Source organism: Heptranchias perlo, chromosome 16, assembly GCF_035084215.1.
Source record: "Heptranchias perlo isolate sHepPer1 chromosome 16, sHepPer1.hap1, whole genome shotgun sequence".
NCBI classification, from domain to species: Eukaryota; Metazoa; Chordata; class Chondrichthyes; order Hexanchiformes; family Hexanchidae; genus Heptranchias; species Heptranchias perlo.
In genome coordinates this window covers 61,894,493-61,965,325 of record NC_090340.1, presented here as the reverse complement: position 1 = coordinate 61,965,325, position 70,833 = coordinate 61,894,493, and the positions used below count along the sequence as shown (strand labels likewise).

Genomic DNA, 70,833 nt, shown 5'->3' with positions numbered 1-70,833 from the left:
ATAATTGGCAAAAGAACCAGAGGGGAGATGAGAATTTTTTTTTTACGCAGTGAGTTGTTCTGATCTGGAATGCGCTGCCTGAAAGGGCGGTGGAAGCAGATTCAATAATAACTTTCAAAAGGGAATTGGATAAATACTTGAAGGGGAGAAAATTTGCAGGACTGTGGGGAAAGAGGAGGGAGAGTGGGTCTAATTGGACAGCTCTTTCAAAGAGCCGGCACAGGCACGATGGGCTGAATGGCCTCCTCCTGTGCTGTAAGATTCTATGATTCTAACCCCATGCTGCCGGATCGAAATTCCCTCGTTGACCGTGCAGTTCCTCGCAATTTATCCTCACCGAGCCCACTTTCTCGTCCTTCTGTTCTCTCCTCTCCTTCCCTAAAGAGGTTGACTGGGGTAGAATTCCAAGGTTGCCTGCTGCCTCAGGTACCTCAACCAGTGGCCACTCTTGCCTTGAGAACCTGGACAGAGAGTGTCAGCAAGCTGGTCGAAAGGGCGGCTACACCTGACGTGTGCTGTTCCTGGTCACTTAACAACCTGTCGCTGTCCCGGAACATGCGATGTTGGATTGCAAGGCGACTGTGAGCTACCTGAAGGGGGCTGGTTAACTGCCCTTCAACCCAATAAACAGCGTGGGTCGGTGACGAGAATTAGACCCAGCACTAGAATTGGTTAACAGTAACCCAGCCACAAGTAATCTGGCCGTTTCTAATGTCAACAGAGCAACTCAGACTGTGGTCATATAGAACTTGCAAAAACAGTACCTCAAAAAACACAAGATTAGGTCACAAGACAGATATAAAGAGAATGAGGCCCAGATCGCATGACACCAAAGAATGACTCATCAGCTTCTGTATGGCTCGAGCAGAGATCTGCACCAGAACAAGGAGGTCCCAGCTTTAATCACGTGGCCAGTGTGGAAGTTATCACCACCCCTTGGCGAGGGAGGAGGGAAATCGGCTGGGGTCTCCGTTCCTCTGCAGAAACCCCAACTGAAAAGAGTGTATGTCGATATTGGGTGAAGAAAGCTCCCTCTACACTGTCCCATCAAACACTCCCGGGGCAGGTACAGCACGGGTTAGATACAGAGTAAAGCTCCCTCTACACTGTCCCATCAAACACTCCCAGGGCAGGTACAGCACGGGTTAGATACAGAGTAAAGCTCCCTCTACACTGTCCCATCAAACACTCCCAGGGCAGGTACAGCACGGGTTAGATACAGAGTAAAGCTCCCTCTACACTGTCCCATCAAACACTCCCAGGGCAGGTACAGCACGGGTTAGATACAGAGTAAAGCTCCCTCTAAACTGTCCCATCAAACACTCCCAGGGCAGGTACAGCACGGGTTAGATACAGAGTAAAGCTCCCTCTACACTGTCCCATCAAACACTCCCAGGGCAGGTACAGCACGGGTTAGATACAGAGTAAAGCTCCCTCTACACTGTCCCATCAAACACTCCCAGGGCAGGTACAGCACGGGTTAGATACAGAGTAAAGCTCCCTCTACACTGTCCCATCAAACACTCCCAGGGCAGGTACAGCACGGGTTAGATACAGAGTAAAGCTCCCTCTGCACTGTCCCGTCAAACACTCTAACCTATCATGGACTCTACCCACCCATTTAATCTCTTTCTGCAACCCATGTACATTCTCCCTGATCCTAGACTCTACCCTCTAATTTTAAGGTTATACCCCCTTGTTCTGGACTCCCCCACCAGAGGAAATAGTTTCTCTCTATCTACCCTGTCGAATCCCTTTATCATTTTAAACACCTCGATCAGATCACCCCTCAACCTTCTGTGCTGAAGGGAATACAAGCCAAGTTTATGCAACCCGTCCTCATCATTTAACCCTTTGGTACAAATTTACCCTCAGCCTGAGAATGAAGGCAGGTTACAGAGGACCAAAGATTCATTGTGTAGTTTTATTCATCAATAAACGGAGATGGAATATGAAGAATAAAGGACAATGTCTCACACCAGGGTTTGAAACATCTGACACATAATGGAGGTTGGGCTGTAGAGACGTCCCATTTTAGTTGAACTGTTCCAGAATACAAGCAAGGGAGGCTCTCACAATCCACCTGAATAGAAGTGGTGAAAAATGCAAAGTTACTGGAAAAGGCAAGTTCTCTGGACACTTAACGAGACAGAGGAAGTGAGCAATACTCTGACACGCCAGGGCAGGAAGGGCAAGTTTAAGACAGATGTCAGGAAATATTTCTCTATATAAAGGTTGATCAACAGCTGGAATGCGTTGCCGGGAATAGTGGGTGAGTTTATTTAACGAACAGCTGGATGTTATAATGGTTACATCGAAACTACAGCACAGAAACAGGCCATTCGGCCCAACTGGTCTGTGTCGGTGGTAAAGGTCCACACGGGCCTCCTCCCTCCCCTACTTCATCTCACCCTATCAGCATATCCTTCTATTCCTTTCTCCCTCATGTGTTTACCTAAATGCATCTACACTATTCGCCTCAACTACTCCTTGTGGGAGTGAGTTCCACATTCTGACCACTCTCTGGGTAAAAAAGTTTCTCTTGAACTCCCAATTGGATTTATTAGCGACTATTTTATATTTATGACCTTTAGTTTTGGACTCCCCCACAAAGGGTAAACGTAGATAAAACGTTTCCACATCAAACCCTATCATTATCCCTTATCAGCTCACCCCTCGTCCTTCTGTTTTCTAGAGAAAAGAGTCCCCAGCCTGTTCAGCCTTTCCTGATAATGGTTAAATAATAGGGTTGATATATCCGGGAGGGTGATTCACTCGGATGCTGCCCGGTATATGAGAACACAAATATGAACAAAGACTTGGAAAATAGTTTTTTTTTTGGGGGGGGGGGGGGGGGAGGCGGAGGGAGGATGGGGGGGTTGGGAGGGAGGATGGGGGGGTTGGGAGGGAGGATGGGGCCTGGGAGGGATAGCTGGTGACCAGGAAAAGAAACTGGAGAAGTGGTGAAGTGGTTGTTCTGGAGGATTGTACAGCCCAGTGCTGGAGGGGCAACTCTGATCTCTTCTGTTGTTCCTTGAGGTGAGGCAAGGAGCTGATTCTTTGCTCACTGTTGTTGGGCCAAGTGTAAGGACCTGTTCCAGTACACTCACATTAAAGCTGAACCACAAAAATGTCAGCAATTCCATTTGGAAGGTTTAATATCCGTGTGGTTTGTGTTTTATATGGAAGCACATTGCAGATAAGTTGTGCTGCGCACTTTGAACTCCCTGCATCTGCCGACCATGTGGTTCCAGGGCTCTCTATCTTACTTTAGATTTTAGGAACGCTTTCCTGCTGCATCAGGATCGGATGATGGAGGCCCTTCAGCCCGTTGGATCTTGTCCTTAAAGAAGGCCAATCTCCGCCGTCTCCCCGTTGCAGCATCAAACAATCCCATAATCCTGGCACGGGACCACACTCCACTGGAAAGAGTGACTCTCCATTGGCTTCAGCCCCAGGCACATCTCATACGTGCAAAGACCAAACAATATCTACACTGCCGTCTCGTCTTGGAGGCTGATGTCCTGTCTGCCCTCCCCGCCCCCCCCCCCCCCACCCCCCAGGGACCCTGAGTCTTAATCGCTCATAGTGTTTGAACCTGCAGTCTCATCCTTCAGATTAACGAGCGTTGCACTTGTCAGTCGGAGGCGCCGTCTTTCGGATGAGACATTAAACCGAGGCCCTGTCTGCCCTCTCGGGTGGATGTAAAGGATTCCATGGGCTCTATTTCGAAGAAGAGCAGGGGAGTTCTCCCCGGTGTCCAGGCCAATATTTATCCCTAAATCCAACATCACAAAACAACAGATTATCTGGTCGTTATCTTGTTGCTGTTTGTGGGATCTTGCTGTGCGCAAATTGGCTGCCGCGTTTCCTACATTGCAACAGTGACTACACTTCAAAAAGTAATTCATTTGCTGTAAAGGGCTTTGGGATGTCCTGAGGCCGCGAAAGGCAACTTTCGAACGTCACATTCGAAAGACGGCACCCCCGACAGTGCAGCACTCCCTCAGTACTGCACTGGGCGTGTCTGCTAGATTTTGTGCTCAAATCTCTGTAGTGAGACTCGAACCCACGACCTTCTGACTGAGGCAAGACTGCTACCCACTGACCCACGGCTGATGCTCTTGATAAAAAGTTAGTGAGTAACACAGTAGTGTGGGATGGGGAAATTTACACCCTCTGTAAACTTGAGCTCACCCAAAACTCTGCTGCCCCGTATCCTAACTCGCACCGAGTCCCGTTCACCCATCACCCCTGCGGTCGCTGGCCTACATTGGCTCCCGGTCCGGGAACACCTCGATTTTAAAATTCTCATCCTTGTTTTCAAATTCCTCCATGGCCTCGCCCCTCCCTATCTCTGTAACCTCCTCCAGCCCTACAACCCTCCGAGATCTCTGCGTTCCTCCAATTCTGGCCTCTTGCGCATCCCCGATTTTCTTCACTCCACCATTGGCGGCCGTGCCTTCAGCTGCCTGGGCCCTAAGCTCTGGAATTTGCTCCCTAAACCTCTCCGCCTCTTTGACCAAGCTTTTGGTCACCTGTCCTAATATCTCCTTATGTGGCTCGGTGTCAAATTATGTCTGATAATCGCTCCTGTGAGGCGCCTTGGGACGTTTTAGTACGTTAAAGATGCTATATAAAGCAAGTTGTTGTTGAAATTGGGTTTCTGTATATAATTTTTTAGTCCTTTAGACAATATTTTGTCTGCTTGTTTCTCAGGATTTGGTGAACACGGTGATCAGTGCTATTGTCTTTTTCATCGCCTCCATCGTCCTGGCGGCCATGAACCACAAGAGGAAAGGGGAGGTCGCTGCTGTGGTAAGTTACCCTGGGTAATCCCCAACCCGTGGAGACTGCAGGGTCCCTGGTTCCATCCCTTGCCTGTAAGGCCCCGTAACATCGCCCGTCTCCGCCCCCGCCTCAGCTCATGTGCTGCTGAAACCCTCATCCATGCCTTTGTTACCTCTAGACTAGACTATTCCAACGCTCTCCTGGCCAGTCTCCCATCTCCCACCCTCCGTAAACTTGAGCTCGTCCAAAACTCTGCTGCCCGTATCCTAACTCGCACCACGTCCTGTTCACCCATCACCCCTGTGCTCGCTGACCTACATTGGTCTGGAAAAGGCTCGATTTTAAAATTCTAATCCTTGTTTTCAAATCCCTCTGTGGCCTTGCCCCCCTCCCTATCTCTGTAACCTCCTCCAGCCCAACAACCCTCCGAGATCTCTGCGCTCCTGCAATTCTGGCCTCTTGCGCATCCCCGATTTTCATCGCTCCACCATTGGCGGCCGTGCCTTCAGCTACCTCGGCCCTAAGCTCTGGAATTCCCTCCCTAAACCTCTCCATCTCTTCACCTCTCCCTCTGTCTCTCTCTCTCTCTCTCTCCCCCTTTAAGACACTCTTTAAATCCTACCCCTTTGACCAAGCTTTGGGTCACCTGTCCTAATATCTCCTTATGTGGCTCGGTGTCAAATTTAATTTGATAATCGCTCCTGTGAAGCGCCTTGTGGTGTTTTACTACATTAAAGGCGCTATATAAATGCAAGTTATTGTCTCATCCCTGGCCTGTGCCGACCACAAGAGTTTTTGGACGAATGCCCTTAGAATCATAGAACCTTACAGCACAGAAGGTGGTCCTTCGGCCCATCGTGCCTGTGCCGGCTCTTTGAAAGAGCTTCCTAATTAGTCCCACTCCCCACCCCCCCTGCTCTTTCCCCATAGCCCTGGAAATTTTTCCTTTTCAAGTTTTTAATCCAATTCTCTTCTGAAAGTTACTATTGAATCTGCTTCCGCCACCCTTTCAGGCAGTGAATTCCAGATCAGAACAACTCGCTGCGTAAAAGAGAATTCACCTCATCTCCCCTCTGGTTCTTTTGTCAGTTATCTTAAATCTGTGACCCAGCTGCCAGTGAGAACAGTTTCTCCTTATTGACTCTGTTAAAAACACCTCAATTTTAAACACGCCTATTAAATCTCCCCTTAATTTTCTTTCCTCTAAGGAGATCAATCCCAGCTTCTCTTTCTCTACGCAACTGAAGTCCCTCATGCCCTGTACTAAAGTTTCTTCTAATTGGCCAGTCTTTTGTTTAGAGAGGCAATTCATTGAGATGAATTTCGCTTGGGTTTCTGAGCTGCGTTGAGAGAGGAAGGAAGCCTTTGGACATTGGTGCTGTGAGTGTCGGCCGTCGCTCAGCGGGCAGCACCCTCGCCTCTGGTCAGAAGGTCGTGGGTCCAGAGACTTGCGCCCATAATCCAGGCTGACACTCCCAATGCCAGTACTGAGGGAGTGCTGCACTGTCGGAGGTGCCGCCTTTCGGATGAGATGTTAAACCGAGGCCCCGTCAGCCGCCTCAGGTGGACGTAACACATCCCACGGCCGCTATTCAAAGAAGAGCAGGGGAGTTCTTCCACTGCCCTGGCCCAATATTTATTCCTCAAGCAGCAACTAAAAATAGATTGTCTGATCATTGTCACATTGTTGTTTGTGGGATCTTGCTGTGCGCAAATTGGCTGCCGCGTTTCCTACAACAGTGACTACACTTCAGAAAAGTACTTTCGTATGTTCGTACTTCATTGGCTGTAAAGCGCTTTGGGACGTCCTGAGGACGTGGAAGGTGCTATATAAATGCAAGTCCTTCTTTTTCTTGTTGATTCGCTTTAAGAGGTCGTTGGTTATTATTTCTCTCGTTTCCCCGCAGGTCTTTGGCTTTCTGGCCGCTGGAGCCTACTCGGTCAACTCGTACTTGGCCATTAAGATATGGAGGCTGGCCAGCCGGCGCCAGGCCGGTGGGCAGAGCAGCGAGTACACGCGGGCGCGCTCAGAGTCCCGAGGGGAAGTGGACAGCAGGCCCGAGATACAGCGCCTGGAAGGGTGAAAACGGGGAACTCCCCCCACCTCTGTTCAGCAGAGCGAGAGAGACTGAAGTCTGCAATATACCGCCCGTTTCATTCACGCAGCTGAAGAATCAAACAGTCGAGATTTAAAGAACAGACACTTCCGATTTTATATTGTGCGTAATGCTTTAGGAGAGACGGAATATCCAAGGTTGGATTCGTCTTGTGTTAACTACTGGGGGTGTAATTCGAAGCGATTTTCGAAGGTGGGGGGATAGAGAAGGGGAGACGTCATTGAAGTTGTGGGTGCTCCCCGGACTGAGGTCTAGTGTGAGTTGCTTGGTATCTAATCCCGGCCTTGCTCTGCCTTGTGCCTGTTTTTTGGATGTCCCAACCTTCAGGAGCTGGTGGCGAACGTTCAATTAACTGATCAAAATGAATTATTTATTGGCAATGAAGTAGGAAGGCGAGTGTGAAGCGTGCTTTTTTTGCAATCAGTACTTGAACAGGAACGAAGATTCCAAGGGCAGGCGATGGTGGGAGGGGAGAAGGTGAAGAGGGTGGGGGGAGACATGAGAGTAATGCACTTTGTACCAACAGCGTACGGTGCAAGAAGGACCTTCCGATGGGCCGTGAATGATGTGGTGTTGAGTGGGATTCTTGCCGTTTACTGAGTTGGTTGTCACGTGTGTGTAGATGGCTCACTCTGTACGAAACACTAAAATGAAGTCTTTGCACTGGGTTGCAGTTTAAACATACTGCATCATATGCAAACATGTTTTCTTTCATGCTTTCTGCAGAAGGCAAAATGTTCATCTATCTCCCATCTCTTCAAAGACTCCTTTTTTTTTCTCTAAAAACAGGATCCAAAGATTGATTATTTTTTTTTGTGTGATTGTTTCGTTGCTTTTCTAAAACAAACATCCGGCTCGTGACCAAAATCTGAAAAATCGAACGCGGCCAATTTTTTTTTTGGTGTCTTGACAAAACAGGTTTGTAGATTCGTAGAAATGTCAGCACAAAAAGGGAGGCCTTTCAACCCCAGAGACTAGCTGCAGATTCCTGGGCATAACTTTCCGATCGTGACGGTTTAGTTTGTTGTGAATACGCTCTGACAGTTTGAGAATTCGTGTGGCTCAAACGAGGGCTCCTGATCCTGAACCTGCTTGTGTATATCTTGACTTCACTTTCTTTTTTTGAAGCATTTATGAATTCTATATGTACACCTTAATAACTGGGTATTTATTGTTAGACTTGCTTGAAGCAGTTACTGAATCAGAACTTTAAAAAAAAAGTTTGTTTTTTTAGCTGAAATTTGCTTATTTTTCCTGGTGATTGTGAGACTGTTCTTTAATATAGGAGAGGGTTTTTTTCCCCAAATTGAACACCTTGCAATATTCACTGGTTAGAATGGTACCAGCACAATTACAGTCTACTCTCAATATCACTCACCTGCACAGCAGGGTGTCCGAGCTTGCTGGGGTCCTATTGGTTCGTACTGTTGAGTCTCGAGGGGCCGTATATAAGGTTTGAATCCCAGTTCCCATCGATCGGCAGGTGTCAGCCGTGGCTCAGTGGGTAGCACTCTCGTCTCTGAGTCAGAAGGTCGTGGGTTCAAGCCCCTCTCCAGAGAATTGAGCACATAATCCAGACTGACACTCCCAGCGCAGTACCGAGGGAGTGCTGCACTGTCGGGGGTGCCGTCTTTCGGATGATACATTAAACCGAGGTCCCCTCGGATGGACGTAAAAGATCCCATGGCACTATTTTGAAGCAGAGCAGGGGAGTTCTCCCCGGGGTCCTGGGCCGATATTTACCCCTCAACCAACATCACTGAAAAAACAGATTATCACATTGCTGTTTGTGGGATCTTGCTGTGCGCAAATTTGCTGCCACGTTTCCCATATTACAACAGTCACTACATTTCAAAAGTACTTCATTCACTGTAAAACGCTTTGGGACGTCCTGAGGTCATGAAAGGCGCTATATAAATGCAAGTCCTACCCATATAAGTCAAATTATTGATCCTAACAGATCCCGGTGTTCTGATTCAGGATCTATCCACCAATGTATTAACAGAGCCCTGACCAAACCTCCCGGACAATCCTAAGAGCAGGAAATACAAAGCGTCAGTAGGACTGAAGGTGCCTGGGGTTTGAGAGCTGATTGTCAGGGCAGTAGAGAGGTTGTGGGCGGGGGGGAAGGTGAGGGGAGGTAAGGAAGGTTCACAGACGGGCTGGTCACTGTGGTGTGTGCGTTGATGTTGCCTCAAGGTAAGAACGGGGAGAGGGAGGGGGAGGTGCAGAACCCACTTTATATTCTTGAAACCCACCCGGGTTGGAGGGAAAGTGCGGAGGTCTGGTGGACCCTGTGGACTGGCTGAATTTTCCCAGTGACTTTTTTTTTTAAAAACCAAAAAAGATAACTTTTTTAAAAAAAATTTTAAAAAAGTATTTTTAGCTTATCATCAAAGCAACAACCTGACACTCTTGATTAGTAATGAAATTTGTACCCAGAAGGGGAGGGAAATGTCACCTCCCTGTCACTAGATGTCAGTGGCGCACTGTCCCCTGCCTGGAGTGAATGCGCCACTGGCAGCCAGAGATGGTAAGTGGCTGCCCAGGAGTGCCCGGGCCAAACCTCACCCAACCACCCTCCCTTTTTGGCTGGAAGTTTTACTTGGCGTCGTCCGTTAAACCAAATCGTTTTTCTTTTAGTTGTTGAAGGAGGCAGCTCTGGCCGAACGTTCTAACGCAGCCTGTTAATGTTTATATTTTTGTACGATGTCGCTGCGCGGTGTTGTAACTTGCTTGAAGTCTCACCTAAAGTGCCTTTTATACAGGAGCTTAAACACAAATATTGACCTGGGACCATCACAATCTTTAATTTTCTATTATTCATGCCTGCGAAGGATGGGCTTGAGTTTATTGATCAAGTCGATCCCTTTTGCATCACTGGTTTTCCGGGTCTGGGAGTGATGCTGATTTCTGAGGTACCAGAAACAAGCCCTCTATATATTGGGCTGGAGGGGGCGGGCAGGCAGGCAAAGAACTGCAGAATCCAAAAAGTTTGGGGTTTCCATTTGCGACGGTTACCGAGCTGCCCTTTTACTCTTTTTCCCCCCCCCCTCCCCCCCGTTTAGGGGGTGATAGAACTGCAGGAATCTGAGTAGCGGGGGCACTGCGATTGGCTTCAGTTCTCCTGGGCTAGAGAGGGGGTGGGTTGGGGGGGGGTCAGTGGGTGTGGGATCAGCTGGGGTGGCCACTCCTGATCGTGTGGATCAGTGACCCTGCGCGCACACGCGGTGTGACCGGGTGTGAGGACGAAGATGAGTTTTGGCTGCGATGCCCTCCACAGTCGAATAGCCCACCACCCCTTATTTTCTACTGTCACAAATGAAGAACGGCTGTTTGGACGAGGCACTGCAAGCTGGCCGGCGGATTGATATCATCTCCTGAGGACTTTCAGTCAGTGCAATAAATGGTTTTTTGTTACCCTGTTTGTTTAAAATTTTAAAAAACACACTTCATTTTCCCTGGGGAAATTCCTAAGTTGATTCTCTCTGATTCCTCGTCCATGATACTGGCAGTGAAACGGAGAACAAGATTGCGTTCCCCTTGTTTATGGGGGTGAAAAGGGGCAGGACTTGGGAGGGGGGGGGGGAAGTCGGGTGTAGTTTATATTGAAGGAAATCATGAATGTAAAGACCATTTTTTAAAAAGAATAATGCCAAGGACCACCTCACAGTTCTTAAAGGTTGGTTTTAATTGTAGTTACGTTTTTCTGTGTCCTTTCCCGAGTTGTGACAATTGGAACTTGTAACATATTCTCTCCTTTTGGTCCTTTAAATCTGTCTCCTCAGAGCTGTATTTTTGTACGTGCTTAGATTCACCTAGTTTTTGTGGATGCCACTTGTCAGTACAAATTCTTGCACCTCGCTGTGTATTCTCGTTAACAAATAAAACTGATTTTAACTGTTGAGCTTGTTGGGAAATGATTGACGATGTGTGACGGGCGAGTTCTGTGCGTTGTACAGAGGGTAATTCAGAGAGAAACTTTCCCATATTTTCTTCCCTTTCTCTCTTTGGTGGTACGGTTCCAAGCAGCCTGTGTGAGAGCCCGGACAGGGCATGTTGGCAGGCCATTCGACTGGGGAAGCCATCACAGCTGAGCCCGATCCTGTCCCCACCCGAGGGCCACACAAGCGGACTTTCCAGCACTGGTCGCTGGAGAGTGGGGACCCCTGGTTGAAAGTTCCCTTCCTTCTCCCACCCTATTTGAGGTTAACAGTAGCACCCCAACTGGGATCAGCTATCTTAGAAGAGACTGTACATTCTTCCCTGATAAAGTGGGAGAAGGATCCATCTTAAAAGGGCAGTCAGCCCTGGCTCAGTGGGTAGCACTCTCGCCTCTGAGTCAGAATGTTGTAGGTTCAGGTCCCACTCCAGATATTTGAGCACATAATCCAGGCTGACACTCTCAGTGCAATACCGAGGGAGTGCTGCACTGTCGGAGGTGCCGTCTTTTGGATGAGCTGTTAAACCGAGGCCCCGTCTGCCCTCTTGGGTGGATGTAAAAGATCCCACAGCCATTACTGGAAGAAGAATTAGGGGAGTTCTCCCTGGTGTCCTGGGGCCAATATTTATCCCTCAACCAACATCACTAAAAACAGATTATCTGGTTATTATCTCATTGCTGTTTGTGGGATCTTGCTGTGCGCAAATTGGCTGCTGCGTTTCCTGCATTATAACTGTGACTGCACTTCAAAAGTACTTCACTGACTATAAAGAGCTTTGGGACATTCTGAGGTTGTGAAAGGTGCTATATAAATGCAAGTTCTTTATGTCCCCATGTTCTAGACTCACCCACAAGTGGAAACAGTCTCTCCACATTCAACCTGTCGAACCCCTTCATAATTTTCGAGGCCTCGATCAGGTTTCCTTAGTCTTTTTTTCCCCAGAGAAAAGCGCTCTAAACTGCTCAATCTTTCCCGATAGTTGCATCCTCTCAATTCTGGTAACGTCCTTTGTAAATCTTTTCTGCACTTTCTCCAGTGCTTCAGTGTCCTTTTGACTTGCTTGCAAGTTGTTGTTTGCTGTGTGGTTTCCTCTTGAACTTACTAAGAATTTAACATCTTCTGCAAACTTAGAAATTCGACCATTTCCCAAACCGAATTCTGCTGCAGGAACACTTAACTCCCACTAGATGGCACTGTGGGCAGGCACACCTACCAGCTCAACAGCACCACCACCAGGCTCACTGCGTCACTGCAGAGATGGGCTTTTTTTGCCCCCAATTTCCTTCCCTCTTTTCTCTCTTCCCCATTCCCCCCCTCATTAACTCATGTGGAGGTATCGTTCCCTGGGCACTCGTCAGTACCTCACACGACTGACCTGTCTTCATGTGTGACACTTAAGAGCAGGGGAGTTCTCCCCAGTGTCCTGGGGCCAATATAGATTATCTGGTCATTATCACATTGCTGTTTGTGGGATCTTGCTGTGCGCAAATTGGCTGCCAGGTTTCCCTACATTACAACAGTGACCACTTAAAAAGTACTTCATTGGCTGTGAAGCACTTTGGGATATCCCGAGGACATGAAAGGTGCTATGTAAATGCAAATCTTTCTATTCAATTCTAGGCCAGAGCCAAGTTAGCTGATCTCAATTGGGCCTCGGCACCCCTGAGGTGGGGGGGAATTGACCTGCGTTTCCCGTTCCTGATCACTATCCAGTGACGGTTGCTGGCAAGTTGTGTGTGCGAGGCTCGTGTGGAGTATAGACACCAGCATAGACCAGTGGGGCCGAATGGCCTGTTTCTGTGCTGTAGGTTCAATGTATGTAATTCTGTGTAACTCTTTGCAAGTCAGAATTATCATAGTGCAGGGCACAAACCGTTGACTTGCTAGAGCCCGCGGCATGTGCTAAAGCCCGTGGAGCAGGGCCAAAGTAACTAATCTTAGTTCAGCAGTGAACATTCTGTGCCGTTTTCACGTAGCAAGGCAGCCCCAAGGCACTTTCTACAGAGGGCGTGGTGCATAACCAGCAGCGAGAGGGAGAGCTGCTAAAGGGGCGAACGAACTGTGTGGTCCAAGAGATTGGGTTTGAGGAGGTAAGGTGGTGCAGTGGTTCCGTTACTGGACTAATAATCCAGAGAACAAGAGTTCAAATCCCACCAAGGGCAGATTGGGAATTGGAATTCAGTTTTTTTTTAAAAACTGGTTATCAGTAAAAGTGTCCGTGAAGCTGTCGGATTGTCGTAAAAACCCAACCGGTTCATTAATGTCCTTTAGGGAAGGAAACCTGCCGTCCTTACCCGGTCTGGACCGATATGTGACTCCAGTCCCCACACCAATGTGGTTGACTCTTAACTGGCCTCTTGAAGTTCACCCAGCAAACCACTCTGTTGTATCAAACCAGCTTCTCAGGACAACTAGGGATGGACATTAAATGCCAGCCTTGCCAACGACGCCCACATCCCGAGAATGAATAAAGGTGACAGAAGGTGGGATGAGACGTAGCAGGGCAGAGTGACTTAGGGAGAAAGTTCCGGAGGAGCGTGCTGAATGGTGGGGGTGGTGGAGAGGAAAGACCTCCCCACCCCCAATTTTTTTCCACGTTGCTCATGAAAGTGGCGACTCCTTGTTCGGTGCAATTCACAGGTGTCGGTGATATCTCACCCAAGGATTGCGAGGGGGAGCATATAACGCTGGAGGAGATTACTGGAGTAGGACAGAGGGATTTGAAGATGAGCACAAGGATTTTGAAGTTGATACGTTGGGTGAAAAGGCTGATGTCTGTCCCTGCCTCAGATCGGCGTTCCTTCAAAGACATTAATCAGAGATGCCAAAGCAAGTTTCCTGGCGATCACTGGCTGCACAGCAGGTGCCCTGGTCTCAGCTGTGACTCAGTGGGTAGCGCACTCGCCTCAGAGAATTCAGCACATGATCCAGGCTGACACTCCAGTGCGGTACTTGAGGGAGTGCTGCACTGGCGGAGGTGCCGTCTTTCAGATGAGACGTTAAAACTGAGGTCCCCGTCTGCCCTCTCAGGTGGACGTGTAAGATCCCATGACACTATTGTGAAGAGGAGCCAGGGAATTCTCCCCGGTGACCTGGGCCAATATTTATCCTTCAACCGACATCACTAAAACAGATTATCTGGTCATTTATCTCATTGCTGTTTGTGGGATCTTGCTGTGTGCAAATTGGCTGCTGCATTTCCTACATTACAACACTGACTACAATTCAAAAGTACTTCATTGGCTGTAAAGCACTTTGGGACTTCCTGTATAAATGCAAATCTTTCTTTTCTGTATTGGGTAACTGGGCTGCCATTTTAAATAATATTGTGATTTTAATTGCGTTTTAAAATAAAGTTGAAACTATTTCAGTTTCTAGTTTCTAATTCCCAGTACATTCGTGATTCAATCCTTATTTAAAAACTGAAAGAGAAAGCAGTAGCTTCCTCTTCCCCTCTGGGGCCCTGCTGCCTGTTTAAAGCACTTCCCACCACTGACCAGCAGGAAGGACAATTTGAGGAACCTGTGGGTTTTTTTTTGCTAACTCTGTTGATGTCTGCTCTTTGTTCTGAGGTCCTTCGAATCAGACAAACCGAACTGCTCAGCAAAAAAAAAATAGACCGTTCTGCCAACAACAGGATGACGGACGAGTTATGTATCGTGACCGACACTTTGATCCAGGCTGACCCTTCAGTGCTGCACTGTCGGGGGGTCAGCGCTGGGGGAGCGCCGCACTGTCGGGGGGTCAGCGCTGGGGGAGCGCCGCACTGTCGGGGGGTCAGCGCTGGGGGAGCGCCGTACTGTCGGGGGGGTCAGCGCTGGGGGAGCGCCGCACTGTCGGGGGGGTCAGCGCTGGGGGAGCGCCGCACTGTCGGGGGGGTCAGCGCTGGGGGAGCGCCGCACTGTCGGGGGGTCAGCGCTGGGGGAGCGCCGCACTGTCGGGGGGGTCAGCGCTGGGGGAGCGCCGCACTGTCGGGGGGTCAGCGCTGGGGGAGCGCCGCACTGTCGGGGGGTCAGCGCTGGGGGAGCGCCGCACTGTCGGGGGGTCAGCGCTGGGGGAGCGCCGCACTGTCGGGGGGTCAGCGCTGGGGGAGCGCCGCACTGTCGGGGGGTCAGCGCTGGGGGAGCGCCGTACTGTCGGGGGGTCAGCGCTGGGGGAGCGCAGTACTGAAGGAGCGCTGCACTGTTGGAGGTGTTAAACTGAGGCCCTCCGAGGTGGATGTAAAAGATTCCATGATAACTGTCAGCCGTAGCAGAGTGGGTAGCACTCTCTCGCCTCTGAGTACAGAAGGTCGTGGGTTTAAGTCCCACTCCAGAGATTTGAGCACATAATCCAGGCTGACACTCCCGGTGCAGTAATGAGGGAGTGCTGCACTGTCGGAGGTAAAAGATCCCATCGCACTATTTTGAAGAAGAGCAGGGGAGTTCTCTCCGGTATCCTGGGCTTAAAAACAGATTATCTGATCATTATCACATTGCTGTTTGTGGGATCTTGCTGTGCACAAATCAGCTGCCGCGTTTCCTACATTACAACAGTGACTACGTCTCGAAAGTACTTCATTGGCTGTGAAGCGCTTTGGGACGTCCTGAGGTTATGAAAGGCGCTATATAAATGCAAGTTCCTTCTTTCTTCCTGTATCAGCATCGAGAGCGGGAATCAACAATCGAGGGCAGGGGAAAAAAATCAATTGGAGATACTGAGTGAGGCTTACCCTGCCGAACGCAACAGATTAAAATGGGCGGCAAAGGACGCCTCGCTCCAGAGGAGGGAGACCGAAGAGCTCGGACCAAGATGGACCCGTTCCGGACCGAGTGGACACTCGCTCAGGGCGTCGCCCGGCCCTGGTCCCTGGAATCGGACTGGTTTTATTTCAGATCCTCCGAAGGGCGGGCGGAGAGGGGTGAACACAATGAAGATTAATCCTTCACCTTTGGGCTTAGACCAGGCTGCCCATCCCGATGACACCTGCCTTCAGCTACCTGGGCCCCAAGCTCCGGAATTCCCTCCCTGAACCTCTCCACCTCTCTCTCCACCTCTCTCTCTCCTCCTTTAAGACGCTCCTTCGAACCCTCCTCTTTGACCGAGCCTGCGACATTAAAGGTGCTGTTTAAATGCAAGTTGCTGATTCACAACTAATAATTTGCTCTTTTTAAAAATGTTTTTTTCTGCAATCTCTCCACAGTTTCATAGACTCAAAGAAACAACAGGTCAGGAGACAGTCACGTGACCCTACGCCGGAGCGAAACGGGTCGTAGTTCGATCCGAATTTTAGCGAAAGGTTTCTTCTATTGATTAATTTAAAAAAAAAATCTCTTCCTCGGTAACGAGCAGGACTTGGTGCCCGCTCGGAAAGATCTACCCAGCAGAAACGAAAGGCGGTGAGCGAAGGGTTAAAATACAGGACGCTGTGAGCTCGGATTATCAAACGCTGTGAGCTGGAGGTTGGTACTTCCCACGGAGAGTGACTTGGTGTCTGCGACGCTCACGGTTAAATCTCTGGCCCCCCCCCCCCGAGTACGGTGTTGGTGTGATCTCTTGCTCTTCCCTCTCTCGTTTTACAGAGGTGTTTAGATTGGATCTCGAGCACCAATGCAGCTCAGCGCACAAGAGTTTTTTAATTGTTTAAAAAGAAATGAAACTCGGGGTGGTGGGGTGAGGTACAGAATTCACACGGAATCTTTCGCCTTCTCGTTCACAGCATTTCAATCGGAATCCGAGTCTGACACGTCCTCTTCTCCTGGAGAGAGGGAGAAAAACACCGGATGCAAAATAAAGGAAAACAGAGCAACGACCTGACCCCAGTGCCAGCTGTGGCTCGGTGGGCAGCACTCTCGCCTCCGAGTCAGAAGGTCGTGGGTTCGAGTCCCACTCCCGAGACTTGAGCACATAATCTAGGCTGACACTCCCAGTCAAGTACTGAGGGAGTGCTGCACTGTCGGAGGTGCCGTCTTTCGGATGAGACGTTAAACCAAGGCCCTCCCCGTCACCTGTCTCCTTCTGAGTGGGATCTTTTACATCCACTTGAGAGGGCAGAAAGGGCCGTGGTTTAACATCTCCTCTGAGAGACAGCACCTCTCCCTCGCTGTTGCCTCAAAGTGTCAGCCTGGATTATGTGCTCAAGTCTCTGGAGTGGGACTTCGAACCCCCTGAATCTTCTGGTTAAAGGCAATCGTGTTACCCAGTGAGCCAAGGCTGACATACAGTACCAGTGATAAAATAGAGGGAGACAAGAGAGAGTTCTAATGGAGAATAAATTTGAGGCCTTGAAGTGAGAATCTGACTCGCCCTCTACCTGGTTTGGATGGAGGGAGCCTTTGACTCAGTGGTAGCATTCCTGCCTCTGAGCCAGACAGTGCAGGGTTCGGTCCCTGCTCTGGACAGTCCTGGCGTGCGGAGACCAGAGCTCCAGCTCTGAATTTCAGGGTGACATCCAGCAGAGATACTCGTGTCCAGTAGGTGTGTGGGTGGCCCATCCCCCTCATATGGGTTGTGGGAGCCCATGAAACCCTCCTGCCAGAGAGGACCAACCCACCCCCATTGGCTGGTATAAAGATGGTCACAGCCATGGGAGGAGCATTCACAGCCTGTCAGCCTGCAAATCCTTTTTTTTATGTGGCTCGGTGTCAAATTCTGTCTGGTAATCGCGCCTGTGAAGCGCCTTGGGACGTTTTACTACGTTAAAGGCGCTGTTTAAATGACAGTTGTTGTATTGTGGGTGGAAACGGTGAAGAGTTGTGTTCGTTATCATAGAATCATAGAACACGGTACAGAAGGAGGCCATTTGGCCCATCGTGCCTGTGCTGGCTCTTTGAAAGAGCTATCCAATTAATCCCACTCCCCTGCCCTTTCCTCGTAGCCCTGCAAATTTTTCCCCTTCAAGTATTTATCCAATTCCCCTTTTGAAAGTCACTATTGAATCTGCTTCCACCGCCCTTTCAGGCAGCGCGTCCCAGATCAGAACAACTCGCTGCGTAAAAACATTTTCTTCGCTCTTCTCCCTTCTCTCGCCGATCACCTTAAATCTGTGTCCTTCTGGGACTGGAAACACTTTCTCCCTGTTTACTCTATCAAAACCCTTCGCGATTTCTCTTACCTGTTGATTTTTTGATAGTTGCGGTGTGGGTCGGAAGGTTCTGGGGATTTAAGAAGCCGGTCAGCTTGTTGAAGATGTAGTAAAAATCAAAGGCGAACACGACAGTCGCGACGAAACCGAAGACCTTTTCAAAAAAGGGGAGGGGGGGGGGGGGGTGGGGGGAGGAGAGGAGACCCAACAAAAAATTGTTGATTTGAAAACGACAGCAGATGAAAACGGAATCTGATCCACGCGGGGGTTTAAAAGGTTGTGAGGTTACTCACCCCAGCTGTTTTCGAAGCGGCTTCGCTTTTCGTGACGGCGTAGATCGATATCGCGAAGAAGATGACGGCAGCAGTGACGCAGCGCAGGAAGTCCTGGAATATTTTTTTCCGACAAAATAATTGAAATGCGTTTAATAAAAAAAAATTGCTCGTTAAAACATAGTTAGCAAAACTTGTCCAATTAACCCGCTGCGGTATTTAGTACGAGCCCAGCGAGTCACACTTCAAGGTGATACATTGGATGCAAAGTGTTTTGCGAGAAATAAGGGGCGATTATAATGAAAGAATGAACTTGCATTTATATAGCGCCTTTCACAACCTCAGGATGTCCCAAAGCGCTTTACAGCCAATGAAGTACTTTTCTGAAGTGTAGTCACTGTTGTAATGTAGGAATCGCAGCAGCCGATTTGCGCACAGCAAGATCCCACAAACAACAATGTGATAATAACCAGATCATCTGTTTTTTTTTAGTGATGTTGGTTGAGGGATAAATATTGGCCCCAGGACACCGGAGGGAACTCCCCTGCTCTTCTTCGAATTAGTGCTGTGGGATCTTTTACATCCACCCGAGAGGGCAGACGGGGCCTCGGTTTAACGTCTCACCTGAAAGACGGCACCTCCGACAGTGCAGCACTCCCTCAGCACTGCACTGGGAGTGTCAGCCTAGATTATGTGCTCAAGTCTCTGGAGTGGGACTTAAACCCACAACCAGGTCAGGTGAGGGGGGAAGCTGCTGCACATGCCAGGGCGTACCATGACCAGCGATGCCAGTGGAAGGGAGAGAAAAAAGAGCTTCAGATATATTTTAAAATTCTAGAGGTTTAAGGGGTGACCTAATTGAGGTGTTTAAGATGATGAAAGGATTTGATAGGGTAGAGAGAGAGAAACTATTTCCTCTGGTGGGAGAGTTCAGAACAAGGGGGGCAGAACCTTAAAATTAGAGCCAGGCCGTTCAGGGGTGATGTCAGGAAGCACTTCTTCACACAAAGGGGGGTGGAAATCTGGAACTCTCTCCCCCAAAAAGCTGTTGAGGTTGGGGGTCAATTGAAAATTTCAAAACTGAGATCTCAGGTTTTTGTTGGGTAAGGGTATTAAGGGTTATGGAACCAAGGAGGGTAGATGGAGTTAAGATACAGATCAGCCGTGATCTAACTGAATGGCGGACCAGGCTCGAGGGGCTGAATGGCCTCCTCGTGTCCCCTATTCTGTGCTTAAGGCTCTGGATTTGGACCTGAACCCACAGGCGTACGACTCAGAGACGAGAGTGCTACCCACTGAGCCAAGCTGGCAGGTGTAATTTTCCCCCTGAGTACGAGCTTCAGATGCCACCTGTGACAGGACTTAACGTGACTCCCTTTCGCCAGCTCCAACGCCACCTGTCCGCCGACAAACTCTGTACCTGTGCGTCCGGGAAGAGAGAGAGAGAAAGGTGATACTCACAATCAACGGGCAATGGAAGCTCGAGAAGCGGTCGATGTACTTTGTCACGTACACGTAATAGGCACAAAGGGCCAGTAGGAATTCAATGAGCGGAGCGGCCATGAAGGAAGCCGAGGACGATGCCAGGTAACAAATGAAAATGATGAAGGAGAGCACCTGAAACGAGAGGGAGGAGTAAGATGGAACGAGCCGAGTCTACACCAGTAACAGGTTACTGACCCTGACACTACAACCAATCAATGACCCCGTCCCTCGATCAATCAAAATCACTACCCCCCCCTCCAACCCGCCCCCCCCCCTCCACACCCCAGCCTGGGCCTGATTCTTTATAGAATCATACAGTGCAGAAGGAGGCCATTCGGCCCATTGGGCCTGTGCCGGCTCTTTGAAAGAGCTATCCAATTGGTCCCATTCTCCCTGCTCTTTCCCCATAGCCCTGCAATTTTTTTTCCTTTTCAAGTATTTATCCAATCCCCTTTTGAAAGTTATTATTGAATCTGCTTCCACCGCCCTTTCAGGCAGCACATTCCAGATCATCATAACTCACCGTGTAAAAAAAATTCTCCTCATCTCCCCCTCTGGTTCTTTTGCCAATTATCTTCAATCTGTGTCCTCTGGTTACCGACCCTTCTGCCGGTGGAAACAGTTTCTCCTTATTTATTCTATCAAAACTGCTCATGATTTTGAACACCTCTATCAAATCTCCCCTTAACCTTCTCTGCTCCAAGGAGAACAACCCCAGCTTCTCCAGTCTCTCCACGTAACTGAAGTCCCTCATCCCTGGTACCATTCTAGTAAATCTCCTCTGCACCCTCTCCAAGGCCTTGACATCCTTCCTAATTGGACACAATACTCCAGCTGAGGCCTAACCAGTGTTTTATAAAGATTTAGCATAACTTCCTTGCTTTTGTACCCTATGCCTTTATTAATGAAGCCCAGGATCTCATATGCTTTTTAACAGCCTTCTCAACTTGTTCTGCCTCCTTCAAAGATTTGTGTACGTACACCCCCAGGTCCCTCTGTTCATGCACCCCCTTTAAAATTGTACTGTTAATCTATGCCAAGATAGCCCAGGGGTATCTATGCAGACATGTCCAACCAAAAGATTCAAAGACATGAGTACATTTGATCGTTGTCAGATGGACTGTTCAACCATCCAGGACACTGATTGACCCACGAGCCATAAAACAATCAATATATTAAGCTCCCTATCGTTCATTGAGAAATTAGCTGTAGAATCAGTCGTGTAAATATCGATGGCCCACGAAAGCTGCACAGACAACGTGTTTGATTCTAGAGGTAATGTGGTTGATTTTTAATTGCCCTCTGAAATGGCCTAGCAAGCCACTCAGTTGTAAAATCTCGCTACGAAAAGTCATAATAAGAATAAAACCGGACGGACCACTGGGCACCGGACACGACAAAGGCAAAACACCAAGCCCAGTCGACCCTGAAAAGTCCTCCTCACTAACATCTGGGGACTTGTGCCAAAATTGGGAGAGCTGTCCCACAGACAGCCTGACATAGCCATACTCACAGAATCATACCTTTCAGCCAACGTCCCAGACTCTTCCATTACCATCCCTGGGTATGTCCTGTCCCACCGGCAGGACAGACCCACCAGAGGTGGCGGTACAGTGATATACAGTCAGGAGGGAGTGGCCCTGGGAGTCCTCAACATTGACTCTGGATCCCATGAAATCTCATGGCATCTGGTCAAACATGGGCAAGGAAACCTCCTGCTGATTACCACCTACCGTCCTCCCTCAGCTGATGAATCAGTCCTCCTCCATGTTGAACACCACTTGGAGGAAGCACTGAGGGTAGCAAGGGCACAGAATGTACTCTGGGTGGGGGACTTCAATGTCCATCACCAAGAGTGGCTCGGTAGCACCACTACTGACCGAGCTGGCCGAGTCTTGAAGCTGCTAGACTGGGCCTGCGGCAGGTGGTGAGTGAACCAACACGAGGGAAAAACTTACTTGACCTCGTCCTCACCAATCTACCTGTCGCAGATGCATCTGTCCATGACAGTATTGGTAGGAGTGACCACCGCACAGTCCTCGTGGAGACGAAGTCCCATCTTCGCACTGAGGATACCATCCAACGTGTTGTGTGGCACTACCACCGTGCTAAATGGGATAGATTCAGAACAGATCTAGCAGCTCAAAACTGGGCATCCATGAGGCACTGTGGGCCATCAGCAGCAACAGAATTGTATTCCAGCACAATCTGTAACCTCATGGCCCGGCATATTCCTCACTCTACCATTACCAACATGCCAGGGGATCAACCCTGGTTCAATGAGGAGTGTAGAAGAGCATGCCAGGAGCAGCACCAGGCGTACCTAAAAATGAGGTGCCAACCTGGTGAAGTTACAACTCAGGACGACATGCATGCTAAACAGCGGAAGCAACATGCTATAGACAGAGCTACGTGATTCCACAACCAACGGATCAAATCAAAGCTCTGCAGTCCTGCCACATCCAGTTGTGAATGGTGGACAATTAAACAACTAACGGGAGGAGGAGGCTCTGTAAACATCCCCATCCTCAATGATGGCAGAGTCCAGCACGTGAGTGCAAAAGACAAGGCTGAAGCGTTTGCAACCATCTTCAGCCAGAAGTGCCGAGTGGATGATCCATCTCAGCCTCCTCCCGATATCCCCACCATCACAGAAGCCAGTCTTCAGCCAATTCGATTCACTCCACGTGATATCAAGAAACGGCTGAGTGCACTGGATACAGCAAAGACTATGGGCCCCGACAACATCCCGGCTGTAGTGCTGAAGAGTTATGCTCCAGAACTAGCCGCGCCTCAAGCCAAACTGTTCCAGTACAGCTACAACACTGGCATCTACCCGACAATGTGGAAAATTGCCCAGGTATGTCTTGACCACAAAAAGCAGGACAAATCCAATCCGGCCAATTACCACCCCATCAGTCTACTCTCAATCATCAGCAAAGTGATGGAAGGTGTCGTCGACAGTGCTATCAAGCAGCACTTACTCACCAATAACCTGCTCACCGATGCTCAGTTTCGGTTCCGCCAGGACCACTCGGCTCCAGACCTCATTACAGCCTTGGTCCAAACATGGACAAAAGAGCTGAATTCCAGAGGTGAGGTGAGAGTGACTGCCCTTGACATCATGGCAGCATTTGACCGAGTGTCAATGGGAATCAGGGGGAAAACTCTCCAGTGGCTGGAGTCATGCCTAGCACAAAGGAAGATGGTAGTGGTTGTTGGAGGCCAATCATCTCAGCCCCAGGACATTGCTGCAGGAGTTCCTCAGGGCAGTGTCCTCGGCCCAACCATCTTCAGCTGCTTCATCAATGACCTTCCCTCCATCATAAGGTCAGAAATGTGGATGTTCACTGATGACTGCACAGTGTTCAGTTCCATTCGCAACCCCTCAGATAATGAAGCAGTCCGAACCCACATGCAGCAAGACCTGGACAACATCCAGGCTTGGGCTCATAAGTGGCAAGTAACATTCGTGCCAGACAAGTGCCAGGCAATGACCATCTCCAACAAGAGAGAGTCCAAACACCTCCCCTTGACATTCAACAGCATTACCATCGCCAAATCCCCCACCATCAACATCCTGGGGGTCACCATTGACCAGAAACTTAACTGGACCAGCCATATAAATACTGTGGCTACAAGAGCAGGTCAGAGGCTGGGTATTCTGCGGCGAGTGACTCACCTCCTGACTCCCCAAAGCCTTTCCACCATCTACAAGGCACAAGTCAGGAGTGTGATGGAATACTCTCCACTTGCCTGGATGAGTGCAGCTCCAACAACACTCAAGAAGCTCGACACCATCCAGGGCAAAGCAGCCCGCTTGATTGGCACCCCATCCACCACCCTAAACATTCACTCCCTTCACCACCGGTGCACAGTGGCTGCAGTGTGTACCATCCACAGGAAGCACTGCAGCAACTCGCCAAGGCTTCTTCGACAGCACCTCCCAAACCCGCGACCTCTACCACCTAGAAGGACAAGGGCAGCAGGTGCATGGGAACAACACCACCTGCACGTTCCCCTCCAAGTCACACACCATCCCGACTTGGAAATATATCGCCGTTCCTTCATCGTCGCTGGGTCAAAATCCTGGAACTCCCTTCCTAACAGCACTGTGGGAGAACCTTCACCACACGGACTGCAGCGGTTCAAGAAGACGGCTCACCACCACCTTCTCAAGGGCAATTAGCGATGGGCAATAAATGCCGGCCTCGCCAGCGACGCCCACATCCCATGAACGAATAAAAAAAAAATTGAAATAACAACAACAACTTGCATTTATATAGCGCCTTTAATACAGTGAAAACGTCCCAAAGCGCTTCACAGGAGCATAATCAAAATTAGACACCGAGAAACATAAAAGATATTAGGACAGGTGACCAAAAGCTTGGTCAAAGAGGTAGGTTTTAAGGAGCGTCTTAAAGGAGGAGAGAGAGTTGGAGAGGTTTAGGGAGGGAATTCCAGAGCTTAGGACCTAAGCAGCTTAAAGGCACGGCCACCAATGGTGGGGTGAAGGAAATCAGAGAAATAACTAAGTATTCTCAGAGTGTCCTTTAAACACCCCTCTGGACTTTTATTAGTAAACGTTAATTCAAATTAATTATTTAAGGCAGAGAAAAAGATACATTTTTGTCACCGTGACATTATCTGCAGTCGTGAATCAGTTTTCTACTGCTGATACCTAATCTCACCTCCCTGCTCTTGACGGTCACTGTACTGTCCCGCTGCCTCCCCCATTCTGTCTGCCCCTTACTTCCCGTTCCCGACCTCACTCAGCCTCTGCTCCCTCTTACTCTCTCGGAGAAAGCACGGGTGGAGAAGATCGGAGGCGTTTTGCTCGAGGCCCTGCCAGACATTCCTTGCTGTAGCCGCTGACCCCATCCCCAACTTCCTGGATTCTGCAAGCGGTCAACCCCGGTGGTGTCACACTCGACCCTGGGCTGGACCACAGACCCCACATTCAGTCCATCGCCAAAACTGCATCGTAATCTTCTTCACCCCTCCCCCTGTGGCTGCGGTCGGCAGAGAAAGAAAGAACTTGTATTTATACAGCGGCTTTCATAATTTCAGGACGTCTCAAAATTACAGCCAATTAAGTACGTTTTGAACTGTAGCCACTGTTGTAATGTTGGAAACGTGGCAGCCAATGTGCGCACAGCAAGATCCCACAAACAGCAATGAGATCGTGATCAGATAATCTGTTTTTAAGTGATGTTGATTGAGGGATAAATATTGGCCCAGAACTCCCCTGCTCTTCTTTGAAATAGTCGCCATGGGATCTTTTACGTGCACCCGAGAGGGCAGACGGGGCCTCAGTTTAAAATCTCATCCAAAAGACGGCACCTCCGACAGTGCGGCACTCTCTCGGTACTGCACGGGGAGTGTCGGCCCTAAATTATGTGCTCAAGTCTCTGGAGTGGGACTCTGAACCCGTGACCTTCTGACCCAGGGGCGGGAGTGTTACCCACAGCGCAACGGCCGACACATAAGGACAAGTGCAGAGAAGTAATGCCAACGAGCTGACACCAATGACCTTGAGGGTAGGGGGTCTCCTACACTCAAGTTGGCAAAAGCACCACGCGGTCTAATACCGGTCCACGCAGACCTAGCAGCTCCCTGACTCGATCACTGGTCTTACGTAGAATTACATCAAGTCTACAACAGAGAAACAGGCCATTCAGCCCAACTGCTCTATGCTGGCGTAGATGCTCCACACGAGCCTCCTCCCACCCCTCTTCATCTCACCCTTCTATTCCTTTCTCCCTCGTGTGTTTATCGAGCTTCCCCTTAAATGTATCTACACTATTCGCCTCAACTACTCCTTGTGGGAGCGAGTTCCACATTCTCACCACTCTCTGGGTAAAGAAGTTTCTCCTGAATTCCCTATTGGATTTATTCGTGACTATCTTATATTTATGACCTCTAGTTTTGGTCTCCCCACAAGTGGAAACATTTTCTCTACGTCTACCCTATCAAACCCTTTCATAATTTTAAAGACCTCTATCAGGTCACCCCTCAGTCTTCTCCTTTCTAGAGAAAAGAGCCCCAGCCTGTTCAATTTTTCCTGGTAAGTATATCCTTTCAGTTCTGGTATCATCCTTGTGAATATTTTTTGCACCGTCTCCCAGTGCCTCTATATCCTTTTTATAATACGGAGTCCAGAACGGTTCACAGCGCTCAGAGTGTGGTCTAACTAAGGTCCCATACCACTTTAATATAACTTCTCTGCTTTAAATGGTCTGTGCTGAGTTAGTTGCTCTGAACTGGGGCATGGTTAAGGAGGGGGCGGGTGCCACAATTGTCCCTAGTTCCCCGGCTGAGGGAAGGGGAACAATCAGTGAGAGTTTCTGCCCAGTGAAGCCCTTGCTGGGGCACCGAGTGCTTGCGATGCCCTCCATGGTCCAACAGCCCGACAAGAAGGTCACGGTCTACACCTGTACCTGCGACACCACCACCATGAGATGCCAACAAGATTTCCTCTTCTCAATATGATTTCCCCGATTGCCATCAACTCAAATTCAGCACTCTCTCTGGCCAAAATAAACAGGAAGTCCACTCCCAGAGAAACAGTGCCTGCCTATTATTTTACACACACAGTAAGTGAGAATTCAGTGTTCAGGCAGGAGCTGGTCCAGGGATAATGGGGCGGTGAGGGTGAAAGAAGAATGCAGATTTTAGTGACTGCAGACACACACTCACCACTTCGGCCGCCAGCAGCAATCCTTTCCGAGAAGTTAAGAAACTTTTGTCCGGGATCAGGGCACTGAGTCCCGGCGAAGAGGAGGGAGCAGGGTCCGGCGATTCGCTGTCTCCCATCACGGCGGAGGCTCTGGATAGACCAGGGGGAGGGGGAGGGAGGAGGGGGAGCAAAGAAAAATTAAAATTTGGGGATTTCTCTTTTGGGGAAATTGAAGCTTTTTTTTTAAAAGGGTTTTTTTTTTAGCGGGAAGCGGAAATCCTGGGTTTACGGAAACTCGGGCTCCTCCAATCTGAAGACTTTGAGAAAATGGGACGATCAGAGAAAGAGGGAAAGAGTCAGTCTCACAGACAGGAAATTTAAAAAAAACTAACGGTGTGAGATCAATTTCATCACAACTTTGTCAAAGTTCAAAGAATTGCCTTGAAACTTTGCAAAAAAAAACTAAAAAAGAACTTTGCAAAAAAACTGAAAACTTGAAAACTGCAAAAAACTTTATAAATAAACTGCAACAAAGCTTTATTAAAAACTTTGCAAAAAAAAAAACTTTGTAAATGACTGCAAAATTTGTAAATGACTTTGCAAAGTTTAAATTAAACTGCAAAGAAACGAATGCAAAATGATATTTTCAAAACTGCATTGTGTTTCATGCAGTTTTTAAAAAATTATTGCAGCTCCTTCCACTCTACCTCCTAAAACAGATTCATGTCCAGTTGCAGACTTTAAATCCTCCACTCAGTCTCCTCCGTCGGTTTGGTAACTTTTGGGGACTATTAGACAGTTTAGTACCCCATCCCGCCCAGTCAGCACTGAAATATCCGCCCAGAGGTTGCAAGGCTCCAATAAAGAGCTCATTGCATCGTTCACCGAGCCTGTTAGAGTTTTATTTCCTGTGACAATCTCGTGCTTTAACACCATTATCATAACAGATGCTGCAAACCAGCAGCCAGTTATTTGCTTTACGCCAGTTGCACTGGTGTCACAATCCATGGCATCGAGCCAAATCTTTCCAGCTTCCACATTGGTGCCAAACTTGGTTTCTATAAGGCTCCCCAAGTACAGAAAGAGTCTCAAAAGAAAGAACTTGCATTTACATAGCGCCTTGCATGAGCTCGGCACGAGGGGATCTTTTTACATCCACCTGAGAGGGCAGACGGGGCCTCGGTTTAACGTCTCATCCGAAAGACGGCACCTCCGACAGTGCAGCACTCCCTCAGCACTGCACTGGGAGTGTTGGCCGACATTATGCGCTCAAGTCTCTGGAATGGGACTCGAAGCCACAAATTTATGACTCAGAAGCGAGCCTGCTCATGGAGGGAAAAAAAAGCACAGGTCAGCGATCAAGAGGGAAACTGGAGAGGGCTGGGGAAGTGAATAAACCGCCCCCCCCCACCGAACCCCTCGATTAGATTCCAGCCTGTAACTCACTCCCGGGTATCTGTTATTCTATATATAAACCACCCGATCCCCTCGATTAGATTCCAGCCTGTAATTCACTCCCGGGTATCTGTTATTCTATATATAAACCACCGAACCCCTCGATTAGATTCCAGTCTGTAACTCACTCCCAGGTATCTGTTATTCTATATATAAACCCCCCGAACCCCTCGATTAGATTCCAGCCTGTAACTCTCTCCCGGGTATCTGTTATTCTATATATAAACCCCCCGAACCTCTCGATTAGATTCCAGCCTGCAACTCATTCCCGGGTATCTGTTATTCTATATATAAACCCCCTGAACCCCTCGATTAGATTCCAGCCTGTAACTCTCTCCCGGGTATCTGTTATTCTATATATAAACCCCCCGAACCTCTCGATTAGATTCCAGCCTGTAACTCACTCCTGGGTATCTGTTATTCGATATACAAACCCCCCGAACCCCTCGATTAGATTCCAGCCTGTAACTCACTCCCGGGTATCTGTTATTCTATATATAAACCCCCCGAACCCCTCGATTAGATTCCAGTCTGTAACTCACTCCCGTGTATCTGTTATTCTATATATAAACCCCCAGAACCCCTTGATTAGATTCCAGCCTGTAACTCACTCCCAGGTATCTGTTATTCTACATATAAACTACACGAACCCCTTGATTAGATTCCAGCCTGTAACTCACTCCCGGGTATCTGTTATTCCCTAAAGGACATTAGTGAACCAGTGGGTTTTTACGACAATCCGACAGTTTCACGGTCACTTTTACTGACACCAGCTTTTTAATTCCGAATTTTTAAAAACTGGATTCAAATTCTCGAACTGCCAGGGTGGGATTTGTATAACCTGACGTGCGATAAGTCAGACAGATGGTCCCTGGGAATAAGGTATATTATAGTAGAGTCATAGAGTTATACAGCACGGATAGAGGCCCTTCGGCCCATCGTGTCCGCGCCAGCCATCAGCCCTGTCTACTCTAATCCCATATTCCAGCATTTGGTCCGTAGCCTTGTATGCTATGGCATTTCAAGTGCTCATCCAAATGCTTCTTGAATGTTGTGAGGGTTCCTGCCTCCACAACCCTTTCAGGCAGTGAGTTCCAGACTCCAACCACCCTCTGGGTGAAAAAGTTCTTTCTCAAATCCCCTCTAAACCTCCCGCCTTTTACCTTGAATCTATGTCCCCTTGTTATAGAACCCTCAACGAAGGGAAAAAGCTCCTTAGTATCCATCCTATCTGTGCCCCTCATAATTTTGTACACCTCAATCATGTCCCCCCTCAGCCTCCTCTGCTCCAAGGAAAACAAACCCAATCTTCCCAGTCTCTCTTCATAGCTGAAGCGCTCCAGCCCTGGTAATGGAAATGTGCAGGAGATATCGCATGTCTGAAACTACTGGTTAAAGACACAGACCCTGAGAAAACCTCCTAAATCGAGGGAGGGGTTTGGAGGGTGGGCGGAGGGAACGGCAGAGTGTTTATTGCAATTTTATTTTTTTGTTTCTTTTCTCTGCAAACAAAGCACTGGGGTTCATTTCTAGAGATTATGTTAAACTTATATAGAACCTTGGCTAGACCACACTTGGAGCACTGTGTACAGTTCTGGACTCCATATCACAAAAAGGATATAGAGGCACTGGAGAAGGTGCAAAAAAGATTTATAAGGATGATACAAGAACTGAGAGTTTATAATTATCAGGAAGGACTGAACAGGCTGGGGATGTTTTCTCCAAAAAAGAGAAGGCTGAGGGGTGAACGAATAGAGGCCTTTAAAATTTGATAGATTTGATAGGGTAAATATTGTGGGTGAGACCAAACCAAGAGGTCATAAATATAAAATAGTCTCTAATAAATCCAATAGGGAATTCAGGAGAAACTTCTTTAACCAGAGAGTGGTGAGAATGTGGAACTCACTACCACAAGGAGTAGTTGAGGCGAATAACAGAGATACATTTAAGGGGAAGCTGGATAATGGAGGATAGGTGAGTTTTTTCTCCTCTCCTCCACTCCTTGCTGGAGTTACAGGCTGGAATCTAATCGAGGGGTTCAGGGGGTTTATATAAAGAGTAACAGATACCCGGGAGTGAGTTACAGGCTAGAATCTAATCGAGGGGTTCAGGGGGTTTATATATAGAATAACAGATACCCGGGAGTGAGTTACAGGCTAGAATCTAATCGAGGGGTTCAGGGGGTTTATATATAGAATAACAGATACCCGGGAGTGAGTTACAGGCTGGAATCTAATCGAGGGGTTCAGGGGGTTTATATATAGAATAACAGATACCCGGGAGTGAGTTACAGGCTAGAATCTAATCGAGGGGTTCGGGGGGGTTTATATATAGAATAACAGATACCCGGGAGTGAGTTACAGGCTGGAATCTAATCGAGGGGTTCAGGGGGTTTATATATAGAATAACAGATACCCGGGAGTGAGTTACAGGCTAGAATCTAATCGAGGGGTTCGGGGGGTTTATATAAAGAGTAACAGATACCCGGGAGTGAGTTACAGGCTGGAATCTAATCGAGGGGTTCGGGGGGGTTTATATATAGAATAACAGATACCCGGGAGTGAGTTACAGGCTAGAATCTAATCGAGGGGTTCGGGGGGGTTTATATATAGAATAACAGATACCCGGGAGTGAGTTACAGGCTAGAATCTAATCGAGGGGTTCGGGGGGTTTATATATAGAATAACAGATACCCGGGAGTGAGTTACAGGCTGGAATCTAATCGAGGGGTTCGGGGGGTTTATATATAGAATAACAGATACCCGGGAGTGAGTTACAGACTGGAATCTAATCGAGGGGTTCGGGGGTTTATATATAGAATAACAGATACCCGGGAGTGAGTTACAGGCTGGAATCTAATCGAGGGGTTCGGGGGGTTTATATATAGAATAACAGATAGCCGGGAGTGAGTTACAGACTGGAATCTAATCGAGGGGTTCGGGGGGGTTTATATATAGAATAACAGATACCCGGGAGTGAGTTACAGGCTAGAATCTAATCGAGGGGTTCGGGGGGTTTATATATAGAATAACAGATACCCGGGAGTGAGTTACAGGCTAGAATCTAATCGAGGGGTTCGGGGGGTTTATATATAGAATAACAGATACCCGGGAGTGAGTTACAGGCTAGAATCTAATCGAGGGGTTCGGGGGGTTTATATAAAGAGTAACAGATACCCGGGAGTGAGTTACAGGCTGGAATCTAATCGAGGGGTTCGGGTGGGTTTATATATAGAATAACAGATACCCGGGAGTGAGTTACAGGCTGGAATCTAATCGAGGGGTTCGGGTGGGTTTATATATAGAATAACAGATACCCGGGAGTGAGTTACAGGCTGGAATCTAATCGAGGGGATCGGGTGGTTTATATATAGAATAACAGATACCCGGGAGTGAGTTACAGGCTGGAATCTAATCGAGGGGTTCGGGTGGGTTTATATATAGAATAACAGATACCCGGGAGTGAGTTACAGGCTAGAATCTAATCGAGGGGTTCGGGTGGGTTTATATATAGAATAACAGATACCCGGGAGTGAGTTACAGGCTGGAATCTAATCGAGGGGTTCGGGGGGTTTATATAGAGAATAACAGATACCCGGGAGTGAGCTACAGACTGGAATCTAATCGAGGGGTTCGGGGGGTTTATATATAGAATAACAGCTACCCGGGAGTGAGTTACAGGCTGGAATCTAATCGAGGGGTTCAGGGGGTAACAGTTTTATGGTTGAATAGCCCTCTGACACTCACTATCCGGGTTTACACATCACTATTGACAAGTTGGGTGCAGAGAGGAGATGGGGAAAGAGGCTGTTATTTACCGTGACACTGTCCCGCATCCTACTGGAGAGGAATGGGGCAAATTGGGGTCGAATGCTTTCAGGGAGCGAGAATTCACTCGGAAATAGTGGGGGAGCAACATGGACTGAATGGGGAGTTGATAAAAAATGTTTGAGTGGTGAACAGTTGGCGTTTAGCTGCAGGAATCCTTGTCGGGCCCACTTCGTATATTGGTGTTAGTAGAAAAAAAGTTGATAAGTCATTGTGCAAGCCCGGAAGCTGCGGCCTCTTAATGCAGCGTCTGTTTTGAGCAAGTATCTGAATGAATGATCACTGTTCCTCTTTGTAGTTCCCCTGAAACAGTCACTGACCGCACAGGCCCCTGTGGATGTTAAAGCTCAGAGGCTCAAGGCAGCTTCTTCGGGAGCAGAGGAATTGTTTCCTGCAAAGATCAGCACTGGATTGAGATGAAACCCAACCTAGTCCAGGGCCACGGGCAGAAAAACTTGGAATTGTACACAATCCTTTCAATTCTTGCCCCTCCCCCCAACTCGCAAAATACCGCCCCGCTCCCCTTTTTTGAATTTTTACATTAGAAACGAAGGAGTGTTAACACTTTTAAATACTTCACAGCTGCGGCTCAGAGGTTGCTCTCTTGCCTCTGAATCAGAATGTCAGGGGTTCGAGTCCCAACTCCAGAGACTCAAGCCTGTAATCCAGGCTGACGCTCCCAGTGCCAGTACTGAGGGAGTGCTGCACTGTCGGTGGTGTCGTCTTTCGGATGAGATGTTAAACCGAGGCCCTCTCAGGTGGACATAAAAGATCCCATGGCAACATTTCGAAGAAGAGCAGGGGGGTTCTCCCCGGTGTCCTGGGTCAAAACTTATCCCTCAATCAACATCACTAAAACAGATTATCTTGTCATTATCACGTTGCTGTTTGTGGGATCTTGCTGTGCGCAAATTAGCTGCTGCGTTTCCTTATATTACAACAATGACTACACTTCAAAAGTACTTCATTGGCTGCGAAGCACTTTGGGACGTCCTGCAGTTGTGAAAGGCACTGTATAATTACAAGTCCTTGCCTTCTACAAACAAAGAAGACACAAAAAGCCTTTGTTTTGGAGATTTTTTTTTAATTAAAAGGAATGACATGTTGACTTCCAGAACATTCCGTGACACGTAAGAAAATCAGTGGAAGTCGAGTGGTGATTGCAGTTTTCCCAGTAGGAGCAATAGTTAACAAATATATAAATTACAGCACTCACAACGTGAGCATCTTAAGAGGCCCGCACTCTGGGTATGCAGACTGTCCCCTTTACCCAGCCATTCAAGTAGTCACGCCTGCCAGCACCTGTGGGCTAAGAATTCCCCTCGCTCACTGTGCGAGGCAACATCGTGACTGTGTTTCCGAGGGTTTCCTCCGCTCAATATCTCTGGCAAAATCATAAAGATGAACACAAACACTTTAAAGTGGGCGGACGTGGAGGAGATGTGTCCACTTGAGGGGGGAGTCCAAAATTAGGGGCCATAAATATAAGATATTGACTAATAAATCCAATAAGGAATTCAGGAGGAACTACTTTACACAGAGAGTGGTGAGAATGTGGAACTCACTACCACGTGGAATGGTTGAGGCGAATAGCATCGATGCCTTTAAGGGGGGGAAGCTAGTTAAACACGAGAGGGAGAAAGGAAAAGAAGGATATGCTGATAGGGTGAGATAAAGTGGGGTGGGAGGAGGCTCGTGTGGAGCAGAAACACTGGCACAGACCTGATGGACCGAATGGCCTGTTTCTATGCTGTACGTTTCGATGTAATTCTATGTAAAGACCAGTTATGTTACACTGACAAAGCTCAGTTGGAGGTTTCTCCTCTGGATTGAGGCAGGCCGCAGTAGAAGGCAAAAATCCCTTCTTTGCCAAAATCAGCACCGTGGTCTCCCGCCACCTTGGATTCTTGTTGGCCCGTGGGGTGGGTGGCTACGAGCGAGCGGCCCGGGTCGTCCCAGGAATGCAAGGAGACGATCCGAGAGGGACATAGCCGAAGCTGTGAATCCATCGGGAGATGGACCAGACTGACAAATCAGCAGCTGACATAGGTCATGGAGACCGGGCCACCTGGCTCGTCGCCATTATCTGCTAGAAGCCTTGGGCTGGTTCAACGTAATGAGGCTCGACATTACATAAGCGTCTGCAGCGTAAAGGGCAGCCGCCATGAACCCGAAGACCTGGAGATTAGACAGAAAGCAGTTAGTATCCACAGGGAAATGGGACCTTAGTTACGCTCGACTCTCATTCAGAACGCTTGAAAGATATCGTCTTATTTCATTAGAACAACGCAAATCAAGGGGGCAATATGATAGAAATGTTTAAAATTACGAAAGGAAGGGACGGGGTAGATAGAAGCAGATTTGTAGTTGAGGGGACCATAGATACAAGATTAAATGTAAGAGAATTAGAACAGAGGGCAGGAGAAACTTCTTCACACAGAGAGTTGTGAGGCTGTGGGATTCACTGCCAGGGTTAGTGGTTGAGGCAGAAACTATGTCGACATTCAAGAATAGATTGGACAGGAGGGTGAAGGAAAAAGGGGTTGAATGGATGTGGGAACAGAGGAGGGTAAATGTGACTGGGCGATTTGCTCAGGCGGGGGGTAAACGCAGACACGGACTGGTTGAGCCGAATGGCCCCGTATCCGTGCTGTAACTTCTATAGCTCCCTTGCTGGCTCCGTGGGTTAATGCTCTGATCGACCGATCGCTGCTTTGCTGAGTCACACAGTCCAGGGTGGTTCCTGATTCGGTCGGCCTGCTGATCTTTAGCGCCGTTGGGAGGTTCCTGCAACGGTTGAATGTCAGAGCTGACGCTCTGAGTGGTCGACACGCACGTCTATCAGCGCGTGCCCTCTAACGGATCAGGTTAACTCGCAATCGTCGGCTTGTGATGGGGACACCAGCCTCTGAACGGTGTGGAAATGAATGCGGGGTGGGGGGTGGGGGAAGAGAGAGAGAGGGGCTGTGATCACCACCAATAACTCCTGATCGGTGTAAATAGTTCACATGAGGAAACAGTGAGCGTGCGTGTGAACACAGTGGGGTAGATTTTGATTTTGTGCGATAGTGTAAAACGGGTGAGTGTAGAATCGGGGGGGGGGGTTCCCAAATGAACCTCCGCACGAGGCCCCCTCACAGGGCAAACCCTGCCCTGCCCTTGGGTGAGGTAGCAGAGGGTGGATGGTGACTGTGGAACCGATGCCCCAGTGGGAACAAGTGCCTTTCGGGGGGAGGGCAGGAATTGGGAAAGAGAGGGGGAAACCAAAAAAAAAAAAATCACATTCTGGCTTTTTCTGCAACATCACTAATGTGTGACGGGCTCTCTGTGTGATCCAGAGACTACGGAGCGAATATACTCTCCATAACCCCCACTTCCCCCCTTCCCCCCCCCCCCCCCCCGCCCCCCTCCATATATAACACAAGGCGTAACTGGGCTATGAATGGAAGCAGCTGAATTAGAAATTGGCTCCTGATCCGTGAACGCCTCGATTTAAAAATTCTCCTCCTTGTTTTCAATTCCCTCCATGGCCCTCGCCCCCTCCCTATCTCTGTAACCTCCTCCAGTCCTACAACCCTCCGAGATCTCTGCGTTCCTCCAATTCTGGCCTCTTGTGCATCCCCGATTTTAATCACTCCACCATTGGCGGCCGTGCCTTCAGCTGCCTAGGCCCTAAGCTCTGGAATTCCCTCCCTAAACCTCTCCGCCTCTCTACCTCTCTCCCCTCCTTTAAGACGCTCCTTAAAACTTGCCTTTCACCTGTCCTAATATCTCCTTATGTGACTCGGTGTTAAATTTTGTTTGATAATCGCTCCAGTGAAGCGCCTTGGGACGTTTTACTATGTTAAAGGCGCTATATAAATGCAAGTTGATGTTGCTGAAAGGTAGAAGACCAATCACTTGTCCCATCACAACCCCGGGCAGCCCAGCGATCACTCGTCCAGTATCAAGATCAACGCACGTTCTGGGCCCAGTCCCATCAGGCATCGGGCTTACACCAGTTGACATGAGGTCATTTAGGAACATAGGAACAGGAGTAGGCCATTCAGCCCCTCGTGCCTGCTCCGCCATTTGATAAGATCATGGCTGATCTGTGATCTAACTCCATATACCTGCCTTTAGCCCATATCCCTTAATACCTTTGGTTGCCAAAAAGCTATCTATCTCAGATTTAAATTTAGCAATTGAGCTAGTATCAATTGCCGTTTGCAGAAGAGAGTTCCAAACTTCTACAACCCTTTGTATGTAGAAATGTTTTCTAATCTCGTTCCTGAAAGGTCTGGCTCTAATTTTTAGACTGTGCCCCCTACTCCTAGAATCCCCAACCAGCGGAAATAGTTTCTCTCTATCGACCCTATCTGTTCCCCTTAATATCTTATAAACTTCGATCAGATCACCCCTTAACCTTCGAAACTCCAGAGAATACAACCCCAATTTGTGTAATCTCTCCTCGTAACTTAACCCTTGAAGTCCTGGTATCATTCTAGTAAATCTACGCTGCACTCCCTCCAAGGCCAATATGTCCTTCCGCAGGTGCGGTGCCCAGAACTGCTCACAGTACTCCAGGTGCGGTCTAACCAGGGTTTTGTATAGCTGCAGCATAACTTCTGCCCCCTTGTACTCCAGTCCTCTCGATATAAAGGCCAACATTCCATTAGCCTTCTTGATTATTTTCTGCACCTGTTCATGACACTTCAATGATCTGTGTACCTGAACCCCAAAGTCCCTTTGGACATCCACTGTTTTTAACTTTTTACCATTTAGAAAGTACCTTGTTCTATCCTTTTTTGATCCAAAATGGATGACCTCACATTTGTCTACATTGAATTCCATTTGCCACAATTTTGCCCATTCACCTAATCTATCAATATCATTTTGTACTTTTATGTTTTCATCTACACTGCTTACAATGCCACCAATCTTTGAGTCATCGGCAAACTTAGATATGAGACTTTCTATGCCTTCATCTAAGTCGTTAATAAATATTGTGAATAATTGAGGCCCCAAGACAGATCCCTGCGGGACTCCACTAGTCACATTCTGTCGCCTTTCGCTCAGCCAACTTCCTAACCAAGTCCGTACTTTTCCCTCGATTCCATGGGCTTCTATCTTAGCTAACAGTCTCTTATGTGGGACCTTATCAAATGCCTTCTGGAAGTCCATATAAATAACATCCATTGACATTCCCCTGTCCACTACTTTAGTCACCTCTTCAAAAAATTCAATCAGGTTTGTCAGGCACGACCTACCTTTCACAAATCCATGCTGGCTCTATGATTAACTGAAAATTCTCGAGGTGTTCAGTCACCCTATCCTTAAATATAGACTCCAGCATTTTCCCCACAACAGATGTTAGGCTAACTGGTCTATAATTTGACCGTCTGCTACTTACCGACCCTGTTAGGACCCCAGTAGTGACCTTACTGGCCACAGCACAGATACATACAATCAGCAGGAGCACGGAGGCAAACACAGAATTTGCTGCATCCTGGAAAAGATTAAACTTTCAGTTAATAATTCCTTTTTTTATTAAATAAAATAATTCTTCTTTTTTTCAAGGTGAGGGATATCAGTGCTGGAGAATTGAACCATTTCCCTATATCAGGCACCAAGTATCAGCATCCTGCCCTCCCGGGGCAGGTACAGCACGGGTTAGATACAGAGTAAAGCTCCCTCTACACTGTCCCATCAAACACTCCCAGGGCAGGTACAGCACGGGTTAGATACAGAGTAAAGCTCCCTCTACACTGTCCCAGCAAACACTCCCAGGGCAGGTACAGCACGGGTTAGATACAGAGTAAAGCTCCCTCTACACTGTCCTATCAAACACTCCCAGGGCAGGCACAGCACGGGTTAGATACAGAGTAAAGCTGCCTTTACACTGTCCCATCAAACACTCCCAGGACAGGTACAGCACGGGTTAGATACAGAGTAAAGCTCCCTCTACACTGTCCCATCAAACACTCCCAGGGCAGGTACAGCACGGGTTAGATACAGAGTAAAGCTGCCTTTACACTGTCCCATCAAACACTCCCAGGGCAGGTACAGCACGGGTTAGATACAGAGTAAAGCTCCCTCTACACTGTCCCATCAAACACTCCCAGGGCAGGTACAGCACGGGTAAACCACAATGAAGTTCACTGGTCTTATACCTTTCGATGTTCCCAACCCCTATCTCAACATCTCAAAACACTGGTCCTCCTAAGGGCTATACCAATGATTGACCAGGTCCTTCCCAACCCATAATATTAACTTGCAATGGACTGTACTTACCATCAGTGGCCAGAACAATAGTGTTAATTTTGAGTCGAGTTTGAGCAGATACAAAAGGTAGAAGGCCGACGTGATGAGAATCTCCATGAGGGGAACGGCGATGAAAACTCCGGAGGAGGAAGAGGCAAAGGAAACAAAGGTAACAAAAGCTGCAACCTGGAAACAGGCACAAAAGACACACGTTATCCACTCAGTAAAGGGGAAATCAATCTTGTGTTTGTAGAACTCACCAGACCTTTTTTTTCTCTCTCGTTAAATTATCTCCCTTCCCCCGCTCAGCAGATCAACTTCTGCCCTGACTGAGGTCGAAGATCAGGGCTCAAAGCTGGGACCTGCTGCTCAGCACCTTCAGGTGTTTATGATGTGGAGATGCCGGTGATGGACTGGGGTTGACAATTGTAAACAATTTTACAACACCAAGTTATAGTCCAGCAATTTTATTTTAAATTCACAAGCTTTCGGAGATTTTCTCCTTCCTCAGGCAAATGTTTCAAGATCTCCTTGAAGCCTACGCATTTATACATATTGAACAATAATACATGGTGTTTACAGACTGCCCCTGCAACTGCCCGTTGCCAAGGCAATCACCGTGTTCAGACAGAGAGGTGTTACCTGCAGAACCTCCGAATACACATTCAACAAAAAAACAAACAGGGAAAAAAAACAGAGAAAAAAAAACACAGAGAGAGGCAGAAACATCCGGAAGGCAGAGAGAGCCAGCAAATGACCCATTATATTAAAAACAGATAACATTTGTTCGCTGGTGGGGTAACGTGTAGCGTGACATGAACCCAAGATCCCGGTTGAGGCCGTCCTCATGGGTGCGGAACTTGGCTATCAATTTCTGCTCGACGATTTTGCGTTGTCGTGTGTCTCGAAGGCCGCCTTGGAGTACGCTTACCCGAAGGTCGGTGGATGAATGTCCATGACTGCTGAAGTGTTCCCCGACTGGGAGGGAACCCTCCTGTTTGGCGATTGTTGCGCGGTGTCCGTTCATCCGTTGTCGCAGCGTCTGCATGGTCTCAGGTGTTTAAGTGTTGGTGCCCTTTGACCCAGTCCCACTCTCTGTGACCCCTGTTGGGACATTGACCCATCAAGGAGTGGCCCAGCCACACACATTCCCCATGAAGCGAATGCCCCCTCCCCTCCCCTCCCCTCCCTTTAATTGTTGCTTTGTATATAAACTCTCTCTGCTACTTACCAGCTCTGCAATCTTCAGCACACTCCTCTTGGAGTTCAGAAACACGAAGTTCACTTCCATCCCTGGCATTATTTTTTTTTTTGCTTTGCTCAGTGGAAGTTGGTTGTTTCCCGGTCGGAATGTGCAGGGATTTTTTTTTTTGGTTGTTTTCTGTAGGTTCAGGGCTAAGGTACTTCCTGGTGGTTTAAACTTCCTTCATTCCTGCCCTTGGGCTGGGCTGGTTCGATACAGAGTGATGGAGGATGTGGTCCCACAGACAATCTCTCGCTGCATCTGACTAATGTGTGAACGCCCTCGATGCCTGGTTAATAAGCAGAAATGTGTGTAAATATTTTCACCCCTTGAGCGAGTCAAATTTATCACATTTATTTCATCGGGGTGACACAACGGAGATGAGCTCAGCAATGCAGAGAACGATTACCGTAATTCTCTGATTATAATACGCAGTCGTGTATAATAGACACCCCTTCCCCTTCTGGACTGGGAATTTTAGGAGACATGTGGGAACCGGAGAAGGAGTCCGTGTCAGAAGAGGTGGGGCCGAGGGCGTGGAGACCCCCATGTCCCTGGCCTCATGGGGACCAGGCACAAGCTTGGAGTCCGATACGCCAAGTGGGAAGAGGGTGAGCGGCTGCTTTGGGGGCGATTGTGAGCCCTACTAAAGGGGGGGGGGGTTAATCCGAGGCTGACATCATGGCCTTTGACCTCCCCCCCCCCCCCCCAAAGATGGATGGTGAGATTTTGAACCTTACTGCTGGAGATTCCCTGAACCAGCCAACCGGACCTGGCAGTGAGGCTGGATTTCCCAGCAGCTTGTGGCACGGGTACCAGCCAGCCCCATGTTACTGAGGTCCCCTCCCCCTGATGCCGTGTACTGAGGCAGTGCCAAAACTGGAGGGAGTCGGCGGGCGTGATCCCGGTGTAAGTGCCGGGATAGCAGCATGCCGAAACTTGGGACAACACTTTTCCTGTATAATCGCCCCCAAACACCTCCGACTTTGAAACTATTCAGCCATGTGTCCTTGGAAGAGAGAAAGCATTTGCATTTATATAGCGTCTTTCACAACCTCAGGCCGGCCCAAAGCGCTTTACAGCCAATTAAGGACTTTTTGAGTTCCTGCGAACATGCTGTGAACACCAGATCATTCGCAACCTATTTGACCCTGAGATGAGCTTCTGACCTCATATCCGCTTCATCATCAAGACCGCTTACTTCCACCTCTGTAACATTACCCGTCTCCGCCCCTGCCTCAGCTCATCTGCTGCTGTAACCCTTATCCATGCCTCGAGACTTGATTATTCCAATGCTCTCCTGGCCGGCCTCCCACCTCGCACCCTGCATAAACTCGAGTTCATCCAAAACTCTGTTGCCCGTATCCTAACTCGCACCAAGTCCCGTTCTCCCATCACCCCTGGGGTCGCTGGCCTACCTCGGCTCCCGGTCCGGGAACGCCTCGATTTTACAATTCTCATCGATGTTATCAAATCCCTCCATGGCCTCACCCCTCCCTATCTCTGTAACCTCCTCCAGCCCTACAACCCTCCGAGATCTCTGCGCTTCTCCAATTCTGGCCTCTTGCGCATCCCCGATTTTAATCTCTCCGCCATTGGCGGCCGTGCCTTCAGCTGCCTGGGCCCTAAGCTCTGGAATTCCCTCCCTAAGCCTCTCTGCCTCTCTACCTCTCTCTCTTCCTTTTGAAATGCTCCTTAAAACCCACCTCTTTGACCAAGCTTTTGGTCACCTGTCCTAATATCTCCTTATGTGGCTCGGTGTCAGATTTTGTTTGATAATCGCTCCTGTGAAGCGCCTTGGGACATTTTACTACGTTAAAGGCGCTATATAAATGCAAGTTGTTGTTGAAGTGTAGTCACTGTTGTAATGTAGGAAAACATGACAGCCAATTTACGCACAGCAAGATCCCACAATCAGCAATGAGATAATGACCAGGTAATCTGTTTTAGTGATGTTGGTTGAGGGATAAATATTGGCCAGAACTCCCCCTGCTCTTCTTCGAAATAGCGTCATGGGATCTTTTACGTCCACCTGAGAGGGCAGACGGTGCCTCAGTTTGACCTCTCATCCGAAACACGGCCCCTCCGACAGTGCAGCACTCCCTCAGTAATGCATTGAAGTGAATATTTATAGTAATATTCCGGATTTTCCCAACCTAATCCGGCTGTTGTGACTGAAGCTGGTGTGATTGTATACCTTGCAAACAGGAAAGGAGTGTGTGAAAGACACTGTAAACATTGCCTGGGCTCCTGTCAGCACCAAGGTGGGGGCGGAGGGGCAGATTACTGAGTGCCGCCCTCTCGTGGTGGAATTTTTTTTTTGCCGGTGAGATTTATATTGAATCACCGCCCCTTTAAAAGGGGGAAATGATTACAATTCAGGAAGTTACATTGTAGCCAGTGACCGAGGGGAGGGACGGGTTGAAATGCTTCCGAGTCAGAGCTTGCGAGCTTTTGTTTTCAATTCATTCGCCTCCTGTCCTGTCTCCTTTCCCCCCCCCGGTAGGTGAAGCTGCCATGTCGGTGTCTGTGTGGGGATTGATGGGGTTATCCTCCTGGTGCTGGAATCAGTTTCAGCAGCTGGTGAAATTGTCGGTGGGCCGGCGCTGCTCGCCAGGTGAGTGTGTGTCAGTTACATTGTCGCAGCGACTCCGAGCTCTGTGGAAAGCTATCGGGACAGGTGGCTGGTTCCCCATCGGGACGGTTAACTCCCTACCCATCGGGACAGGTGGCTGGTTCCCCATCGGGACGGGTGGCTGGTTCCCCATCGGGACGGGTGGCTCCCTGCCCGTCGGGACGGGTGGCTCCCTGCCCGTCGGGACAGGTGGCTGGTTCCCCATCGGGACGGGTGGCTGGTTCCCCATCGGGACGGGTGGCTCCCTGCCCGTCGGGACGGGTGGCTCCCTGCCCGTCGGGACGGGTGGCTCCCTGCCCGTCGGGTCGGGTGGCTCCCTGCCCGTCGGGACGGGTGGCTCCCTGCCCGTCGGGTCGGGTGGCTCCCTGCCCGTCGGGTCGGGTGGCTCCCTGCCCGTCGGGTCGGGTGGCTCCCTGCCCGTCGGGTCGGGTGGCTCCCTGCCCGTCGGGTCGGGTGGCTCCCTGCCCGTCGGGTCGGGTGGCTCCCTGCCCGTCGGGTCGGGTGGCTCCCTGCCCGTCGGGTCGGGTGGCTCCCTGCCCGTCGGGTCGGGTGGCTCCCTGCCCGTCGGGTCGGGTGGCTCCCTGCCCGTCGGGACGGGCGGCTGGTTACCCGTCGGGACGGGCGGCTGGTTACCCGTCGGGACGGGCGGCTGGTTACCCGTCGGGACGGGCGGCTGGTTACCCGTCGGGACGGGCGGCTGGTTACCCGTCGGGACGGGCGGCTGGTTACCCGTCGGGACGGGCGGCTGGTTACCCGTCGGGACGGGCGGCTGGTTACCCGTCGGGACGGGCGGCTGGTTACCCGTCGGGACGGGCGGCTGGTTACCCGTCGGGACGGGCGGCTGGTTACCCGTCGGGACGGGCGGCTGGTTACCCGTCGGGACGGGCGGCTCCCTACCCGTCGGGACGGGCGGCTCCCTACCCGTCGGGACGGGCGGCTCCCTACCCGTCGGGACGGGCGGCTCCCTACCCGTCGGGACGGGCGGCTCCCTACCCGTCGGGACGGGCGGCTCCCTACCCGTCGGGACGGGCGGCTCCCTACCCGTCGGGACGGGCGGCTCCCTACCCGTCGGGACGGGCGGCTCCCTACCCGTCGGGACGGGCGGCTCCCTACCCGTCGGGACGGGCGGCTCCCTACCCGTCGGGACGGGCGGCTCCCTACCCGTCGGGACGGGCGGCTCCCTACCCGTCGGGACGGGCGGCTCCCTACCCGTCGGGACGGGCGGCTCCCTACCCGTCGGGACGGGCGGCTCCCTACCCGTCGGGACGGGCGGCTCCCTACCCGTCGGGACGGGCGGCTCCCTACCCGTCGGGACGGGCGGCTCCCTACCCGTCGGGACGGGCGGCTCCCTACCCGTCGGGACGGGCGGCTCCCTACCCGTCGGGACGGGCGGCTCCCTACCCGTCGGGACGGGCGGCTCCCTACCCGTCGGGACGGGCGGCTGGTTACCCGTCGGGACGGGCGGCTGGTTACCCGTCGGGACGGGCGGCTGGTTACCCGTCGGGACGGGCGGCTGGTTACCCGTCGGGACGGGCGGCTGGTTACCCGTCGGGACGGGTAACTACCTACTCGTCGGGACGGGTGGCCGCCTATCGGCAAGTCTCTGATTTATTTTGGGAGGATGGAGGCTGAATTTTGAAGCCCCCTCTCCCCGGAACTTTACATATCAACTGTTTAATCACCATTGGGAAGTAATGTCAAGACACTGCCGACCTAATTAATTCACAGTGAGTGAGTCAAAAATGTTTTTATATTAAGAAACTCAGGTGAATTGATTCAACGAGACAGGGTTCATAAAATCATAGAAAGGTTACAGCACGGAAGGATGCCATTCGGCCCATCGAGTCCGCGCTAGCCCTACGCATGAGCAATCCAGCTTGTCCCGCTGCCTCGCCCAATCTCTTAGCCCTGCGCATTTTTTCGTTTCAAGTATTTATCCAGTTCCCTTTTGAAGGCCATGATTGAATCTGCCTCCACCACCCCCTCAGGCAGTGCATTCCAGATCCTAACCACTCGCTGTGTAGAAAAGTTTTTCCTCATACCACCTTTGGTTCTTTTGCCAATCACCTTAAATCTACGCCCTCTAGTTCTTGACCCTTCTGCCAATGGGAACAGTTTCTCTCTGTCTACTTTGTGTAGACCCTTTGTGATTTTAAACACTTCTATCAAATCTCCTCGCAACCTTCTCGGTTCCAAGGAGAACAACCCCAGCTTCTCCAGTCTACCATGTAATTTCAGGAATCATTCTCGTAAATCTCCTCTGCACCCTCTCTAAGGCCTTCACATCCTGGGCTGAAGAGCTTCCTTTGTACTGACTGGCTGGATTACCAATTGACCCTCTAGGCTTCTGGATTTCCAGTACAACGTCAGGTGGTTTCTTCATTGTTCACAGTGCCCTGATTAACTCTGAATTCGCTGTGTGCTTGTTGGTCCCTTACATTGTAATAAGAAATAGGATCAGGAATAGGCAACGGCCCCTCAATCCTGCTCCACCATTCAATCAGATCATGGCTGATCTTCGACCTCAACTCCACTTTCCTGCCCGATCCCCAGATTCCAAAAATCTGTCGATCTCAGCCTTGAATGTACTCAACGACTGAGCATCCACAGCCCTCTGGGGTAGAGAATTCCAAAGATTCACAACCCTCTGACTCACTGTGTAAAAAAGTTTTTCCTCATTTCAGTTCCAAATGGCCAACGCCTTATCATGAGACACTGCCCCCTAGTTCTAGACTCTCCAGTCAGGGAAACAGCCTCTCGGCATCGACTCCGTCAAGCCCTCTCAAATCTTATATGTTTCAATGAGATCATCTCTCATTCTTCTAAACTCCAGAGTGTATAGGCCCATTCTACTCAATCTCTCCTAATGAGTTGCTGCTGTAATATTTCATTGTACTGTTCCCACCTCTCACTGGGTTCCTGTTTCTATACTTTACTGTACCCCCTCTTGTGGTGTTCCGGTTTTTTTCAGTGCCGTGCCCCCTCGCTGTGTTCCGGTTTCGGTGCCGTGCCCCCTCGCTGTGTTCCGGTTTCGGTGCCGTGCCCCCTCGCTGTGTTCCGGTTTCGGTGCCGTGCCCCCTCGCTGTGTTCCGGTTTCGGCGCCGTGCCCCCTCGCTGTGTTCCGGTTTCGGTGCCGTGCCCCCTCGCTGTGTTCCGGTTTCGGTGCCGTGCCCCCTCGCTGTGTTCCGGTTTCGGTGCCGTGCCCCCTCGCTGTGTTCCGGTTTCGGTGCCGTGCCCCCTCGCTGTGTTCCGGTTTCGGCGCCGTGCCCCCTCGCTGTGTTCCGGTTTCGGTGCCGTGCCCCCTCGCTGTGTTCCGGTTTCGGTGCCGTGCCCCCTCGCTGTGTTCCGGTTTCGGTGCCGTGCCCCCTCGCTGTGTTCCGGTTTCGGTGCCGTGCCCCCTCGCTGTGTTCCGGTTTCGGTGCCGTGCCCCCTCGCTGTGTTCCGGTTTCGGTGCCGTGCCCCCTCGCTGTGTTCCGGTTTCGGTGCCGTGCCCCCTCGCTGTGTTCCGGTTTCGGTGCCGTGCCCCCTCGCTGTGTTCCGGTTTCGGTGCCGTGCCCCCTCGCTGTGTTCCGGTTTCGGTGCCGTGCCCCCTCGCTGTGTTCCGGTTTCGGTGCCGTGCCCCCTCGCTGTGTTCCGGTTTCGGTGCCGTGCCCCCTCGCTGTGTTCCGGTTTCGGTGCCGTGCCCCCTCGCTGTGTTCCGGTTTCGGTGCCGTGCCCCCTCGCTGTGTTCCGGTTTCGGCGCCGTGCCCCCTCGCTGTGTTCCGGTTTCGGTGCCGTGCCCCCTCGCTGTGTTCCGGTTTCGGTGCCGTGCCCCCTCGCTGTGTTCCGGTTTCGGTGCCGTGCCCCCTCGCTGTGTTCCGGTTTCGGTGCCGTGCCCCCTCGCTGTGTTCCGGTTTCGGCGCCGTGCCCCCTCGCTGTGTTCCGGTTTCGGTGCCGTGCCCCCTCGCTGTGTTCCGGTTTCGGTGCCGTGCCCCCTCGCTGTGTTCCGGTTTCGGTCTAACAATGGAGTTCCATCTTTTCCAGCTCGGTTCTTCAGCAGTAGATCGGAGGAGGGGAAGAAGAAGTTGGTGGTATGTACAATAGAAAATGTCGAGTTGCATGCCAACTAATGGATATTTGTGTATTGTATAATAATGTAATGTAATGAAACATACTTCTCTGTTAGAATATATTACATGGCAGCAGGTGATATATTCCAGTAAACTAGAATGGACTGGCATGGGTTCTCTGTTTAATCCGGGAGTCTTGCTATATTGCCTAGACTTTGGGCAGGTTAGGCTGCATTCCAGTTTGTGGGGGACACGAGGGATATGGGGAATTGGTGAAATGCCAGAGAAGTTAGGAAACCAACTTCACCAACTGCACTGAGTCTGAAAGCTAACCTGTTAGAAAATTTAATGTCAGCTTGGCTCAGTTGGTAGCATGGTGTCCTCCTGAGTCGGACAGCTGTGGGCTCAGGTCCCATTACAGGATTTGAGCACCATATAATCCACTTCTGTGCAGTAGTGAGGGAGTGCTGCCTTGTTGGAGGTTCAATCATCCTGTGCACAGGATGTATACAGTTTTGGTCTCCTTACCTAAGGAAGTATATACTTGCCTTAGAGGCGGTGCAACAAAGGTTCTCTAGATTGATTCCTGGGATGAGAGGGTTGTCCTATGAGGAGAGATTGAGTAGAATGGGCCTATACTCTCTGGAGTTTAGAAGAATGAGAGGTGATCTCATTGAAACATACCAGATTCTTAGAGGGCTTGACAGGGTAGATGCTGATGGGCAGTTTCCAATGACTGGAGTGTCTAGCACTAGGGGGCATAGTCTCAGGATAAGGGGTCGGACATTTAGGACTGAGATGAGGAGGAATTTCTTCACTCAGAGGGTGATGAATCTTTGGAATTCTCTACTCCAGAGGGCTGTGGATGCTCAGTCGTTGAATATATTCAAGGCTGAAATCGATTAGATTTTTGGACTCCAGGGGAATCAAGGGATATGGGGATCGGGCGGGAAAGTGGAGTTGAGGTAGAAGTTCAGCCATGGTCTGATTGAATGGCGGAGCAGGCTCGAAGGCCTATTCCTGATCCTATTTCTTACGCACTATGTTTTATATGTTAAACCGAGGCTTTTATTGCTGGATTTTGCAAGGCGGATGTAAAAGATACCATGGCACCGTTTAAAGAGGAGCAGGGAGTCCTGGCCAGTATTTATTCCTCAATGAACGCCACTAAAAACAGATTATCTGGTCATTATCTCATTGCTGTTCGTGGGATCTTGCTGTGCGCAAATTGGCTGCTGCATTTCCTACATTACAACAGTGACCACACTGCAAAAGTACTTTGTCGGCTGCAAAGCGCTTTGGGACATCTTGAGGTCATAAAAGGTGCTATATAAATGCAAGTCTGTTTTTTGCTTCCCTTCGTTCCTTCTTTTTAAAACTTAAGGTTGTCACGTTTTAAGTCAATCTGGGCAGGGATGGGTTCAGGGTAGGAGTTCAGCAGGGGCTGGGATCAAGGCTTGAGTTCTGATGTTTGCTGTGCTGCTGATGAAAATTAATTGAAAATCTGAATAATTAATGAACACCAACCCCCCCCACCACCCCACTCCCGTCCCTGATCTTAAGAAGTTCTAAAAAGTGGACTTTTATTTTTACAAAAACAAACTTTTGAACAATGTCTCAATTTAAATGACTGCAAAATTATATGCAGCAGGCAAGACTGTAGCAGAGAGTTTGAAAATGCTCCCCTTGGTATCTCAGTAACATCTTGAGCCTGCTGAAAACCCCAGGTGCCTGGACCCAGTACAGGACAGGTCGAGCTTACAATCTCATCGAGGTGAGGTGAGGTGGTGCTGGACAGTGAAATACCTTCTGCACTTTGGCTGCACCAATCACTTCTGGGTCAGGATAACCTCAAGAAGGTGCTTTAACTGCCAACTTCCAAAAAGCTTCTGCCTTCCCCACCCACCCAGTGTGAGATCCGTCCACTCCCTGCACCGCGCGGCCTCTCTGAGAGAGATTGGCAGTTTATGGGCACTTGCGTGTTTTGGGCCCATCTCCAATAGGAACTGCGTTGAGTCTCCCAAGCTCCTCTTGGATAACAATTCTGTTAACTATGGCGGAACTGATTGACTTTTAAGGAAGGAATCCAAATTGTGCCCCCCATTTCATTTCAGATCTGCATTGAAGGGAATATTGCAAGTGGAAAGACTACTTGCCTGGAGTACTTTGAAAAATCTGGTAATATTGAGGTAATGGAAGCTTTTTATTCATTCTCAGAATGTGCGCGTTGCTGGCAAGGCTGACATTTATTGCGCATCCCTAGTTGCCCTGAGAAGGTGGTGCTGGTGGGACATCCCCTCAAACCACTTCAGTTCTGGGGGTAATTCTTGTGACGGTTTGAAACAGCTGAGTGGCTGCTAGGCCTCTTATTCTTATGAAAACTGTGAAAAATGAATTCTTATGCACCAAACCCCTTCCCATTCACTCCCATTGCACAGAATCCCAATAAACCAAACCCCTTCCCATTCACTCCCATTGCACAGAATACCAATGGACCAAACCCCTTCCCATTCACTCCCATTGCACAGAATCCCAATGGTACCAACCCCCTTCCCATTCACTCCCATTGCACAGAATCCCAATGGACCAAACCCCTTCCCATTCACTCCCATTGCACAGAATCCCAATGGACCAACCCGCTTCCCATTCACCCACATTGTACAGAATCCGAAAGGGCCAAACCGCTTCCCATTGTACAGAATCCCAATGGACCAACCCCTTCCCATTGTATAGAATTCCAATGGACCAAAACCGCTTCTCATTCATTCCCACAGTATAGAGTTTGGGTTGCCTCCTGATTTAATCTGGGAAGATTCCAGATTCCCACTAGGTCTCCGTTCTCGGCTGCAGGCATTGCCTGGTCTGGAGCTGTATAGTTGGGACCTTCACTGGAATATCAGGAGCCTGTCCGTGTGACTTGTTAGGGATTACTGTGAGGAAGTGTCGCACTCCTGTGCTATTGTCTGAAACACCTGCGATTGCACTTGGCTGGAACGGAGGACTCGGTTAGTGTGACCCAGATTAATGTGGATAAAGTCTGATTTGATCTGATGTGGCGCAACAAGCAAAAGTTCAGATCTAAAAATAACTTGTCCACAACCTTGCTGAGCTCGATGAGCAAGTTTATTTTCTAGACCGAGAAACCATTTCCTCTTGGTGGGGTCGAGTCGAGTGGGGCATAACCTTAAAATCAGAGCTAGGCTGTTCAGGGGTGAGATCAGGAAGCAGCTTTTCACACAAAGGGGAGCGGAAACCTGGAATAAAAACAGAAAATGCTGGAAATACTCAGCAAGTGAGGCAGCATCTGTGGAGAAAGTAACAGAGTTACGTTTCAGGTCGATGACTTTTTGAGGGAATACAAACCTAGTCTATGCAACCTGTCTTCATAATTTAACCCTTTTAGCCCCGGTATCATTCCGGTGAATCTGCTCTGCGCTGCGGCCCCCCCCCCCCCCCCCCCCCAGGCCAATATATCCCGCTGTGTTTGTCCCGACGGTGTTTATGTATATTTTACACTTGTTTGCAGTAGACGTAAGCATTTGGTAGCAGGGACTACCATCTCGCCAGCCACTCTAGCCTGACCACCCCACTGAGTCGGCCGGGTTGACTTTGGCCATCAACCTTTGGGTGGTCGCCTCACTGAGGCTCTACGTTGTGTCGGTCCTGTAAAGTTTTTTTTTTAAATTTTCTATCTCACGACAGGCCCTGGCGGAGCCCGTCTCAAAGTGGAGGAATATCTGGAACCACAATCTACTGGTAAGAACAAGGACTTTTATTTTGGTGGGGTGTGCGGAGGGGCGTGATGTTGGCGAGCTTGTGGGAAGTGGAAGGAACTGCAGAACCCTGAGCAGAAAGGCAGGGGGGGGTGGGGGGAGGAGGAAAGAGGGGTGGGGGTGAACGCAGGGTCAAAGGGTTCCTGGAGGGCTCCAGGGGCCGCCGGAGGCAAAACGGTCGAAGGAGCTGCTGCTGATGTGGGAGATGGGAACAAGGAGTGTTGAGAAATTTTGCTCTCGGTTGCCGGTAATTGACCAATTTGGTAAAAAGGTGCTTTATTGAAATTCACAAAAGGACCCACACACGCAGTGTTGGGGCAGCGGTTTGCCACACAGAGCAAGAGGTCATATCACCCGTTCCGCACTGGATAGAGTCGTGTCTGTCCAGGAGTCGTGAGGAAAACGCTTTCATAGGAACAGGAGGAGGCCATTCAGCCCCTCGTGCCTGCTCTGCCATTTGATAAGATCATGGCTGATCTGTGATCTAACTCCATATACCTGCCTTTGGCCCATATCCCTTAATACCTTTGGTTGCCAAAAAGCTATCTATCTCAGATTTCAATTTAGCAATTGAGCTAGTATCAATTGCCATTTGCAGAAGAGTTCCAAACTTCCACCATCCTTTCTGTGTAGAAATGTTTTCTAACCTCGCTCCTGAAAGGTCTGGCTCTAATTTTTAGACTGTGCCCCCTACTCCTAGAATCCCCAACCAGCGGAAACAGTTCTCTCTATCCACCCTATCCGTTCCCCTTAATATCTTATAAACTTCGATCGGATCACCCCTTAACCTTCGAAACTCCAGAGAATACAACCCCAATTTGTGTAATCTCTCCTCATAACTTAACCCTTGAAGTCCTGGTATCATTCTAGTAAATCTACGCTGTACTCCCTCCAAGGCCAATATGTCCTTCCGAAGGTGCGGTGCCCAGATCTGCTCACAGTACTCCAGGTGCGGTCTAACCAGGGTTTTGTATAGCTGCAGCATAACTTCTGCCCCCTTGTACTCTAGTCCTCTAGATATAAAGGCCAACATTCCATTTGCCTTCTTGATTATTTTCTGCACCTGTTCATGACACTTCAATGATCTATGTACCTGAACCCCTAAGTCCCTTTGGACATCCACTGTTTTTAACCTTTTACCATTTAGAAAGTACCCTGTTCTATCATTTATTTGGTCCAAAGTGGATGACCTCACATTTGTCTACATTGAATTCCATTTGCCACAGTTTTGCCCATTCACCTAATCTATCAATATCCCTTTGTAATTTTATGTTTTCATCTACACTGCTTACAATGCCATCAATCTTTGTGTCATCGGCCAACTTAGATATGAGACTTTCTTTGCCTTCATCTAAGTTGTTAATAAATATTGTGAATAATTGAGGCCCCAAGACAGATTCCTGCGGGACTCCACTAGTCACATCCTGCCAATGTGAGTACCTTCCCATTATCCCTACTCTCTGTCGCCTTTCGCTCAGCCAACTTCCTAACCAAGTCCGTACTTTTCCCTCAATTCCATGGGCTTCTATCTTAGCTAACAGTCTCTTATGTGGGACCTTATCAAATGCCTTCTGGAAGTCCATATAAATAACATCCATTGACATTCCCCTGTCCACTACTTTAGTCACCTCTTCAAAAAATTCAATCAGGTTTGTCAGGCACGACTTACCTTTCACAAATCCATGCTGGCTCTCTCTGATTAACTGAAAACTCTGTGTTCAGTCACCCTATCCTTAATTAAAGACTCCAGCATTTTCCTCAACAGATGTTAGGCTAACTGGTCTATAATTCCCTGGTTTCTCTCTCTCTCTCTCCTTTCTTAAAAAGCGGAGTGACATGTGCAATTTTCCAATCTAGAGGGACAGTTCCTGAATCTAGAGAACTTTGCAGATGCCCTAACTATAATCTTTCGATGTGCTCACCTACTTCCTTTAAAACCCTGGGATGGAAACCATCTGGTCCTGGGGATTTGTCACTCTTTAGTGCTATTATTTTCTTCATTACTGTTTTACTTATGTTAATTTTATTGAGTCCCTCACCCCGATTCAATATTAGTTTTCTTGGGATTTCCGGCATGCTATCCTCTTTTTCTACTGTAAATACTGACGCAAAGTAATTATTCAACATGTCTGCCATTTCCCCATTGTCAATGACAATATCCCCACTTTCAGTTTTTAAGGGGCCAACACTGCTCCTGACCACCCTCTTTTTCCTAATATAACTACAAAAGTTCTTCGTATTGGTTTTGATATCCCTTGCAAGTTTCTTTTCATACTCTCTTTTTGTCGCTCTTACTATCTGTTTTGTGACCCTTTGTTGATCTTTGTATCTTTCCCATTCGTCAGGATCTGTGCCAATTTTTGCCTTTTTGTATGCCCTTTCCTTATGTCTTATACTGTCCCTTACCTCTTTAGTTGTCCATGGCGGTTTTTTTTGACAAGTAGAGTTCTTGCCCCTCAGGGGTATAAACCGATTCTGTATCACGTTAAATGTTTCTTTAAACATTTCCCACTGATCATCAGTCGTTTTACCCATTAACAGATTTGCCCAGTTTACTGTGGACAGTCTGTCTCATCCCATTGAAGTCGGCCTCGCCCAAGTCTAGAATCTTAGTTGATTCACTTTTTTCCCTTTCAAACACGACATTGGACTTGATCATGTTCTGATCACTATTGGATAGATGTTCACGCACAGTTAAGCTGTTAACTAAATCTGGTTCATTACTCATTACTAAATCTAGTATGGCTTGCCCCCTTGTTGCCTCTAGGACATACTGCTGTAGAAAACTATCCCGGACACACTCAAGAAATTCACTACCTTTCTGACAGTTGCTAGTCTGCCTTTCCCAATCTATGTGAAGGTTAAAGTCCCCCATTAAGACCACTATGCCTTTCTTACACGCTTGTCTAATCTCTGCATTTATACAATCTAGCACTTCAGAGCTGCTGCCAGGGGTCCTATGCACAACTCCCACTATAGTCTTCGATCCTTTCCTATTTCTCAATTCAACCCATAAGGTCTCTGTTGGCTGCTTACCCCTCATTATATCCCCCTTTATCATTGAAGTGATTTCATCTCTAATCACTAAGGCTACTCCTCCCCCTCTTCCATTGTCCCTATCTCTCCTGTAGATCTTATAACCTGATATATTTAGTTCCCAATCCTGACCATCCTGCAGCCATGTCTCAGTAATAGCTATCATGTCATACCCTCCAATTTGAATTTGTGCCTGTTGTTCATTTAATTTATTCCTTCTACTCCGAGTGTTTGTATATAGAACTCTTAGTTGGGCCACACACCCTAGCCTGACCTTCAGCTTTGATGCTGGGTTAATTGCCTTACACCTTCTAGTTTTCACTTTATCTGTAGTGCCTAAAGTACACTTTCTGCTGCTTTACGCTTTTCCCTTTCATTTGTTCTTGAACAACTATTTGTACTATTTGTATTGTAAATTTCCCCTGGGTCTTCCCCTCTCTTGCTGCTTTCAACGTTACTCTCTTCTGACTCCCCGCTCAGGTTCCCATCCTCCTGCCCCTCTAGTTTAAATCCTCCCCAACAGCACTAGCAAACCCCCCACGAGGACATTGGTCCCGGATCTGTTGAGGTGCAACCCGTCCGGTTTGTACAGGTCCCAATTCCTCAGGAATCTAAATCCCTCCCTCTTTCACCAACCCTCCAGCCACGCATTCATCTGATCTATTCTCCTATTCCTATACTCACTAGCACGTGGCATTGGGAGTAATCCTGAGATTACTATCCTTGAGGTCCTGCTTTTTAACTTATTTCCTAACTCCTTATATTCTGCTTGCAGGACCTCATCCCTCTTTTTACCGATGTCGTTGGTACCGATGTGTACCACGACCTCTGGCTGTTCACCCTCCCCCTTCAGAATGTCCTGCAGCCGCTCACTGACATCCATGACCCTGGCACCAGGGAGGCAACATACCATCCTGGAATCACGTTTGCAGCCGCAGAAACGCCTGTCTGCTCCCCTAAATGTAGAATCCCCTCTCTCAATTGCTCTCTCGACCTTTCTCCTCCCTCCCCCTGTACAGCTGAGCCACCTAGGGTGCTCTGGTCTTGGCTCTGGCTGCACTCCCCAGATGAAGATACCCCGCCAGGTGTATCTTCATCGATTCACATGTCTTCTGCCCCGTCTGGGGTGACCTCTTGGACTCCTCGTCCTCAGTCCTGCTCTGCCTGGGGCCACTTCTATTGATCTGGATCGCTCGTCAAAGTTACGTTACTCCTGCTAAGTCTCTACAATCTGTTACCAGTGCGGGGTGCTTCTTTTTATGCCCCTTTTGGGGTCTCCCAAAAAGGTGAGGTGTCCAATGGTGCCTCGAGTTCTTTGTTTCTTTAAGGAGATAGGGTCAGCCTCCCCACCATCTCCCACTTTTCAGGGGTCTGCACAAACAACTAGTGTCCCACCTCTGGCCTTAACCAATCATCACCTTACACAGTGGCTGAAGACTGTTTCTGCCTTTGGCAAGGCTGGGCATCCATCTTCCTCCGGCCTTGTTTGACTCCTCCAGCTTCCAGGCCAGGTATCCTGGACCAGCCTGTAAGGCTTCATTGTTTTCAACTACGCAGCATTTGATAAGAGTCCCAGCTCTAACCGAGACAAGGATATGTGTTTGTTTAATCTTTTAGCATGTTCATGTAAACTGGCCAGACGGCGGAATGCGCGCGCGCGCGCACACACACACACACACACACACACACACACACACACACACACTCCTACAGTAGGCAGGTGTCCGAGGAGCAGACCCTACATGTAGGGACCTACAACTGACGGAGCTCGCTGAGATAAGATGGGGCAAGGCCATAGAATGAATGGAAGTTGAGGATGAAGATCTTAAAGTCAGGATGCACTGCAGCAACTCGCCAAGGCTTCTTCGACAGCATCTCCCAAACCCGCGACCTCCACCACCTAGAAGGACAAGGGCAGCAAGTGAATGGGAACACCATCTAACACCAAGTTCCTCTCCAAGTTGCACTCACCATCGTGACTTGGACATAAGAACATAAGAAATAGGAGCAGGAGTCGGCCATACGGCCCCTCGAACCTGCTCCGCCATTCAATAAGACCATGGCTGATCTTCAACCTCACCTCCACTTTCCTGCCCGATCCCCATAATCCCTTGATTTCCCCTAGAGTCCAAAAATCTATTGCTGTCAACCTTAAATATACTCAATGACTGAGCATCCACAGGCCTCTGGGGTAGAGAAGTCCAAAGATTCGCAACACTCTGAGTGAAGAAATTCCTCCTCTTCTCAGTCTTAAATGGCCGAACCCCTTATCCTGCGACTATGCCCTGGTCCTAGACTCTCCAGCCAGGGGAAACAACCTCTCGGCCTCTACCCTGTCAAGCACTCTCAGAATCTGTATATTTTAATGAGATCACCTCTAATTCTTCTAAACTCCAGAGAGAATAGGCCCATTCCACTCAACGTTTATCGGCCGTTCCTTCACTGTCGCAGGGTCAAAATCCTGGAACTCCCTTCCTAACAGCACTGTGGGAGCACCTTCACCACATTGACTGCAGTGGTTCAAGAAGGCAGCTCACCACCACCACCTTCTCAAGGGTAACTAGGGATGGGCAATAAATTCCAGCCTTGCCAATGACGGCCACATTCCAAGAATGAATTTGAAAAAAAATCACTTTGGCACTAGGTTGGTAGCTGAGCGTGTCTAAATGGGGGTGGGGGGAGGGTGTGGGTGAGGACACGGGCTGTAACGTTTAGGAGGAGTTGCAGTGTACGGGGGCAGAGTCCAGCAAGTAGAGCAATCGAGTCTCATGATAATAATGGTGTGGCAAAGGGCATTGGCAGCAGACAGGGGAAGAAGGTCGGGCAGAAGTGGGCCAAAGCACAGGGGTAATAGGAAACGGTCATGGTGTTGGGTGGGATCTGGGGTTCAGCAGTACACAGCGATCCCAAAACTTTAGGCTTGGCCTGAGGGAACAGCTGGGGAGATTGATGCTGCTACGGCTAGTGCTGAACTTGTGTTTGAAGGGGCTGAAGAGGCTGACTTCAGTTTTAATCACCTCAGTAATGAAGGTTATCAACTTTCCCTACATGACAGCAGTTACTGCACTTCAAAAAGTAATTTATTGATGGTGAAGTGCCTGGAGATGATTCTATATAAATAGAATGGAGTGGAGAGACCGGAGAAGCTGGGATTGTTCTCCTTGGAGCAGAGAAGGTTAAGGGGAGATTTGATAGAGGTGTTCAAAATTACGAAGGGTTTTGATAGAGTAAATAAAGAGAAACTGTTTCCAGTGGCAGGAGGGTCGGTAACCAGAGGACACAGATTTAAGTTAACTGGCAAAAGAACCAATGTTCCTCACAGAATCATAGAAGGAGGCCATTCAGCCCATCGAGTCCACGCCAGCTCTCTGCAAGAATGTTGAGTGTTTTTAATTCATTCTCTGGATGTGGGCGTCGCTGGCAAGGCTGGCATTTATTGCCCACCCCTAGTTGCCCTGAGAAGGCGGTGGTGGGCCTTTTTCTTGAAATGATGCAACTGAGTGGTTTGCTAGGCCACTTCAGAGGGCAGTCAAGAGTCAATCACATTGGTGTGGGACTGGAGTCACACATAGGCCCAGACCGGGTAAGGACGGCAGGTTTCCTTCCCTAAAGGACATTAGTGAACCAGTTGGGGTTTTTACGAAAATCCACTTTTACCAATACTAGTTTTTTAAAAAAAAACTGAATTCCAATTCTCAAATTGCCGTTGTGGGATTTGAACTCGCGTTCTCTGGATTTATTAGTCCGGTAACATCATCACGACATGATCTATGCTGTAGGAAATCGCCCCCGATTCCTAATTTTGACCCCTTGTCCCCCACCAATGACACTGACTTTCTGGGGACAGTTCTATTGGCACACCCAAGTGACCAATCGTCCTGCTTGAGCCTAGTGAGTGAGTGGCGAAAGGCTATTCGACTGTGGGTGGCAGACGAGCCCACCCTTTCCTCTGACCCCATTTTCCAGCAGGGGGTACCAGATGCCAGTCGGGAGCCCTGGTCAACTTTTCTCTTTCTCCCCAACCCCCCCCCCCCCCCCCCCCCCCCCCCGGGGAGGCTTAGCTTTCAAGATTTATGCATGCCTAAATAATTTTGTCGGCAGGGTCTGATGTATGAAGATTGCTCGCGGTGGGCGATTACGTTACAGAGCTACGTACAACTCACTATGTTGCAGCAGCACACTCTGCCCCAGGTATGTACAGGATGCTGAAAGTATGCCATTTTATTTAAAAAGTTATTTTCACCTGCAGCTTCTGTACTAAGAATTTACTCAACATTTAAACTTGTATAGAACCTTGGTGAGACCACACTTGGAGCACTCTGCACAGTTCTGGTCTCCATAATTACAAAAAGGATGTAGAGGCACTGGAGAAGGTGCAAAAAAAAGATTTTGATACCCGAACTGAGAGGTTATAACGATCGGGAATGGCTGAACAGGCTGGGGCTCTTTTCTCTAGAAAAGAGAAGGAGGAGGGGTGACCTGATAGAGGTCTTTAAAATTATGAAGGGGTTCAATAGGGTAGACGTAGAGAAGCTGTTTCCACATGTGGGGGGAGTCCGAAACGAGGGGTCATAAATATAAGAGAGTCACTAATAAATCCAATAGGGAATTCAGGAGAAATTTCTTTACCCAGAGAGTGGTGAGAATGTGGAACTCGATACCACAAGGAGCAGTTAAGGCGAATAGTGTAGATGCATTTAAGGGGAAGCTCGATAAACACATGAGGGAGAAAGGAATAGAAGGATATGCTGATAGGGTGAGATGAAGAGAGGTGGGAGGAGGCCCGTGTGGAGCATAAACACCGACATAGATCTGTTGGGCCGAATGGCCTGTTTCTGTGCTGTAAATTCTTTTGTGGTTCTTTAACGTTTGTCATTCTAAGACGGCGCCGATCCGAATGATCGAGAGGTCCATTTACAGCGCCAAGTACATCTTCGTGGAGAATCACTACCAAAGGTAGGTGCTCCTGGGCAGGTGGACAAGGCCATCTTGTGTGTATGTTGTTTTTTTTGCCCTGTGGTTAGGAAAGCCAAGTGAAATTGAACGGGGAATGAGCTAAATGGGAAGGTTTCTAATCTTTCTGTTCAGATTCCTCCATAGCTTCGCCCCTCCCTATCTCTGTAATCTCCTACAATCCTCCGAGATCTCTGCGTTCCTCCAATTCGGGCCTTTTGCGCGTCCCCCACTCCCTTCGCTCGGTACCTCAACTGCCTAGGCCCTAAGCTCTGGAATTCCCTCCCTAAACCCTTCCACCTCTCTCTTCTAGTTTCTTTTAAGATGCTTCTTAAAACCTACCTCTTCGACCAACCTTTTGGACACCTCCCCTTATGTGGCTCGGTGTCAACAGAGTTAATCCAGGCAAATTATTCATTGTTCTGAAGGGTTCAAATCCCAGGAGAGAGGTTTAGAATGTCCATAAATTTTCAAAGGGAATTAGTTGCTTGAAAAAGAGAAATATTACAGGATGTTGGGAGAGAGCAGGAGAGTAGAACTAGACTGGTGGGCTCATGTGGAGGAAAACACCAGCACAGATTCAATGGGCCGAATGGCCTGTATATCTATCTGCTGGAACATTCTGCGATTCCAGGATGTTAAAGACTGAGAAGTAGTCATGAGCTGGCACTGAGCTTGGCCTTTAAAAGGCTGTAAATTGGAGGTGAGGGGATCCATGGGTCTGAAAGAATGAGGTAGAGTTGGAGATAGTTGGTTTCAACACGGCGAAGAAGCAGGGAGAGGCTGGTTATTTTCCTATCTTCACGCTCTTCCCTTGCTGAACAGGGTGAAGTAGTGGGAGGATTCGCAGGCTGATTAACAGTCCGACAGGGTGGCATAGAAAATAGGAGCAGGAGTAGGCCATTCGGCCCTTCGAACCTGCTCTGCCATTCAATATGATCATGTTGATCCTCTATCTCAATACCATATTCCTGCTCTCTCCCCATACCCCTTGATGCCTTTTGTGTCTAGAAATATATCTGTCTCCTTCTTAAATATATTCAGTGATTGGCCTCCACTGCCTTCTGTGGTAGAGAATTCCACAGGTTCACCACCCTCTGAATGAAGAAATTTCTCCTCATCTCGGTTCTAAATGTCCGACCCCGTATCCTGAGACTGGGACCCCTCGTTGTCGTTGTTTTCGTATCTTCACGCTCTTCCCTTGCTGAACATTGTGAAGTAGGCAAAGGATTTACAAGCTGATTAACAGTCTGACAGGGTGGCGTTCTCGTTATTTTTGTATCTTTGCACTCTTCCCTTGCTGAACAGTGTGAGGATTCACAGGCTGGTTAACAGTCTGACAGGCCGTGATGTGAAGGCTCCTTCTACGGCCGTAACCATCTTTATACCAGCTGATGGGGGTGGGGGTTAGTCCTATACGGCGGGAGGGTTTTATGGGGTCCCATGACCCGTATGATGGGGGGGGAGGGGGAGGGGGACACTCACTCCCACCGGACTTGAGTATCCCGCTGGATGTCAACCCAGAGCCGGAGCTCCGGTCTCCACTCGCTGGGACCGTCTGGAGCGGGTATCGAACCTTCTGACTCCGAGGCGGGAATGCCGTCACTAAGCCAAAGGCTCACTGCAGGGAGTGGTAATAGTGATATCTAACATGGCGACAGGAGTAGGCTATTTAGTCCCTCGAGCCTGTTCCGCCATTCAATTAGATCACGGCTGACCTGTATCTCAACCCCATTTACCCACCTTTGCTCCATATCCCTCGATACCCTCACCCAACAAAAATCTATCGACCTCAGTCTTGAAAGCTCCAATTGACCCCCAGCATCAACAGGCTTTTGGGAGAGAGTTAGTTCCAGATTTCCACCCCACTTTGTGTGGAAAAGTACTTCCTGATTTCACTCCTGAACGTCCTGCCTCTAATTTTAAGATTGTGCCCTCCTTTTGTTCTGGACTCCCCCCACCAGAGGAACGAGGAATAACTGGTCTTATCTTTACTCAGCTCCATAATGCCGGCCGTGGACTATGCCGTGCTGTCCGAGTGGTTTGATTGGATCGTGAAGAACAACAACATTCCAATTGATTTGATTGGTAAGAGCCAGTGACGAATGGGGTGAAGCTTGGGATTGAGGGGCCGGGGGAGGGGCCGGGGGAGGGGCCGGGGGAGGGGGTGGGGGTGGGGGTGGGGCCTGTTCCCTTCAGTACAATCAAAGCACCATTTAGTGTCTGTGTACATTATAAATACACAATGAGCTGTATCCCCTTAGACACGCTATTGGGACCTGCTATTTAGAGTTATAAGATACATGGCATTTCTATGTTTACAATATAGACAGGAGTCGCTGCCCACTATGAAGGCAGCCTTCGACCGGGTGTGGCATCGAGGAGCCCTCACCGTGCTGATATGTCAGAGGGCGAACCCCCCCCCCGCCAAATAGCTGGAGTCTAGACCTGACGCAAAGGAAGATGGTAGTGATTGTTGGAAGCCAATCATCACAGCCCCCGGACATCGCTGCAGGAGTTCCTCAGGGAAGTGTCCTTGGCCCAACCATCAATGACCTTCCCTCCAATATAAAGTCAAGGGTGGGGCTGGTCTCTGATGATTCCACAGTGTTCAGCTCCATTCATAGCTCCTCCGATAATGAAGCAGCCCATGCCAGCCTACAGCAGGACTTGGATGACATCCAGACTTGGTCTGACAGGTGGCAAGGAATATAAGTGTTGCTATTTATATTGTACACCATATATTACACTCCCTGTATCTATATTGTACACCATATATTACACTCCCTGTATCTATATTGTACACCATATATTACACTCCCTGTATCTATATTGTACACCATATATTACACTCCCTGTATCTATATTGTACACCATATATTACACTCCCTGTATCTATATTGTACACCATATATTACACTCCCTGTATCTATATTGTACACCATATATTACACTCCCTGTATCTATATTGTACACCATATATTACACTCCCTGTATCTATATTGTACACCATATATTACACTCCCTGTATCTATATTGTACACCATATATTACACTCCCTGTATCTATATTGTACACCATATATTACACTCCCTGTATCTATATTGTACACCATATATTACACTCCCTGTATCTATATTGTACACCATATATTACACTCCCTGTATCTATATTGTGCACCATATATTACATCCCCTGTAGCTATATTGTGCACCATATATTACATCCCCTGTAGCTATATTGTACACTGTATATTACATCCCCTGTATCGATATTGTGCACCATATATTATGTCCCCAGTATCTGTTGTACACTATATATTACGTTCCCTGTATCTACATTGTACACCATATATTACACTCCCTGTATCTATATTGTGCACCATATATTACACTCCCTGTATCTATATTGTACACCATATATTACACTCCCTGTATCTATATTGTACACCATATATTACACTCGGCTCCAGACCTCATTACAGCCTTGGTCCAAACATGGACAAAAGAGCTGAATTCCAGAGGTGAGGTGAGAGTGACTGCCCTTGACATCAAGGCAGCATTTGACCGAGTGTGGCACCAAGGAGCCCTAGTAAAATTGAAGTCAATGGGAATCAGGGGGAAAACTCTCCAGTGGCTGGAGTCATACCTAGCACAAAGGAAGATGGTAGTGGTTGTTGGAGGCCAATCATCTCAGCCCCAGGGCATTGCTGCAGGAGTTCCTCAGGGCAGTGTCCTAGGCCCAACCATCTTCAGCTGCTTCATCAATGACCTTCCCTCCATCATAAGGTCAGAAATAGGGATGTTCGCTGATGACTGCACAGTGTTCAGTTCCATTCGCAACCCCTCAGATAATGAAGCAGTCCGAGCCCGCATGCAGCAAGACCTGGACAACATCCAGGCTTGGGCTCATAAGTGGCAAGTAACATTCGCACCAGATAAGTGCCAGGCAATGACCATCTCCAACAAGAGAGAGTCTAACCACCTCCCCTTGACATTCAACGGCATTACCATCGCCGAATCCCCCACCATCAACATCCTGGGGGTCACCATTGACCAGAAACTTAACTGGACCAGCCATATAAATACTGTGGCTACGAGAGCAGGTCAGAGGCTGGGTATTCTGCGGCGAGTGACTCCCCTCCTGACTCCCCAAAGCCTTTCCACCATCTACAAGGCACAAGTCAGGAGTGTGATGGAATACTCTCCACTTGCCTGGATGAGTGCAGCTCCAACAACACTCAAGAAGCTCAACACCATCCAAGATAAAGCAGCCCGCTTGATTGGCACCCCATCCACCACCCTAAACATTCACTCCCTTCACCACCGGCGCACTGTGGCTGCAGTGTGCACCATCCACAGGATGCACTGCAGCAACTCGCCAAGGCTTCTTCGACAGCACCTCCCAAACCCGCGACCTCTACCACCTAGAAGGACAAGGGCAGCAGGCACATGGGAACAACACCACCTGCACGTTCCCCTCCAAGTCACACACCATCCCGACTTGGAAATATATCGCCGTTCCTTCATTGTCGCTGGGTCAAAATCCTGGAACTCCCTTCCTAACAGCACTGTGGGAGAACCGTCACCACACGGACTGCAGCGGTTCAAGAAGGCGGCTCACCACCACCTTCTCAAGGGCAATTAGGGATGGGCAATAAATGCCGGCCTTGCCAGCGACGCCCACATCCCGTGAACGAATAAAAAAAAACTCCCTGTATCTATATTGTACACCATATATTACACTCCCTGTATCTATATTGTACACCATATATTACACTCCCTGTATCTATATTGTACACCATATATTACACTGCCTGTATCTATATTGTACACCATATATTACACTCCCTGTATCTATATTGTGCACCATATATTACATCCCCTGTAGCTATATTGTACACCATATATTACACTCCCTGTATCTATATTGTACACCATATATTACACTCCCTGTATCTATATTGTACTCCATATATTACACTCCCTGTATCTATATTGTACACCATATATTACACTGCCTGTATCTATATTGTACACCATATATTACATTCCCTGTATCTATATTGTGCACCATATATTACATCCCCTGTAGCTATATTGTACACTGTATATTACGTCCCCTGTATCGATATTGTGCACCGTATATTACGTCCCCTGTATCGATATTGTGCACCATATATTATGTCCCCAGTATCTGTTGTGCACCATATATTATGTCCCCAATATCTATGTTGTACACCATATATTACACTCCCTATATTTATATTGTACACCATATATTACACTCCCTGTATCTATATTGTACACCATATATTACACTGCCTGTATCTATATTGTACACCATATATTACACTCCCTGTATCTATATTGTGCACCATATATTACATCCCCTGTAGCTATATTGTACACCATATATTACACTCCCTGTATCTATATTGTACACCATATATTACACTCCCTGTATCTATATTGTACACCATATATTACACTCCCTGTATCTATATTGTACTCCATATATTACACTCCCTGTATCTATATTGTACTCCATATATTACACTCCCTGTATCTATATTGTACACCATATATTACACTCCCTGTATCTATATTGTGCACCATATATTACATCCCCTGTAGCTATATTGTACACTGTATATTACGTCCCCTGTATCGATATTGTGCACCGTATATTACGTCCCCTGTATCGATATTGTGCACCATATATTATGTCCCCAATATCTATGTTGTACACCATATATTACACTCCCTATATTTATATTGTACACCATATATTACACTCCCTGTATCTATATTGTACACCATATATTACACTCCCTATACCTATATTGTACACCATATATTACACTCCCTATACCTATATTGTACACCATATATTACATTCCCTATATCTATAATGTATACATTATATTGTGTCCCCTATATTCATGAACACTTTATTTTGTGACCCCTGTATTTATAATTTTACACATTATGTCCCCTATTTTCATAATCTATCTTGGGTACTGTATGGGGAGAGAGAGAGACTCAAAAGTTAAGTTGCAAACCAAATGTTGAACAATGTGGAGAGACTAGAGAAGTGGGGATTGTTCTCCTTCGAGCAGAGAAGGTTGGGAGGAAGATTTGATGGAGGTTTTCAGAATTGTGGGGGGGTTTTGATCGGGCGCAACTATTTCCACTGGCAGGAGGGTCAGTAACCAGAGGACACAGATTGAAGATAATTGGCAAAAGAACCAGAGGGGGAGATGAGGATTTTTTTTTACTCAGCGAGTTGTTATGATCTGGAACGCGCTGCCTGAAAGGGCAGTGGAAGCAGATTCAATAATAACTTCCAAAAGGGAATTAGATAAATACTTGAAGGGGAAACATTTGCAGGGCTATGGGGAAAGAGCAGGGGAGTGGGACTAATTGGATAGCTCTTTCAAAGAGCTGGCACAGGCACGATGGGCCGAATGGCCGCCTTCTGCAGTGTAAGATTCTACCATATTAAAAGGACATCATTTGGAACTGAGCGTTGGAACACACACACTCAATTGCTAGAGACCCCCGGTCTGTACTGTGTTAGCTGATCTCAGCCAGGCCAGAGGTAGGGGGTCTACAATTGGTCTTGGTACCCTGGGTTAGGGAGGGGTAATTTCGGAGTTGCCACCCTCTGGTTTCTATTTCAATGATCCCCCCCCCCCCCCCCACTCTAACACAACTGCTGGAAAATGTGCATGTGTCGATAGAATCATAGAATGATACTGCACAGAAGGAGGCCATTCAGCCCATTGTGCTGGTTCTTTGAAAGAGCTATCCAATTAGTCCCACTCCCCTGCTCTTTCCCCCATAGCCCTGCAATTTTTTCTCCTTCAAGTATTTATCCAATTCCCTTTTGAAAGTTACTGTTGAATCTGCTTCCACCGCCCTTTCAGGCAGCGCGTTCCAGATCATAACAACTCACTGCATACATTTTTTTTTTCCTCATGTCGCCTCTGGTTCTTTTGCCGATCACCTTAAATCTGTGTCCTCTGGTTACCGACCCTCCTGCCACTGAAAACAGTTTTTCCTTATTTATTCTGATTTTGAACACCTCTATCAAATCTCCCCTTAACCTTCTCTGCTCTAAGAAGAACAACCCCAGCTTCTCCAGTCTCTCCACATAACTGAAGTCCCTCATCCCTGGTACCATTCTAGTAAATCTCCTCTGCACCCTCTCTAAGGCCTTGACATCCTTCCTAAAGTGTGGTGCCCAGAATTGAACACAATACTTCAGCTGGTTCCTAACCAGTATTATAAAGGTTTAGCATCACTTCCTTGCTTTTGTACTTTATGCCTCTGTTTTTTTAAAAAAAAACTAGGATCCCATATGCCTTTTTAACATCCTTCTCAAGTTGTCCTGCCACCTTCAAAGACTTGTACACCCCCAGGTGTCTCTATTCTTGCACTCCCTTTAAAATGGTACCATTTAGTTTATATTGCTCAAGTTCAACTGTGATGCCTTCTATAGTCGAATGACACTCGCTGTCTAGGCCCAACATGTGAAGAGCAGCCACGCGTTGAGCCAAGGCAGCGAGCATTCCCCAGTGCGCGCTAAAACTGTACACCAGCGAGAGGCGGAAATTCAGGATGTGGGGGGGGGGGTGCGGGGGTGGTGAAAGGAGATAAGAAATTGGCAGGGGATAAAAAGAAGGCCTCTCTTGTATTTTACAAGGATCCTAACAAATGTCAACTCCTCAATCTCCTTCCTTCTCAGTGTACCTGCAGACCACTCCAGAGACCTGTTACCAGAGACTGAAGACCAGGTGTCGGAAGGAAGAGAAAGTCATTCCCTTGGTAAGAAGGAAAGTTCTGAAGGGTTTGGATGGGGTAAACAGGAAAAGGCTATCTCCTCTGGCTGGGGAGTCTATGATGAGGGATCATTATCATTATGGCATCATAGCAAGGTTTGCAGCATGGAAGGAGGCCCATCGAGTCCGTGCCGGCTCTATGCAAGAGCAATCCAGCTGGTGCCACTCCCAGACTCTAGCCCCGTAGCCCTGCAAAATGTTTCCTTTTCAAGTATTTATCCAGTTCCCTTTTGAAGGCCATGATTGAATCTGCCTCCACTACCCCCTCAGGCAGTGCATTCCAGATCATAACCACTCACTGTGTAAAAATGTTTATCCTCATGTCACCTTTGGTTCTTTTGCCAATCACTTTAAATCTATGTCCTTTGGTTCTTGACCCTTCTACCTATGGGAACAGTTTCTCTCTATCTACTCTGTCTAGACTCTTCATGATTTTGAATACCTCTATCAAATCTCCTCTCAACCTTCTCTGTTCCAAGGAGAACAACCCCAGCTTCTCCAGTCTATCCACGTAACTAAAGTCCCTCATCCCTGGAAACATTCTAGTAAATCTCTTCTGCATTCTCTCTAAGGCCTTCTTATCTTTCCTAAAGTGCGGTGCACCGGAACGGGACATAATACTCCAATTGTGGCCGAACCAGTGTTTTATGATGGTTCATCATGACATCCTTGCTTTTGTACTCTATGCCTCTTTATAAAGCCCAGGATCACGTATGCTATTTTGACTGCTTTCTCAATCCACCCTGCCACCTTCAACGATTTGTGCACATATACCCCCAGATCTCTCTGTTCTTGTACCCCTTTTAGAGTTGTTCCCTCTAGTTTATATTGCCTTTCCTCGTTCTTCCTACCGAAATGTATAACCTCACATTTTTCTGCGTTAAATTTCATCTGCCATGTGTCCGCCCATGCCACCAGCCTGTCTATATCCTCTTGAAGTCTATCACTATCCTCCTCACTGTTCACTACACTACCAAGTTTTGTGTCATCTGCAAATTTGAAAATTGTACCCTGTACACCCAAGTCCAAGTCATTAATATATATCAAGAAAAGCAGTGGTCCCAGCACCAACCCCTGAGGAACACCACTGTACACCTCCCTCCAGTCCGAAAAGCAACCGTTCACCACTACTCTCTGTTTCCTGTCACTTAGCCAATTCTGTATCCATGCTGCTACTGCCCCTTTTATTCCATGGGCTTCAATCTTGATGACAAGCCTATTATGCGGCAAACGCCTTTTGAAAGTCCATATACTCCACATCAACTGCATTACCATCATCTACCCCCTCTGTTACCTCATCAAAAAAACTCTAAGAAGTTAGTTAAACACGATTTGCCTTTAACAAATCCGTGCTGGCTTTCCCTAATCGATCCACACTTGTCCAAGTGATCATCCGGGATAGAATTAACAATCGATTCTAAAAGGTTATTCATCATCGATCGTCAATCATCCCCACCCAACAACAACATCTATTTATTCAGTGCCTTTAATGTAGAAAAACGTTTGAAGGGTCTTCGTAGAGACCTGAGGAAAGACCAGACCCCTATCCAAAGAAGGGGAGAGTAGGAGGGGTGACCAAAAACTTGTTCAAAGAATTGGATTTTAAGGAGGGTCTAAAAGGAGGAGAGGGAGGTGGAGCTGCCGAGTGTTTTAGTGGCTGATGGCATGGCCGCCAATGGTTGGACGTTGAAAGAGGGGCAAGGTCGTGCGTAAGAGGCCAGAAGAACAGAGAATTTAGGGGTGGGGGTTTTTGTGCTGGAAAGGTTACAAAGATAGGGGCGAGTCCATGGAGGGATTTAAACACAAGGATGAGAATTTTAAATTTGAGGTGATGGGGGACTAGGTCCCATTGTAGATCAGTGAGCACGGGGGTGATGGGCATGTGGAATTAGGTGCGAGATAAGCTACAGGCAGTAGAGTTTTGGATGAGCTCAAGTTTATAGAGGGTGAAAGGTGGGAGGTCGGCCAAGAGACCACTGGAATAGTTGAGCCTGGAGATGGCAAAATCATGGATGAGGGTTTCAGTGGCAGATGGTCTGAGGCCAGGAGCGGAGGCGGAATTTTTTTTTGATGGAATGGATTTTGGGATTGGAAACTGAGCTCTGGGTTGAATGGGAGACTGAAATTGCAAACAGTCTGGTTCAGCCTGAGACTTTGGCTCAGGAGGAGGATGGAATCGGCAGTGAGGTTACAGAGTTTGTACCAAAGACGATGGCTTCAGTTGTTCAGATGTTCGCCAGTGTTTAGCTGGAGCATATTGGGATCAATGTGATAGGGATCAGAGAGGCCCCCAGGTTCCACTCCGTGTCTGTGCTGGGGACGGCCTCGAGGAACTTGAGCTTAAGGATGGGGGAAATCAGCCAGGGTTCGTGCTCCTGATCACTATCTGAACCCCCGACCCCACCCACTGGAAACTGTGTGTGTTTACGTCAGGTGAGAACAGGAGCAGTCTTAGTTGTGATGCCCCTCGTGGTTGAATAGCTCACCAACAAACTTGAAGAATGGCCACTCAGGAGGCAAGGTACCAGAGGGCGCCTGATGCCCACGGGGCTGTGCCCCAGCAAGGACCCAGCGCCTTCAGGAGAGGAAGGGCAGGAAAATTGCTTCCATTTAATGAATTACTCTCACTGCTTGCTGTGTTCCCTTTGTCAGGAGTATTTGGAAACTCTCCATCAGCTTTATGAAGACTGGTTGATCAGACAGACTTCCTTCAAAGTACCTGCCCCAGTGCTGGTGAGTTATTTAATGCATTACTAACTCACAAGGTCTAATAAGGGTGAAGTGGAGCTGGCTGTAATGACTGGTGTTGTAATGAGAGGGGAATTGGCTGTAATGGTTGGTGTTGTAATGAGGGTGGAGAGGAGCTGACTGTAATGGTTGGTGTTGTAATGGGGTGGAGAGGAGCTGACTGTAATGGTTGGTGTTGTAATGAGGGTGGAGTGGAGCTGACTGTAATGGTTGGTGTTGTAATGGGAGTGGAGAGGAGCTGACTGTAATGGTTGGTGTTGTAATGAGGATGGAGTGGAGCTGACTGTAATGGTTGGTGTTGTAATGAGGGTGGAGTGGAGCTGACTGTAATGGTTGGTGTTGTAATGAGGGTGGAGTGGAGCTGACTGTAATGGTTGGTGTTGTAATGGGAGTGGAGAGGAGCTGACTGTAATGGTTGGTGTTGTAATGAGGATGGAGTGGAGCTGACTGTAATGGTTGGTGTTGTAATGAGGGTGGAGTGGAGCTGACTGTAATGGTTGGTGTTGTAATGGGGGTGGAGAGGAGCGGACTGTAATGGTTGGTGTTGTAATGAGGGTGGAGAGGAGCTGACTGTAATGGTTGGTGTTGTAATGGGAGTGGAGAGGAGCTGACTGTAATGGTTGGTGTTGTAATGAGGGTGGAGTGGAGCTGACTGTAATGGTTGGTGTTGTAATGAAGGTGGAGTGGAGCTGACTGTAATGGTTGGTGTTGCACAATGGACGTTTTGAGTGCCTCCTGTCTTCAGGGCTGTGCAGTGTCCCCCTTTCTCACTGTTAATACTCTCTCCTAGGTGATCCCTGCAGACCACGATCTTCACAAGATGCTGAAACAGTATGAAGACTACACAGATAAGATCCTGTCCTGCAGTCACACAAAGTCCTCTGGAAACTGCACATAGCAGCAAAGAGGAGTAATTAAATCCACGACACACACATTCATGGCGTGCGAACAAAAAAGACGCCACCTCTTTAAAATTTTAACTCTATCGCCATTTCTGTTAAGTCAAATCATCCTCCAGTTCGACTGCGTATTCTGGCTGCTTCTTGTGCTCTCTGCTGGTCATCCAGCTGTCCTGTTCCTGCACTATTCCTGTAGCATTCCCATTCTGAGGGAAATGTTACATTCCGCACTTATTACAGGATGGGGGTTGGGCAGTTTTAAGCGAAATTGTGACGGGAGTCGGACAGACACTGCTACCATGTAACTTGTTTTATTTTTTTATTTAAATGAAAACTCGATTCCTAATATGGCTCAGCATCTACTGAACAAGTGGAAGGTGTTACCTAGAATTGCATTACATAGAACTTACAGCACAGGAACAGGCCATTCGGCCCAACTGGTCTGTGCTGGTGTTTATTCTCCACACGAGCCTCCTCCCTCCCTACTCCATCTCACCCTATCAGCATATCCTTCTATTCCTTTCTCCCTCTTGTGTTTATCGAGCTTCCCCTTAAATGTATCTACACTATTCGCCTCAACTACTCCTTGCGGTAGTGAGCTCCACATTCTCACCACTCTCTGGGTAAAGAAGTTTCTCCTGAATTCCCTACTGGATTTATTATTGATTATTTTATATTTATGACCCCTGGTTTTGGATTCCCCCCCCCACAAGTGGAAACATCTTCACTAAGAAGGGCAGTGAGGGGTGGAGTCATGAACCCCCTGTTCCTGCCTGTGTACAGGGACCTCCCAATGGGATGCGGAACAACACAGACCAGGAATGCCTCCAGTTCGATCCCTGAGCTGTTAAAGAAAGAAGTTGCATTTATGTAACACCTTTCATGGCATCTTAAAGCATATTACAGTCAATGAAGTATTGTCACTGTTGCAATGTAGGCAGTCAATTTGCGCACAGCAAGATCCCACAAACAGCAATGTGAAAAATGACCAGATAATGTATTTTTTTAATTGAGGGATAAATATTGGCTACGACACCAGGGAGAACTCCCTTGCTCTTCTTCGAAATACTGGCCGCGGGATCTTTCTCTGCCCACTTGAGAGGGGCAGACGGGGCCTCGGTTTAACGTCTCGTCCGAAAGACGGCCTTCTCTGACGGTGCAGCACTCCCCCAGTACTGCACTGGGAGTGTCGGCCTGGATTATGTGCTCAAGTCTCTGGAGTGGGACTTGAACCCACAAACCTTCTGACTGAGAGGCGAGAGTGTTACCCACTGAGTCACAACAACCTGTCATCACAGGAATGAAGACAGGGTGAGTTAGTGAGGGATTACTGGCTCCCATTGGATCTGAGAGCACCATCAGGAGGGAAGGGACAAAGAAACCATAAGGGAAGGGTGTTTATTCTCTGCTTCATAATAAAGCACTTTCTCTACATCGCTGGCACAGGCCCTGAGCTCATTTTATTTACATCAAGATTTTTTTATATGTATATTGTGTTTACATAATACATTATTAAATAGTTTTAATTTGTTAATCTATCGTTACAGAAGCTCTGATTTTCCAAACTCTCTCCGTGGGTGGAACCGTCGATGTACTGAGACACAGAGTAGGAGGCTACGGGTTTGGTTCTTGGTCTGGGGGGGGGTGTCAAAGCAGCATTTGGGACACTGTAGTTGGTGTCGATGCCCCCGGGGCTTGGGAGGTCAAAAATCAGCCAGGGTATCTACCCCCCCACCCCCTGCGCCTGATCGCTGTTTGGCGGTTACTGTGGGGAA

At 48.5% G+C, this 70,833-nt stretch overlaps 3 protein-coding genes across 7 annotated transcripts in view; 2 read left to right on the top strand and 1 right to left on the bottom strand.

Annotated features, from left to right (window-relative positions):
- cmtm4 (CKLF-like MARVEL transmembrane domain containing 4) overlaps window positions 1-10,813 on the top strand; it is a 65,525-nt gene extending 54,712 nt beyond the window's left edge. The window contains exons 3-4 of the mRNA XM_067998178.1: window positions 4,720-4,818; window positions 6,699-10,813. Coding sequence (XP_067854279.1) covers window positions 4,720-4,818; window positions 6,699-6,875 — 276 coding nt within the window. The 3' untranslated portion in view covers window positions 6,876-10,813. The remainder of the gene's footprint in view (window positions 1-4,719; window positions 4,819-6,698) is intronic.
- LOC137333816 (CKLF-like MARVEL transmembrane domain-containing protein 3) lies at window positions 10,579-39,497 on the bottom strand. 4 transcript variants are annotated; one of them, XM_067998173.1, is made up of 7 exons: window positions 39,108-39,497; window positions 37,907-38,062; window positions 37,026-37,121; window positions 19,649-19,804; window positions 18,209-18,301; window positions 17,946-18,069; window positions 10,579-16,589 (listed from the first exon to the last, which is right to left on the bottom strand). In XM_067998173.1, exons 1-7 carry the CDS (start codon window positions 39,174-39,176, stop codon window positions 16,555-16,557), a joined length of 729 nt encoding a protein of 242 aa, XP_067854274.1. In that variant the 5' UTR covers window positions 39,177-39,497; the 3' UTR covers window positions 10,579-16,554. The 4 variants fall into 4 exon arrangements, with proteins under 4 accessions (XP_067854274.1, XP_067854278.1, XP_067854276.1 ...); XM_067998177.1 differs by lacking the exons at window positions 37,907-38,062; window positions 39,108-39,497 and adding an exon at window positions 26,372-26,501 and having other exon boundaries at window positions 37,026-37,098; XM_067998175.1 differs by lacking the exons at window positions 37,026-37,121; window positions 37,907-38,062; window positions 39,108-39,497 and adding exons at window positions 26,372-26,501; window positions 27,059-27,228.
- Window positions 39,498-41,525: 2,028 nt separating this feature from the next.
- On the top strand, window positions 41,526-70,592 carry tk2 (thymidine kinase 2). Of its 2 annotated transcripts, XM_067998171.1 has the most exons (10): window positions 41,526-41,736; window positions 45,778-45,824; window positions 47,918-47,992; window positions 49,506-49,559; window positions 56,714-56,803; window positions 57,495-57,568; window positions 59,565-59,653; window positions 65,318-65,397; window positions 68,064-68,144; window positions 68,950-70,592. In XM_067998171.1, the coding sequence occupies exons 1-10, from the start codon at window positions 41,637-41,639 to the stop codon at window positions 69,055-69,057; spliced, it is 798 nt and encodes a 265-aa protein (XP_067854272.1). In that variant the 5' UTR covers window positions 41,526-41,636; the 3' UTR covers window positions 69,058-70,592. The 2 variants fall into 2 exon arrangements, with proteins under 2 accessions (XP_067854272.1, XP_067854273.1); XM_067998172.1 differs by lacking the exon at window positions 56,714-56,803.
- Window positions 70,593-70,833: the final 241 nt, after the last annotated feature.

Coding starts and splice junctions, on each gene's coding strand:
- LOC137333816 (XM_067998173.1), bottom strand. CDS start 39,176: ATGCCAGGGATGGAAGTGAACTTCGTGTTTCTGAACTCCAAGAGGAGT. Junction 38,063..39,107: donor TGCTGAAGATTGCAGAGCTG/GTAAGTAGCAGA, acceptor GCCTGTTTCCAG/GTTGCAGCTTTTGTTACCTT. Junction 18,302..19,648: donor GCTTCCATTGCCCGTTGATT/GTGAGTATCACC, acceptor AAAATATTCCAG/GACTTCCTGCGCTGCGTCAC.
- tk2 (XM_067998171.1), top strand. CDS start 41,637: ATGTCGGTGTCTGTGTGGGGATTGATGGGGTTATCCTCCTGGTGCTGG. Junction 57,569..59,564: donor GTGGAGAATCACTACCAAAG/GTAGGTGCTCCT, acceptor ATCTTTACTCAG/CTCCATAATGCCGGCCGTGG. Junction 68,145..68,949: donor AAGTACCTGCCCCAGTGCTG/GTGAGTTATTTA, acceptor ACTCTCTCCTAG/GTGATCCCTGCAGACCACGA.